The sequence below is a fragment of the Populus nigra genome, chromosome 13 (assembly GCF_951802175.1).
Source record: "Populus nigra chromosome 13, ddPopNigr1.1, whole genome shotgun sequence".
NCBI classification, from domain to species: domain Eukaryota; kingdom Viridiplantae; phylum Streptophyta; class Magnoliopsida; order Malpighiales; family Salicaceae; genus Populus; species Populus nigra.
Genome location: NC_084864.1, coordinates 13,774,357 through 13,830,323, shown reverse-complemented (window position 1 = coordinate 13,830,323; position 55,967 = coordinate 13,774,357). Strand labels below are relative to the sequence as shown.

Below are 55,967 nucleotides of genomic sequence, written 5' to 3'. Positions count from 1 at the left end.
AATTATAAATATTATACTTGTTAAGAGTGATATATAGTTCTCCAAATGCCATGAAATTACCCATCATTGCTCCAAAATAAATAAACTAATTATATGCTAGAAGTTAATTAAGAACACCCTCAAACTGCTTTGATCCGACCATGTAATGATCATCTTTTTTTGTTTTAGACAAACTAATTGTATGCTACAAGTTAATTAAGAAAAGAAACCAAACTTAATACCCATTATGACAAATAATTAATATGGCTATCCCAACAGAAAAATATTGGATTAATTTGAAAATATTTAACTCTTACATGAGTTCATATAAATCCCAAGCGAATGTAGGAATTTAACTCTTAACCGTATTGGTATATTTAATAATTCTTCGTTAATTACAACATCAATAAAAAAAATTATCCAAATAATTGTTTTTTAATCATGTTACTTCATAACGAATGATCGATCCCACTAATTTTTATTATTATTATTAATATATAAAGGCCTATTCTCCCACGTACATGGAATTAAAGAAGGAGCCACACAAAAAGACTGGTGGAGATGAGAGAAACAAGAGTCTTGTATTAAGCTCACGTTAATTTCATAACCAACGGCTTCGATTTGCCTCTATATCCTCTCTCTCTCTCTCTCTCACTCTCTCTCTTTCTCTCCCTGTCTGAAACTTGTCTAGACATGGGAAGAACAACGAGTTCAACACTACTCTTAACCTTCACGTTCCTCTTCTCTTTGTCATCTCTCCCTAGCCCTTCACTTTCAGATTCAACAGACGCATTTGTCGTTGGAGGCTGTACTCAAGAAAAATATGTACAAGACTCGCCTTATGAGTCCAACCTTAATTCTCTCCTTACTTCTCTTGTCAACTCAGCCACTTACTCTTCTTACAACAACTATACCATCATGGGCTCAAGCACACAAGATGTTGTTTATGGTCTTTACCAGTGCCGCGGTGACCTGTCAATGCCGGATTGTGCCACGTGTGTCTCTCGAGCAGTGAGTCAACTCGGTGTCCTATGTGCTCAGACCTGTGGTGGAGCACTGCAGCTACAAGGATGTTATGTGAAGTATGATAACACGACGTTTTTGGGTGTGGAAGATAAGACTGTGGTGTTGAAGAAATGTGGACCTTCGGTTGGGTACGATACGGATGCTATGAACCTTAGGGATGCAGTGTTAGGGAGCTTGGCTGGGACAAGTGGGCTTTACCGGGTTGGTGGGTCGGGTAATGTCCAGGGGGTGGCTCAATGTGTCGGTGACCTGAGCGTCGAAGAATGCCAGGATTGTTTGTCGGAGGCGATCGGACGGCTGAAATCAGACTGCGGCACTGCGGATTACGGTGATATGTTCTTGGCTAAGTGCTATGCTAGGTACACCACCGGTGGGCCTCATGCTTATTCCAAGGCTCATAGTGGTAATCCATGCTTTCAAATTGTGATGAATTTGTTAGTTTTTTTTTTTTCCCTAATTAGAGTGATGAATATGTTTATAGTACTTAATTTTTGTTGATAATTATTTTTATGTAAATTAGTACAAGATTTCTCCCAAAAAGTGTTAATCATTTTTTCTATGCCTCAAATGCTGGTGTGATAGAAATTTACATTAAATCTTCCCCTCTCAAGAAAATATCATGAAATCAAGAACTAAATAATGATCACGTATGGTTATTATTTTGGAATATAAGAGGAAAAGATAATCGGAGTAGAGATTATATCTTTTTTATTTTAAAATTATAAAAAATTATTTCAAATTTATTTTAGATTTAATATATTTTTAATCAAACATGTTCATTCTTATTTATTAATTCTTCTGCATAAAACACTCACCAAACATAATTTATCTTCACCAATTTATTATAAAATATTGAATTTTTATTATTATTTTTTTGCCAATGATGTACCTAGGATTTGGAGGAAAGGGTACAAAAACTTATCTTAAAATAGTAAAAAGTTTTAACATTAGAATGTTTTGAAATAAGAGAAATAATTGGGTTGCCATTTCATGATAAGCGGTTCTTGCTAACTCTCTCTCTCCAAAAGCAGATAAATATACCAATGATGGTGAGAAGACGTTTGCAATTATTATTGGAATATTGGCTGGAGTGGCATTGGTCATCATTTTTCTTGCTTTCCTGGGAAAGGTGTTTGGAGGAAATGGTAAAATCCCAAGTTTTCTTGCCTTGATTAATCTTCTTTCATATCTGGTTAGCATGATTTCTGACTGCCAATAATGTTTCTCATGCATGCAGGAAAATAAACTATTGCAACTCAAATCTCAGCCTGCTAAAGTGATTTGCTTTTGGTGGTTCTTTTGCTTCCCTTTTCCTTTCTTCATGATGCCAACTTTCCTCTGTTTCTCTTTCTGTTCCCGCTTTAAGATTTTCTCTAGTTTTACTCTCAAAAGGAAGGATTAATCAAGAAATGGAAATTAAGAAAGAAGGTGGTGGTGGTGGTGGTGGTGGTGGGTGGGTGGGGGCATGCATCTTATAAAACAAAGTTAGGAAACAGAGTAAAAGGGTAGCTAAGATTCCACTCTCCTCAGTCCTCTCCCACTTGATAAAGTTGTATTGTCCAAATGTGAAAAAATTGGCATATTCTTTTAGTAAGCTGCAAAGTATGTTTCTTTTCTGAGGTGACAGTCTTCTTTAGTACTTTGACCAAGTTTTTTTCTTGATTTCTCTGCGACTTTCTATCAATGAAGGGCAAGTCCCCTTCATTTGCTCGACCTGTGATTTCATGCATGAGAAATTAGAAAACTATTTTCATTTAGTGGGATAGAAAGTTTTAGCCCTGTTTTAAAGACTGAAGTGACGATTAGATTAAGTTCAAATCAATGTCGTGCTGCAGTTAAGATGCTTCTTAACTTAATCATCAAAAAACAAAAAAGTTGTATGATCCTTCTCGAGATTGGAGTTAACCGCAGCTTTGAATATTAACCAACTGAGGTGCTTGAGAACCCAAATCTGTTGATTCTGTTCGTTCCTAAACCAGAACTATTCCTTTACTTTTGTACTAAGAAAATAGGCAAAACCCCATTATCATCCTGAGTGTATTGCATGATTCTCAATTTCATCCTATAATGATCAATTGTCAATCTCATCCCAAACTCATTAGAGATTAAACAACGTCACCTTTCCATGGACGTAGAAGATATTTGAAAATGTGATAATAATTACTTTATAAAATATTTTTCATTCTGAAATACATTAAAAATACTTTTAAATTTTTTAAATATCATTTTTGATATCAGCTTTTAATCCAAACAAACCCAAAATGCATCAACCACACCGACGGTACTCTCACGAAGGAGCAATGCTGTCTAATTCTAATCATATATCCAGTAGGCGCTGCTTGAAGTTTGAAGGCAATCTAACAGAATAAAACCCAGATGTATTTCATATGAATCTATCAGAGCTACTGACATGTACCCAGAAATCATTCTTGTTTTCCCTCTGTCCCAGCTCCTAAGCAATTTGTTCCCTACGTTTTTTTTTTCACCGTGCTGTACATGTTGCAGAAGTGCTTGATGGATGCCATAGAGAAATGAATGATTCACACACCATGACTTGCCATAACTTATGGCAAGTCATGGTGTGTGCATCATTCTTTTGTACTTCTGTAGACCTGGCTCTTCTTTTCAAATCATTGTCTCTTTACCTTTCAAGTAATTTACACTAGTGATCATGCCATGGAAAGGAGAATTTTGCTGTGGGATCTTGGGGAAATTGGATCTGGAGCTTAAAGCTATCACCTCTTTCTTTAAACTCAAGCAACTTTAAAGAACTCACAAGAAAAGGGAAAAAGAATATCTTAAATCATTCTTTTGTACTCGTAAGAAAAGCTTTCAACATACCTTGTACCGTATTAATAACCATCTAAACTTCAAAAAATTGTATTATTTGATGAAGCTTTAAAAATAGTTTAATATTATTTTAATATAAACTATAGTACTGAGGGATTAATTGATACCAAATCGTAGGGAGAACTTCAATCACAAACTTTTCTTCTTTAGCTTTGTAATGTATGGTAGCGAGCTAGCTTGCATTGTCGTGGATTACATGTTGGCATAACTTGGAGACCGACAAAAGCAAGAACCATGCAGTATATACTGAGATCCATCATCCAGTGCTTTTAGCCAGGCTTTAAATGCAAAAACAAAAAGGTCTATAATAGTGATTGGTATTGCAATCGATCATATTTTTGAGAAATTTTAAGTAATGTTTTTAGTTTTAAATTATTATTTTTTGTATTTTTTTAATTATTTATCTGTGTTGATGTTAAGAATAGTTTATAAAAATAAAAAAAATATTATTTTAATATATTTTTAAATAAAAAATATTCAAAAAACAATCTTTATTACCCTAATAAACATGCAATAATACTAAGAGGTAGCTTTCATTTAGATGGGACTTAAATTAGTCTTACAGTAAAAGGTAGGTATGGATTGACATACTGTAAGGTAGGAAAACCTTCAGACAAACTTTATATTCTTTATGCGATAATGGGTTTCATAGTCATAGCTTTATGATCCAAATGGGCAATTATGCAATTGTTTTGAATCTACCATTGGACCCATAAGGTGATGGGAACTTACAGGTGAAGAAACAGAAGTGAAGTTAGCCCCAATATATATATATATATATATATATATATATATATATATATATATATATATATATATATATATATATATATATATATATATAAAGAAAGAAGGGAATGAATGGTTGGAAGTTTTATATTCATAAGTACGACTAGTTTTGTATTACCTTTCTCTACCGTAAAAACTTGCCTGCTTTGTGCGATGAACAGTGAAGCTTTTTTTTTCCTTTTCTTTTCACTTTAACACCCTCTTTTATCAATCTCTCTCTCTCTCTCTTCGATTTTTATATTTTTTTCCTCTCGATTCTATTTTCAAACTTTTTTTTAATGATTATTTAAATTTTTTTTAACCAACTAAATCAAATGGATCATATCAATAAAACTCTTATATAGTTTAATTTTAAACTTGAATTAAACAAAAAAATAGGATCAAAAAGTTTTTTTTCCTATCATTTTTTTCTTAATTTTATCCTTAAATGTTTTTTACTAATCAACCGAGTTACCTTAAGACTAATCAGGGTCATATTTATGGCAACTCTTACATGGTTTAATTTGAAACTTGAGCTAAGCAATAAGTTGTCAAGAGTTTTTTTTTCTTATCAATTTTGTTTGTTTTTTTTTGTCAATTTCTTTTTCATACTTTTTTTACCAGTCAATCAGGTTATCATATACAATACAAGTGCCAACAAGTGGAAGGAGCTTGCGTCTTTCTAGTGGTCAAACACCATCTTTTTACAGCAGCATTAAGAGAGGTGCACCGAGATCTTAATAGTGGTGAGGCGCATGTCAACGACGTATCGATGGTGTGGCTATGATGGACTTTTTTCTTCTCCCCCCTCTTCACTCTCTTCTCTTTTCTAAAATACAAAAGTTTCCTTTCATTTATTTTTTATATAATTGAGTCCTCATTCTTTTAATTTCTACTTATCTTTTGTATATTATTTTTCTTCAATTTCATTACTCATTATTTGATTTCATTTAATTTTTATATCAAATTTGTTTATCATTCTTTTAATTGCTATTTTTTTATCCTTTTCTTAATTAAATTTTATTTTCAATTTCATCCCTCAAGATTTGATTTATTTTTATGTCATATTTGGTCCCCTTTCTTTTTATTTCTATTTTTTTTATTTTTTATCCTTTTTTTATTGCCTTTTTTTTCAATTTCAATCCTTATTATTTTGTGATTGAGAATGTTACTTTGTTATTTTTTAGGGTTTGTCTTTAATGGAATTAGTTCCAGGCTTATGATCAAGGTCATAAATTTTGAATATTAACATGAGTTGACTTTGAGTTTTTTCCAGGTTATTTATTAAATTTATTTTTTTTTCCTATCTCATCTTTCAACTTTTGATTTATTAGAAATTGTTCTTCGTGCTTTTTTTCAACTTTTCTTTCTATAGGTTATCCTAATAATATGCTCATGGTCATAAGGTCAATGAGTTAACTTGAGTTGAATCGAATCTTTTATTTTTATTGTTTTTTTCTTTCATTTTCAGCTAAAAAAAGCTAAACATGATAAGCATTAGGAATGAAAAAAAACCATATAAAGAAGTGGTTAATGGATAATCACCAACATAATATGAATTAACTTTTATTTCTTGGTCATCATTTTATATTAAATGTTGTACATCAACATCATTTTGTTTCTCTAGAATCTCTTATCCATGATTGTTAGGAATTGGAGTCATGCTCAATCATTCTACTTCTTTTTTATCTTTTGGTGTCATTCCAAACTTGATAGTTCACAAGGTGAAAAGGGATACTAAAATTAGTTCTGTTTAATGGTTAATTTTAGCATTGTCAACCTACTTAATTTCATTTAGATGTTCATAATTATTTCGATTGGATATGTCTAATGAATCTCCAATCCATCTATCCACTTATTATTGTTATTTTTTTTTAATTCTTTAATTAACTAAGGATGTCTTTTAATTTTTGTGTTAATTGAAATTAAATTTCTTCTCCAAACAAATTTATAAGGATACCTCTCATTTTAGTCTCATATAGGAATATTTGTTTTTTTTAATATTCATCCATGATATTTGAACTCAAGAAATAAAATAAAATAAAAAAACAAATCTCTCTAACTACCAAAGCATTTTTTTTATTAGGTTTTTAAGATATTGATACGATGGAGTTTTGTTCATTAGGATCCTAAAAATTACTTACCATCTGATTGATATATCTGATGCACCAATCATATGGATAAAATGTTTGAATCCTTTTTAGGAAGTTTTGATTCTAGGTTTTTAACATTATCTTTATTGTGATGGTAATTTAATTTTGTATTTTAGAGGTATTTAGAACAATGATAAATATTGCTAATTAAATTATTTTTCGCTTGAAAATGTATCAAAATAATATTTTTTTTATTTTTTAAAAATTTATTCTTGGTACTAGCACATCAAACACAATCCAAAAATACCAAAAAAATTAATTTAAAATAAAAAAAAATTAATTTTAATTTAATTTTGTATTTTACAGGTACTTAGAACAATGATATATAGATATTGTTTATTAAAGTGTTTTTCACTTAAAAATATATTAAAATAATATTTTTTATTTTTTAAAATTTATTCTAGGCATATAAGATCAAAACAATCCAAAAAAATAAAAAATAATTTAAAATAAAAAAATTAAACATTTTAAAAATAAAATTGAATCACGCCTCCAAACACCGTCTTATTCCTAGAGAAAAAAGTTACATGGTTTTCCAGGCTTGGCATGAAACATATGGACACGTGTTCCACAAAAGTCTAGAATGAAGCCTATCTATCATCAAAATCCGACATCCAAAACCTTTGGAAGGAAGAGGGTTCGCATTGTCGGGCTAAGGCCAGGCCATGAAGAGCCAGTCGTGTTCTAAGAGAGGCCCTGCTGGCAACTATGGAAGCTTATGGGCTCTTGTTGGATAGACCAGAATCTTCCACACGATTATGGATTTTCTGTTTTTACTTTTTCTTTGAAACAGTATCTGATTAAGTTCAGAAGTAAAAACAAATTTGAATTTTGAATTCGTAGAGAAAATAATAAACATTCACCTTCAATCGGACATGGATGATATTTTTTATTTTTAGAATTTTTTGGTTAAAAAAACACGGTACTACTGTGAGTTTTATTAAAAATTAACCTAATAATTAAAAAAAATCTCTTTTTTAAAATTTTATAGAATTATAAAAAAAATATGTATTGACTTATTTTATATAAATTACCCTTAAAAATAAAATTTTAATTTAAAAACATTTTTTTAAGTCTTCCAACCAAAATCCCAATAAAAACTTGTTCAATAGTTCCCGTAGCCTTATCTAAAAAATCCAATAATTCTCAATATATATATATATAAACTTAAAAAACAAAAAATTTAGAAATTACAAAAAACAAATATATAAACTGAATTTTGGATGCTCTCGTTTTATTTTTCTAATGCTATGACTTATATGCCACTACTTTCTTCTTTTTTTCCTTCCAAGCTTTTTCACAAAAAAATTCTCTCTCGAATGGAGATCATAAGATAACATTTTGTGAGCAATAAATGCCATATCTCATCGTCTCCAAGGTCCTAGACTAGTAGTTAGGGCATAACTGCATATGGATACATAGCTAAAGAACACTACAGAACCTTCTGGACTTTCTTACACAACAAACTGACGTGTAAAGCCAAGCCAAACCCCTTCCTTTATCTTACACCACAACCCACCAAAAAAATCCATAACAAAGCTCACTTTCTTCTTTCATTAGTCGTCAACAATGGCTGATGGCTTCTTTGGGTACCCTTTTAGGCGCTTGTTCTTGAGCCCTCCAGCATACCATGAATGGTCTGGATCAACTGCTCTCATGGACTGGCTTGAATCCCCAGCTGCCCATATTTTGAAAGTCAATGTACCAGGTAAATAAACTTTCTTGAATTAGGCAATCATGATATTTGATGCTTGAAATTTTCTTGAATTAGTCTTTTCTTTTTGAAGTTTGAATCTTTAAGAGGTAAAATTTGATGGGTTGTTTTAGTTCAAGGGTAATTGTATTGAAAGATTGAATCTTTTTTGCTATCACATTTAAACCTCTCTGGAGTTTTCTTGAGTTGAAATTAATTGATTAATTCTAGTTAATTAAGTAATTTATGTTATTTGTGAGTAGGATTTAACAAAGAGGACATAAAGGTTCAAGTGAGAGAAGGGAATATTTTGCACATAAAAGGTGATGGTGGCAAAGAGGAAATCCATGAGAAAGACACAGTTTGGCATGTAGCTGAGAGAGGGATAAGAAAGAGGGGCTTTTCTAGAGAAATTGAGCTACCAGAAGATGTGAAGCTGGATCAAATCAAAGCTCAAGTTGAAAATGGTGTTCTCACCATTGTTGTTCCAAAGGATACCAATCCAAAGCAATCCAAAGTTAGGAACATCAATATCACTAGCAAGCTTTGAAATGAATAAATCTAGAGTTTAATCTGTTCTGGAATTGGCCCAAGGTTCTGTATGAATAAATAATCGGAAGCTTGCTGGACTTTCCCCTGTTGTGCTTTGTGATGTGCTAATCATTCTCTCTTTTTCTGTATTAAGGCATTGTCTTCATTTACTGCTACTAGTTTGAGTCCATTTCCTGCCTCCTATTGCAGCTGAACATGCATGGAACTCCATTATAAAATCAACACAAATTGAAGCAGCACAAACATATAAAATGACAGTGGCTGAATCCATATGATATTACAGCGGTGCTGTGTCTTTGCAATGCATCAGATGCACAAAAACTATCTGCTTAACAGCATTTATCTTAATGGGATACATAGTGAAACAAATAGATCCTGAAAAAGAGTCCACAAACTAAATCATGGAATACTACCCTGCATCAGCTCAGCACCATAAAAAAACTATAGAACCTTGATAAGAAATATCTCCTGTTTATGCATAAAGGATTGGGAATTCTGACGATGTAAGAGGTTGAGAACTACTCTGCTCCTTCCCAAACCCGAATAAATTTATCTTGAACCGCATCCTTCTAGCTTTCAACAATCAACATTAACATTATTTCGAAGTCCGAAGAGAGAAAACTCCAAATCAGACAGACATACATGCTTCATTCGGTTTGTCAGGCTGAGAAGCTGAGGGCTTTCTTCTTTGTTGAGTGGATCTCGAGGACATGGGGTGTTCAGTGGATTTAGCAAAGAGAACATGAGGTGTTTGCGTGGAAGATGGGAATATTTTGCGTATAATGGATTGAAAAGATGGGAACATGAGGTGATTTTTTTGAAGGAGTCCATGAGAGCAGTGATAGGTGATCTCACATCTAAACCTCTCTGTCATTTTCCCAATCTGCTTTTGTGATCTCACACGACTGGCCTCAATTTATAGGTGGCATGTTTTAGGTTTGCCCATTAGGCTGGGGTACAACCACAGAAGTGCCATCTCCAGCATCTATGCTAAATTGCTAATGGAATTCGGAAGGAGTCGCCTCCTTTGAATGCCTTTAATTCCTTGACCGAGGACTACTGTTGCACTGTTAGATTGCATTCGCTTAGTATTTCATCGGGAAGAAAACCAGAAACAATAAAAATATATTTATTTCTAGAATAATTTTAAAATAATTTTATGTTATTTTAAAATATATTTAGAACCCTTTTTTATCATCAAAATTATTTTTTAAAAGAGAATAAATTTATGAATTTAAAATTTATATTTAGAACCCTTTTTTATCATCAAAATTTCTTTAGCTTCTGCCTGCTTCATATATAGACCAGCGGTGAAAAGGCACAATATCTCTAGTTATATTAGATATGTAACTTGGGAATGCAAGTCATACAGAGCATGAGGGCATTGGGTGTTTCGTCAAGGATTTGTTGTCAGAATACGGAGAATGCAGGGTCAGAAATCGATGAAAGCCATTGTTTTGATACACGCTTGAATTTGAGCAATGGTTTTGCAGGCATTCGAAGAAGAATCTCAGTCAGAATATCTTGGTTGCTGCCGATTGTTTCGGCTGAAGATGACCGAGATTTCACTTCACTGGTGCTCATATCTCCCATAAATTTAAACAAGAATGAAATTTTATGACAAATTATTCAGTTAATGTTGGAGCAGACTATGCCTTCACCTGATATTTCAGGAAAAAAAAAAACCTCCATCAAAAGATTGTATAGTAATCAGACCCCAAATCGATTAGACAAACGAAAAACGGAAAAGAAAATTCAATTTTTTTTCCAGAGAGGAAACTAAATTTCATCATCTGAGATTTATACCAGGAAGCTTTGTAGGATATTAAAATTGGAAAACCGTTCTCTTCTCCTTCTGAAACCCCGCAAATCCCTCTTCAAGCTCTCAGATTTTTAGGGTTTCCACCTATTCCTCTAAACATACAAATCCTGAGGGAAGCAAGAAGGATGGCAAAAGAGGTAGCTAGTTGAGATGCCATGCATACGAATACATTGAAGAATGAGGGAATGCTTGTTTAGTATTGTTGCAGAAGAAAATTATGTTTGCCTTAGTTCATGTGTGTCTGTGTATATATCCCGTATTTTATCACGTACTAAATAAAAAAATAATATTCAATCAACATAAGCGAAGCCTGTTTTTTTTAAAAAAATTGTTAAATGATAAAAATAAAAAAAAAATAACCAAAAAAAATTATGTGAATCCATGTTAATCTATTAAGTCAATCACCCGAGTAATTTGATTAGAAATAATAAATTTAAAAAAACCTTGAAATTTAATTTTCAACAAACAAAATATGAAATGATAAAATTAAAAAAATAATATACAAATATTAACAAAAAAAAGCAATCATAAACCAAAAAACAACCTGAGCTTACTCGGATTAACTCGCCAAACTTATGAGTCAGGTTATGAGATCAGAATAACTTGAAAAAAAAATCATGGAAAATCTCAGAACCTAATTTTTTAAAAAACCAATGTTAAATTATGAGATGGGAAAAAATACGTCAACCTTTGTTAGGTTATAAAACATATATCCTGGCTATTTCATCGAGAGCATCAAATATAAAAATCAAATAAAATATCGAAGGATAAAATTCACAAAAAAAAAATTCAATAACATAAAAGGATAGAAAAAAGTAATTAAAAGAAAAAAATAGGCACAAGCCTACCTAGTTTAACTCACGTAACCCATGGATCATGTCATAAGATTGGGATAACTATATAAAAAGAAAAATCAAGAAAACCATGAAGCCTATTTTTTAAAAAAAACAAACATTGAGCAATGAGATCAGAAAAGAAAATAAATCCAAAAATTATAGGAACCCACATTAGCTTATAAAACCTGTTATTCGAGCCATTTGATTGGAAGCATTAAACCTAGAAAACCCATAAAGCCTAAATATAACAAAATTAAATGTTAAATAATGAAATTGAAAATAATAATCAATCACAAAAAAAGAATTTTAAATTAAAAAATAACAATTAAAAAAATGATAATAAAATTTGAAAGAAAAAAAAATGAGAGGGTAGATAATTTTAGATTAAAGTGCTAAATTAAAAATAAAAATTAATTTCACAAAAGAATTCAATGAATAAACACCCAAAAAAAAACATGATGAAAATATAATTATTAAGCACAAATTTCAAGGAATGAGAGAGAAATAAGAGAGAGAGAGAAAAAACATGTTGCCACAATCCATCCAAGAAAAACTAAACATGTGCTGCCAAGGAAGGAAGAAGATATCACTGGAAATCTAATGACACGACAAAAGATAATTTTTCCTCGTCAAACGATATTTGATCCCATTCTTTTATATTTTTTCTTTTGGTTTTTTGTTAAATTTAGTATTTTTTTTCAATTTTGTTTTCTAACATTAGATTGGTTGAGAATTGAGTGTCGTGATTTTTTCATGTTGGATTACATTGGGCTCATGATCGAGGTAACACATTTAAAAGGTTAACTCGGGTGATATTGATTTATTTTTATTGATTTTTTTAAATTTTAAACTCCAACACTTCACATTTTATATTTTTCTTGGTTTCTTGAAAAATTATCATAGTCTCGTGCATGGGTTGCATGGCGGCAAACATTCTCGGGTTTTTTGGGTCATTTTTTTATTTTTGAATTTATTTGTGACGCTCCCAATTTGATTGAAATGTATCTTCATTGATTTTTTTAATAATTTTTTTTTTAACATAATCACTCTTTTTTGTCTTATGTTCGATGCATCTATATATATATATATATATATATATATATATATATATATATATATATATATATATATGACAAGCTAATTCAACTTGGAGTTGGGGGTATATAACTTGAATTATGATTTTTATTGCTTTTATAAAACACACTTGTGGTTTCTTTTTCTTTTTTTTTCAATGCTCAAACTTTTTTTTTTTGACCGACGACGAAACGTGGGTTCGCAGAATAATTATTGAAATATAAGGGCTTCGTTAGCCAAAGATTCAAAAAATAAACCGTTGATTCGACAATGGGCAGCATCACTCAGAATTCAAAAATAAAATAAGAAAGGTGAAGGAGAGCACGAAGAATAGTGTGAGGGTGCACCCATGCTAAAGCTACACTCTCATCATTGCAGGACTATCCTGTGGACCAAGTGATGATCTCTGGAAGGCATAAATCCTTTGAAGTTTGAACCGCTATTGACGGCCCAATCAAAATCATAATCACCACAGTACCGTGACATTTGTCCAGCCAGCTGTTGCCACGTCAAATCGCCAACCTGTCATGTAAGAACCCAAAAAGTAAAAAATAAATAAATAAATAAAAGGCAATGTATAATAGGGTCCCTAAAGTAGTATTTTTGTATTGTGACCGACCAATGGTAGCTTTTTGACTCTGAATTCTTAACAACGAAGAAGTGCTAGCGAATCTGTTCTGGGTATACGATCATTAACAGTTGTCAGAGAATAATCTCTCTTCAATTTTTCATTCATTATTGCTTTTTCAAAGAAAATTGCTGGAGTTTAGAGAGAGAATCAATTGCTAGTACATGCCCGTTGTACCAAACCATGCCTGATCCTGTATTGTTCTAAGTGAAAGCATAATTATCATAGTACATATTCATAAGGCTGATAAAATCATAAGAGCATGTGATATATGTGATATAGTGTGTGGTATTTGATTCTTAATATTTTTTAGAAGTAATTTTTTGCTAGAAAATATATTAAAATATATTTTTTTAATTTTTTTATTATTAATATTAATATATCAAAATTATTGAAAAACATAAAAAAATACGGAGAAAACCTAGTAAAATAAGTCCATGTTCATCATTCCCTCATTCAGTAGTTTCAAACTTTTAATTTGGTATAATTTGTAGAAATAATGTTAAGACTTTAATGATCAACCACGAAATTATACACGTTTTAAATTTAAATAAGTTTTACCTGAAAGCGTGTGTGAGAGAGTGAAAATGAATCAAGATGTTCTTGAATAATCCTTAAGTTATTTAAAAATAAAAAATATATTATTTAATAAATTTTCAAGTGAAAAACATTTTGAAAAACAATTGATACCATACTTCTAAACAACACTCCTATATTATTCTAAGTGAAAGCATAATTATCATAGCCCATATTTATAAGCCCAATAGAATCATGAAAGCATGTGATATTAGTTTGTGTTTGTACTGTAATGTATAAATTTTTTTAAAATCATTTTTGTTTAAAAATATATTGAAATGTTATTTTTTGAGATTTTTTTTAATGTTACCATATCAAAATTGTAAAAAAAAACATTTAAAAATATTAATTTAATATTTTTTCAAATCAAATATATTTTTTAAATAAATTTAAATATAATTTCAAATACAAAAATATATAAACATTGCTCATGTAGAGTCACAAAGATTGCCTCCCATTTTTTCATGTTGACTCAAAATTAAGAGTATCGAAATCACCATCGAGGAGTAAAGGTTCATTAACATTCTGAAACATGGAGATTAGGGAGCGAAACAGCCACTCCCGAGCAGAATCAACACACCAGCAGCACGATGAACTGCCAAGAACATTAATCCATAATCTTACCAGTAATTTTACAATTCATTAAAATAAGTCATCAGATTGAAACTGTGAGCAATATATATGCCTGAACTGGAATAATTTTGAATCAGTTTAAGCACCGAACTTTAAAATCATCAATCCCTCTTTTTTTTTTTTCCCCTCGAGAATCAATACCATCTGTTCTTAAATTAATGGTGTGAAAGTAAGAGAATCATCTCCAATTTGTTTAATATCTCCAAGAATGAGCTAGCTTGATTAATTAATAATGTTCAACGCAAACATAATTAATTGCATGCTAACGTGTATTCGATCATTAACTTATTATAAAACTCCTAAGTAATTTATTGGAGTTTGTTAAGGGATCTTGATATGAAAAGGTCAGAAGCCCACTTGGAATCGATCGGTGCTCAAAGAAAAAAAGAAAAAAAAATATTGCTGCGACAATTTGATGATAGACAGCCATACAAGGAGTACTTTTTGCTGCTTTAATTTCATGAACTGCCCAATAAATTATTAAATACGAGCTGGTTTCTGAACTTATTAAACTAAAAGAAGACAGCTTGGTTGAGATTTTTTATTCATTTTTTTAATAATAATTGAATCAAACGATGCTTGATTGAGAATAATCAATCTTTGCAATTATAGAATTGAAATCTTTAGAGAGATTTATTATTATTATTATTATTATTATTATTTGTTTGGCTTTCTTCATTGTATTTTTATATGTATAATTTTATCAATTATATCCTTGATTTTATGTAAGATATCAAAGGGAGGGTAGTTCATATGAAAACTAAACTTAATAGTCATATGAAATTCTCTTGAAAAAATTTAGTTAATCTGAATAATATATCATAATCTCAGCTATTTTTTTTTTTAGAAAAACACATGTGATATCTTAAAAACAAGAGACAAACATATATTAATTAAGATTTTAATATTAGTTTTAAATATATTTTTTGTCATGTATTAATTAAACATACAAAAAACAAATAAATTATGCATTTGTCTTGCATTTTTTGAGTTGTTAAGAGGAGAATATTTTGATTTTAATATTTAAATTTAAGATATAGTTAATATGCGTAAATTTATTAATTTGAGTAGTATGTTAAAATAAAATGATATAATATATAAGGAATCATTAAAGACATCTCATACTCATTTGATTTGATGAAATAAATATTTCGGATATAAAAAGAAATAAAATCATGTATAAATCATGCTATTAACTTGGCTGAAAAAAAATAGATAAAATTATATATTGAGAGGAATATTTTATTAAAAGATTAAATTAAAACAATTAAAAATAGATTAAAAACTTATTCATTGTATAAATAAGGACTAGGCCATTTCCTTCTATTTGATTTGTCGGTGTAGTAACTGTAGAGATACAAATGTGAAGTACAACTTCTTTCTTAACTACAAATTATTAATCCTTGCTTCACAATATATAATTTTATTAGGATTTACTTAAAATGAGGGAAGAATTTCCCTAAACTATTTTTAAACCTTCCCTTAATTAAATATATCTACATATTAGTCACATCCAAATCCCACGTACCAACTAAGCAAGCTCCAAAATTAGCTTAACTACTTTCATTAGTTACTAGCTAGTGGGACCCATCTCAAAATTTTCTTACCAACTTATCATCTACAATTATTTAACTTGGTTTTTCTTTTTTTAAAAAAAAAAACCTAGTTAACACTTTAATATAAATTCGCTAATGTAACTCTTTAATAAAATAATTTAATGTTTTGTGTATAAGGGTGTTTTTATATTTTTAAATTTTATAAAATAATTGAACTACATTACCTTTACAATTCAAATTTTTTAACCTTGATTTCTAGGATTTGGTTGTCATTTTATAGTGATTTGTTTGTGAATATTGTTTAGTCCTAATGATATTTTTATTTTTGCACAAAAAAGAACAAAAAAGTTGTCGACGCGTGTCTTGCACACGTCACTTGCTATTCCACCTCCTGGTGGCCCATGCAGCTAGCTCACGCAGTTGTAACCGTGATTCTGCTGCATTATTTGATTCATCTCGACGTCTTCTTTCTCCATGAGTGGCATGTGTATGGTGGGTTAGCGTGGTTTGACCTAAAATTGCTTTTCTTTCATTTTTTTCTTCTTTTTTTCCCTTGAATTTCGTGCCAACCATGCAAAAATTTATACCATCCCTTCAATTTATTTTTTATTTTGATTAAGTCCCTCTTATCCTATTTGCAATTGTTTATATTTTTAAATTGATTTAAATAAACTTATTGATATGACCCAGATCCAGGGTTTCATAGGTTGCGAGCTTTTTAAGATTTAACCATATTTAAGATGTTTGTTTAGATTTAATTAGTTTTTATAGATATTTTCAATTTCACCACTATATTTATTTTAATCTTTAAAACTTGGTCATATTTCTTTTATTTGAGATTGTTTTTTATTTTTTCATTAAATTACATCTTCATTGAGATTTTCATATCAAATTTTATTTTTATTTTTTGTTGCTTTTGTAGGTATTTTTATCAATACTTTTCTACCAATCTCATCCTTCAAAATTAAATTGAATGAGAATTATGTTTTTTGATTGAATTTAGGTAAAAAAATTTACGAGATGCGACTTTTAGAAATTAAACTAAATTTAAGAGGTTTGCCATGTTTTTTTCTAATTGAAGTTGTCTTATTTTTTATCCTTTTTTTTTTACTTTTGTTTTTTTATTTTTTTGGTTTAATTATTTTTTTTAACTTTTTTGTTCTGGTTTGATTCTATTGGGTTAACCCTCCACAATTTTTTTTTTACTTCACCTCCATCTTTTTTTAATTTATAAATAATCTATCATATTAGAAATAATTTTCAAATTCACTCCTTATCAATTTTTTATCTTTCAAGTTTGGTCATAATTCTTTTAATTGCAATTTTTTTTTGTGATATTTTTTTTTAATTTCATTTTTATTGGGGTTTTTTTTAATTTCAAATTTTAGCCCCATTGTTTCTTTGCTATTCGTTTTCTTTTGCAAAAATTTTTATTAATAGTTTTTTCAATAATTTCATCATTCAAAATTAAATTAGATGACATTTAAGTTCTCGATTGAACTCGGATTCATAATTTAACAAGTTGTAAATTTTTAGATTGGATTATATTTAGGAGATTTGTTTAAGTTTGCTTGTTTTTTTCTGTTTATTTTAAGTTGATGTTTTTTTTTAAGTTTGACTTTTTTTTTTCGTGGTTTTTTTCAGTTAAGTTAATATCGGGTTGTTTTTTATATGTAAATAGACTCAGATGGATTTTTTTTAACGATTTATTTACTATTATTAGTTTTTTTTATAAATATTTAAATTGCCATACCTTGAGGTTGAATTTTGTTAACCTATTATTTTTTATACACTAATTTGTTTTTTGTGTGTCCCGCGGCATCGTGGGCAGCATACTAGTCTTTTTCTAAATTGAATTAAGCTCCAGGTCGTAAATTTTCCAACCTGACGAGTTAAACTTGGTTTAACAACTATGGCTCCGAGGTGAAACATGTATGGCAAATTTCCTCTCCCAAATCGTCATCACTATTCCAGAATCACTGTATCATTGTTGGAAACTCTTTATTAAACTAGAACAACAGCCAACTCAGCAATGAGCAAAGGAAGTGAGTTCTACCCTCCACTGGCTTGGCTTTTAAACAGTAAACAGCAACAACAAGTTCTGTCTGTCTCTGTCTCTGTCTCTGCGTTTCTCTCTCTCGCCCCCACTGGGGTCACAACCATCTAATAGTTAAAAGAAGTCATAAACACATTCACATCTGCTACAACAACAAAATTCAAGAATCCATACCACCCCATTTCCATTTTTGAGGACCCTCAAGTCCCAAGATAAACTTTCTTATTCTGTCCTAAACTTGAAGAAACCTAAGACAACCTTAATAACAGCTAGTTAACTCTACTGGGTTGGTTTTCATTTTTGGTGCATTTTTGGTTTTGGCACGAAAAATGAAGCCGAAACCAAGCCTTTTGCTTTTGATAACCTTCTTTGTGTTTCTTTCACTGAATTCTTTTTCTACTGTGGAGTCAGATCTAGCTTCAGAGAGGGCAGCTCTGGTTACTCTGCGTGATGCAGTTGGAGGCAGATCACTCTTGTGGAATCTTTCAGATAATCCATGTCAATGGGTGGGAGTGTTTTGTGATCAAAAGAGAAGCACAGTTGTTGAGTTAAGGTTACCTGGCATGGGACTTTCAGGGCGGTTGCCGGTTGCACTTGGAAATTTAACAAGTTTGCAATCGCTGTCTGTAAGGTTCAATGCACTTTCAGGGCCAATTCCTGCTGATATAGGCAATATTGTTTCTCTACGTAATCTTTATTTGCAAGGGAACTTCTTTTCTGGGGAGATTCCTGAATTCTTGTTCAGGTTGCAGAACTTGGTAAGGTTAAACTTGCTAATAATAACTTCTCAGGTGTGATCTCTCCAAGTTTTAATAATTTGACTAGGCTGGATACTTTGTATTTGGAGGAGAATCAGTTAACTGGTTCTATTCCTGACTTGAATTTGCCACTTGATCAGTTCAATGTTTCTTTTAACAATTTGACTGGTCCTGTTCCTCAGAAGTTGTCTAACAAGCCCTTGAGTTCTTTTCAAGGAACCTTGCTTTGTGGGAAGCCTTTGGTTTCTTGCAATGGTGCTTCAAATGGGAATGGTAATGATGATAAGTTGTCTGGTGGAGCAATTGCTGGTATTGCTGTTGGATGTGTGATTGGATTTTTGTTACTTTTAATGATCTTGATCTTCTTGTGTCGACGAAAGAGAGACAAAACAGTAGGGTCTAAAGATGTTGAGCTGCCAAAGGAGATAGCAGTTGAGATCCCCAGTGGGAAGGCGGCTGGGGAAGGTGGTAATGTAAGCGCAGGGCATGCTGTGGCGGTGGTGAAAAGTGAAGCTAAGAGTAGTGGGACTAAGAATTTGGTGTTCTTTGGGAACACGGCGAGGGCATTTGGTTTGGAGGACTTGTTGAAAGCTTCTGCAGAGGTTCTGGGAAAGGGGACTTTTGGCACTGCCTATAAGGCCACTCTGGATGTGGGGTTGGTGGTGGCTGTGAAGAGGCTGAAGGAAGTAACGGTATCGGAGAAGGAATTTAGAGAGAAGATTGAAGGGGCTGGAAAGATGAATCATGAGAATTTGGTTCCATTGAGGGCTTATTATTACAGCCAGGATGAAAAGCTTCTTGTTCATGATTACATGCCCATGGGAAGTTTATCTGCGCTATTGCATGGTGAGCATTTCCTTCTTTTGCATCATGATTTATTCCTTTTGGTTCTTTTGTTATAATTGTTGTTCTTTCTTTCCTAATCACCATTATTATTGGATTTTTCCTATGTCTAGTAGATGATTCTGTTATCTTTCTAAATTAATTACTTGATTTGGGTTTTCTGACATGCTTGTTTCATGTAATGTAATAATTTTGTTGACAATTCGGCATACTACTGGAAACCTCAAAAATTTTGCAGAGATTTACCATATGTAATTTAAAATCCTGAACACATGGTTTTGAACTTCCGTTTTTGCCTCACCTGAAATAGATCATATTTTTCACTATTAAGCTGCCTTTATTTGGTAGAAATCATGTCTCATTGGATAGCTAACAATTAAAGTCCTCTCAAACTGCCTTGAGGGAATAGTTATATCTAGACAACTGCAGTTTGCAGTTGCATACTGGTCTTTTGAAAGTATTCAATCATGGTTTTGTGTCTAAATATTAGCGTTGGCATGATTTGGATGAATCATTGGATTATGTTGAGATTCATTGAGCACAGAAGATTAAGATAACTTTTAGAACGTTGGTTTTGTTTCTTATTACACTTGGTTTCAACTGCAGGAAATAAGGGGTCCGGCAGGACTCCATTGAATTGGGAGACAAGGTCTGGCATTGCCCTTGGAGCTGCCAGAGGAATTGCATACATCCACTCTCAAGGCCCTGCAAGCTCTCATGGAAACATCAAGTCATCAAATATCCTCCTTACTACTTCACTTGAAGCCCGAGTCTCCGACTTCGGCCTTGCACACCTTGCAGGTCTTACACCCACTCCCAACCGTATCGATGGCTATCGTGCACCAGAAGTGACAGATGCTCGTAAAGTATCCCAAAAAGCTGATGTCTACAGCTTCGGTATATTGCTGTTGGAATTGCTCACTGGAAAGGCTCCAACACATTCACAATTGAATGATGAGGGTGTAGACCTTCCAAGATGGGTCCAATCTGTTGTCAAAGAAGAATGGACTGCTGAGGTGTTTGATCTAGAGCTTCTTCGATATCAGACTGTAGAGGAAGATATGGTTCAGCTCTTACAGCTCGCAATCGATTGCACTGCCCAATATCCTGATAACCGCCCTTCAATGTCCAAGGTGAGGAGCCAGATTGAGGACCTTTGCCGCTCTAGCTCTCAAGAACATGACATTGTAGATGACAAGCCCTCTTAACATACTTGTTGAGTTGATTCAGGTGCACCACCATCTTCTCAAAGGACAAAGAAACATCAGCAATCTGTCAATGTTTCCTGGTGTTCCATACGTTGTTTAATGTAGCACTTCATTTGTTTGTTTATTCTCGGGTTCATTTCATTTATGAACTCTTCCTTTTCCATCCCTTCTGTCCATTTTCCCTTACCTGTTTTCGTAGCTGCAGTTTACTTCTGCATTTTGTTTTACCTTTCATGTCGTATTTCATAGGAGAACTTCAACATTATTAATATTTGTACTTGGCTGTGTGTAAGTGTGAATAACTAGCAAGTTATTTCAGTTGAGTACATGATCCTGTAATTCTTTTAGCATCTTTTACTTTGGTGCTTTTCTTTTGTAAGCTTTTGGTCATGAATGTTAAGCTTTTGGTACGTGAGATTCTGTTAGATTTACAAGCATGAATGTTGGCCTTATTTGTTTTTTATAGGCACTTTTCAGAGGAGATGAATAATCAAGGTATTATTATGCAATAAACAATCATGATTTGAGAGGCAGGTGCTATGTCAATCTGATCATCAATTAAGGGTCATGTCCATTCATGGTTTGATTTGGACAAAGACTTGGTCTTGCCTTTCTCATTGTGACATATCGATCAAGACAGAAACATCCTACTTGAGGTTACAGAGATTTCTTGCCACTGATGTAAATGCGAAACAGCCCTTGACTACACTCGGAAGATGTGGCTTTTGGCCCTCTCTCTCTCGACGGTGACTAGTTCCAACAAAATCTCTTCATAATTCAGTATGACACTTACTCGGTTCATGCTTAGGATAACGGTCACTTTCTATAATTATTTCTTGGCAATCAACAATATGGCATGCTTCCTCATGGGATATGATTCATCTTCTTCTGTTCTCCATGCTTTTGCGTCTCCCAATCCATTATTAGTTGGAAAAGGTTTTATAACATTGAACCAATGATTTGACTAAAAGAGTCCACTTACTCCTGGAGTTCTTCAACCTTCTTTCAAAATTCAAAGATGCATGCTCCTTTTCTTTACTCTTTCTCGAGTACTTTCACAGAGAATTGGCTGCTTCTTTTTTTCCTTTTTGAGAAACATACATCGGGAGACTCGATCATTTCCTATTCTTTTCCAGCAAATGGACAGCGCTACAGCTATATATTGTCTTCGAACAAATTTAAATAATCCAGTTTCTTTGCTTCTAGTGGATCGGGTATAATTTGTTGAAACTGAGTTGTATGATGTTGCTTAACCTAATAAAGTCCCCTTTGAAACTGCACTGTTGCTTCGGGCACAAATCTAATTTGTTCAAACTGAGTTGTATGAGCTCAGATCTAATTTTGTTCAAGAGTGGGACCATGTGGGGTTTGTGATTTAGCTCAGATCCATATCACCCTTCTCTTTCTGGTACCATTAAATGCTAAGTTAAGACAATATGATATCCATGGTTGAGTTAATATGTTAGGTCAGATGTCGTTGCTTTGATACTAAGAAACTAATAGCTTTTACAATGTTTGAAAATGATTTTTGTTAAATTTTAGATTCTAGTATAAGAAAAGATAAGCACCATGAGTTAAACCTTTGCAACTAAAAATCATAAAATAAAAAAAATAACAAAACGAATTCAAACATGATTTTCATAACCTAATTTAAGGAGTTCCATCTAGCAAATGCACCGAAAAAACAATTTTTTATAGAATTAAATCTTGAAAATCTCTTAAACTTGATTCAACCATCATAAAAAAATTATAGTTTATTGTAATTATTATATTGATTTGATATGACGATCTTTTTTTTTACCATTTTCTCTAGTTCACAAAATATATACATATATATATATATATATATATATATATATATATATATATATATATATATATATATATATAGTCTGTTTATGACATATTCTCATCTAGTTGTAGTAAATCCCTTAATTATTCAAAACTCTCATTTTCTATCCATCCGATAATCTCACTCGGTCAACCTAATGAAAACTTAATTGATAAAATAAAATTAAAATAAAATTATTTTGATTTTTTTTTTAAAATATTAACTTATTGGGTTAAACCCATCACTTCAGACTTGTGCCAAGTTGACTCATGTGGGTTTAATAGCTATAAATATGAGTTTTTCACATTTCAGTCATATATGTTCACATGCATTGCAGAGATTCATAAATTTGCAGAGCGGTTGCCGTAAACACAATTATCCTTGGCATCATTCTTTGAATCTAAGTGTTGTCCATGAAAATTAATCATTGCCTTGTTGTCTATCTAAATTAACAATAGTTAAGGTTGTTGATTTGAAAATGAAATCCAGTATTTCTGCCAAGAAAGTTCTTTAGAAAATGAAATCCAGTACTATAAAGCAGAAAATGACCCAACAAAAGAAAGGATGAACCAAATCCATATAGGCATGTAAGGGAAAAGACTTGACCTAGGACTAACATATTTTTGTTGATGCTAACTCGAGATCTTTGTTGACTCTCTCTAAAACTGTCTTGTCTGAGATACAAACCACCGAAACCAATCATTCAACCTTAGAGATCACTCAAGAAAGTGATCCTACCTTACATGTCCTATATGAACCAGAATTAACGTGGAAACAATCTATACGACACAGCAATATTAACTTTCAATGTTAGTTTAGTATCTTCTCCCTTTGTTTTAATGGGAATCGAGTGGAACTTGGAATAGCCACAAGGTGCTAGTATTGCATGGTGAAATGGCATGGGATCTTTCAATATTGTTGTAATTATTGGTTGACAAATCTCGAAGAAGAGAAAATCTTCGATGCTTACCATTAACGTAATTCCCACTGCTCTTGTCTACCATCTGCAGGCACCAAGGCCTTCAATGCAGAGTGGCAACCATGATTTGTACACGTCCTAATGTGGTGGCAATTCGATTATTAAGAGTGCTAATCTAGTCGGCAATTTGATAGAGGGTAGTAGGATTTCGTTGGCACATCCAACTGTCCTCTGGGTTGCATTATTTGCAATTATTAATAAACTATTAACCAATATAAGAAAAAAAGAAACCCTATTTGGCCAATGACAGCCCCAGTACTGACTCTGGAACAAGGCCCTCTAGCTACTAGACTTCTTCAATCCAGCTAAGTTTTCTGCTGTCTGCACATTAGCTGACACCATTGCCTGTTTATCCCTGGAAAGATCTTTCTGCCTTCTGCAATCCAGGTCACCATTCAGCATCTAGGTTTACAGACATAAATAAAGACATTGAGTTGCAATTATTGAGGGTGTTCTTAGCTGTCCGGGGAGTTGGAGATCACGACTGTTATCAGCTAGGCATTTCCTTGAGGCTAGAAGAAAAGCAGAAAGGAAAAGGAATTCCATGCCCCTACCTCCAAAAAGAGTGTTGGAAAATTATTTTAATTGCACCTTTCTGCAAACCTCCAATAAAACATGAAACACAGAAGCTTAAATGACACAATCCCTTTGTCCTCCCAGTAAAAATGCTGCTTTGGTTTCATTTGGAAATTGATCATCGTAACTTTTATCAATATCAGCACAGTAGTAAACATTATAAATACAATAAAACTTGCAAAATAAGCAGACAGGCTCAAATTCCTAAGATAAAAATACACGAGGAAATAGGTTAATAGAAAATGCACAAACAACTCGCTGCAAGCATTATGGTACTGTACAGTGTAAAAAACAAAACATTTGGAATGAAACCGGGATCTAAAAACCAACAAACAAATTCCACCAGGAAGAATTTGTATTGCCTACTCTGTGCTTCTAGGCTTAGTTCTTCACGTTTTTTATTGTAAAAGAAACCATCAACTAGGAGAAAGTCAAGCTACAGATCCTGTTGCTGTTTTTGAGTGCTTGATAAGCCAATCAATGACAATGTCTATGTTTGTGGAGTCCTTGCATGAGATCATATGGCAGCAAACCTCTCTATCTGTGATTGATTCAAGACCTCTGAAACCGTCCAACAAAATACAAATAAGAAAAAAATGTCTACCTTTAATTCTTGAGGGAAAAATTTGAAACAAAATCTACATCATATAGTAGGACTAAACTCACAGCTGATCCACCAAAGCTTGCTTGGAAAAAGCTTCTGGCTTGTCAATTTTGTTGCCAACGACAAGCAAAGGGATTCCGCTTAAGGAAGGTTTGGTTAGGAGGTCATGTAACTCACTTCTAGATAGGGGAACGCTGTCCCTGTCTGCTGCATCAACTACATATCTGTCTTTGCATCAATCCAGATGGAAAACAAAAGAGTTAGTCCATTAAACAGACACCAAGGAGAAAACAACAGAGGATATCATCCAATAATGCTCTAGCTAACTAGAGTGAAGGCAATATAAAAAGAAAACATGGAATCTGCAAGAATAAGGATTGGGACAACTATTCCAAGTTAAAAAAATTTATTGTCATCTTCCCTTATTTTCCATTACCAAAAGTAACATGACTTCTTAATGCATTATTTAATTTGAGAAAATGAAATTTCTTGCATAACAATAAACTGTATGACTAGGTATTCATTCAGTATGTTAGCATTTCTTCTCTCTTTTGGCGATTGATGCTTTCCTATGCAGCAAGAGAGAGCATTTCGGATGTGACAAGGTATGTGTTCTATTATCAGTACTTTTCTTTTCCTGTCGGAAAAGAGAAGTGTAAAAGACCTCCTTCACATGCAGTTAAATATGTGGATGTGTGTGGGCGCTGCACAGTCAACAAAGAAAAATAAAAGTTTTGGCTTTATGGGTACTTTACTATAGACATTGAGAAAAGCCAAATATAGCCTATACCCATACCTATTTCAAACAACGTCATCGATTGAGCTAACAAAAGCCAAAGCTCTATTGGGGCAAAAGATTCAGTAGCCTTAAAAAAAACCAGTTCAAAGATCAAGAGAAGAGTTAATCAGGGTTTTCATGGAAAATTTCGATGATAGATGCGGATTACAAGGTCTGGTATGACTCCGACTTATCATCCTGGAACTAAAAGATAGTGTTTCTTGCTAGTTCCTAATAGGTAGTGCATTCTAATAAAATAAAAATAAAGAGAAGTGATAATGGCATAACAAAGATGAATATGAGAATGGGTGGTATTACAGAATCGCGGAGACTCCACGACAATAACGCTCCCACATTGTACGAAACCTCCGCTGCCCTCCAAGATCCCAAAGCTTTATTGTCACATTGCCTTTTGTAACTTTTCGCATGTTGAATCCAACCTGGTTTTCATAGTATGAAAAGTCTATCTTTTAAACATCACCAAATGCTTTATTTGGAATTTGTTCAAGGAAAAGATACCTACAGTTGGAATCATGTCCTCACTGTATCCACCTGTCTGGTAAACATAAAAGGAAAAAAATTAAAAGGGAGCCACTCACTAAAACCCGTAAATATGTGCCTGGTATGTGTCAACTTACAGCAATGGAATTAACAAGAGATGTCTTTCCAGCATTCTGAAGGCCTACTAGGGATAGCTCCATTTCTTGTTTAAAGAATAAGCTGATAAAATGTCAGAAGCAGAAGGCAAAATCAATGGAAAGAAGTAATGTGCATTGGTTTTTACAGTTATTAGACAAACAGATTAAAAATAACATTAAGAATAAAAAAAAGTTGTGCACAATTGGATAAGTCAACAACATTCCAAGAGAATGAGAACCAACTTTCCAGAAGTTCATCAAATAACCATTTGACCACCGTTGCTTTCCCATACTAGGGAAGCTGTTCGGCTCTTTCTAAGCCAAAAATGTTCTATGACATCAATCAAAAAGATCATTTCTACTACTATTGCCTACAGAGTAAGTATCAGAGAACCAGAAACGAACAGAAATGAACCCTCCACCATCCTCTTCATACAATGGCTTCCAGTTTTGGTCAGGTTCATGAGACGGTAATCTAATCATATGCAAGACAAGGGATGACATTCTCACAGAAAATTATAAAGATTTTAACTCCACCACAGTCGTGCAGTATTTTTATAAATATGTTTAATCTTCAGAGAAGCTATTCTTTATTGCCTTGATAAGTCCAAGATCATTAACCACAGAGCAACAACACCTACCCATTTGAACAACAGCCGAAACTCTATGATGCGATGACTTTCTACTCCTAATTCATGAAGTAATACAACGTGAAAGGGTACATCTCTTTCCTTCATATTCAGCAAATTATGCAAAATTATTCCCATTATATGGCATCTGGTTTATATATATATATAATTCCCTTGTATATGCTTAAGCACAAAGCTCAAATCCTTTATTCGTTTATATTAATCCAATTTTCCACAACAACATTACTTTTCTCTTTTTGTTCATGTGTATTCTCTATCAACATCTAGGCACTGCTTAAAGATAACCCATTTCCAAAAGCTCCTCTTTTATCATGAAAATCTTGCATACATGAACTAAACGAAACGCATAAAAGAAACTATGCAACGAAATACTCCTCATGACTAATTCATGTCTCTCGAATATTAATCTTGGGAGAGCTAAAAAGAATATAGTCAAGTTTACAATCCACATATCATCCCATCACAAACATACAAATTATGTCCACAACTTTCTTTTCCCTTTGAATAATTTTATGTTGCTTACATTATTTCTTAACCTAGTATACTTTTCGACTATCAATATTTAAACTTTATCACCTCAAAATCATTAGAAAAACAAAATGATATCGAACATACTAATTTAGCAACACCCGAGCAGCAACTTAACAAATTAAATCTAGTTCAATTAATCAGCATATATGATAAATAACATCACATCTTTTCCAAAACATTCTCATCATCCAAACAAAACTAAAAGAGCAAACACAACCAACAAAATAAAAAAGAAATACCAAAAAAGTAAAAAAAAGTGAGGGAAATTTACCTCCTGAGCCAGTTTAGAAGGGAATCAAAGAGACCCATTTGGAGAAAAGTAGAGATTTTATTTTGAAAGGAGAGACTTTTAGACTATAAATCCTTTGTCTCTTGAGGGTGAGGGGAAGGGAAGGAAATGGGATAACGAAGGGAAGTATAGTGAGAGAGAGGATAAAGGAACCTTCGCCGACTGTATCTCGTATCTGTCAGCTTACTGGAGTAAAGAACTACTTCGTTGATTTTGTTGTTGCAGGGGAAGATAATTTATGTGTTTTTTTTATTGGATTATTTTTATTTTATTTTATTTTGCAAAAACCCAAAAAATAGTCTAAAAAGATAGAATTTTCATTAAGAAATCAATAAAATTAGATGGAATCTCTCAGGTTGAGTGAGGTTTGTGTTTTAAAATAGAATTACTAGATACAAAAAAAAAAAGGAATGTATTTGTTTAAAAAGATAAAGATGATGATATTAAATAAATATATTTTTGGGATAATTTTTATATATATATATAGACATATTACTTCTGTCTCATTTCTCTTTCTTTTATATTATTTATATTATGAGAAATTAATCAAATCATACCCTAAAATATCTTGAAATCAACTTTGAAGTAAAGTTAAATTGTCGCATGTAGCAATTAATTGGGGTTAAACAAGCAGGCATAGTTTAGCGATTGTATATCTAATACCTCAAGTGAGATATGTTTGAGAATGTGATATTGATAATAGTTTAAGATATTTTTTATTTAAAAATATATTAAAATATTTTTTTTTTATTTTTAAAAAATTATTTTTAATATAATCAAATTAAAACGATCTAAAAACATAAAAAATACTTTTAAAAAAAATTAAAATTTTAAAAAATATAATTTATATCATATTTCTTAACACATCCCAGAGCAGGTATAAATAGTCGAAGCCAATTATTTACCCCATGTTAAGAAAAATAAAAAAATAAAAAAAAGTCAAATTGTGATAAACCACTATGATTAAAAAAATATATAATTTATATTTTGAATTTTATATATACCCTATCACTTAACATTATCTCTAAAAAAGTCAACAAAAAATTTAATTATTTACAAAAATATCATTATTTCCAAATTCAAAGGATGATTTGGGCATACCAGAATATATATATATATAACACGGAGATGAAAAGTTTATATTAACAACAATCATGAAATACAAGGGTCATATTAACAAATTAAATTGTTAAGAGATGGAATTAACAAAATCAAAATGTCAGAGGGATAAAAAATAATTTAACCTTTTTACCTCTTATCCTCTCCTTTTAAACCTAGAAAAGAAAAGAAAAGAAAAGAAAAAGAATTGTTTAGAAGCGTGTCAAATCGTGGAATTCAATTCAATTCCAGTCCCACATTTTTTCCATTTTTCCCCCTAGTCTTTTATCTTCCCTCGCGCCATTTAGCTCCCCCAAACACCCCCGATCTCCCCTCCATTTCAATATTTCAAAAACCCTAGAATACAAAACCCCTAATTTCCCAAATCGAAACCGAAACACAAAACTTAATTAGGAAATGAAATCATTTCTCTTGTTATCCATTTTATTTAAATTTCGTAGATAAAGAGACAGTATTGGCTTCATGGAAGTGGATTATGTGAGTGAATGAGAAGCTCGAAAAAGAAGAAAAAATGGCGCAATTGAATGGTTCAAAAGTAATTCCCATAAAATCCGAGCAAGAATTCAATGACATTGGTGATTGGTCCAACGAGCTTGACCATCTTCCTTTACTACAACGTCGTAAATTATTACTGTCAGGGAAACCAAATACAACGTGAGTGAGTCAATTTTTTTCATAAAGTTTTCATTTTTTTATGTGATTATGTTTATGTTTTTTCTTTTTTTAATTTCAAGTTTCGTGTTTTTTCTTTAAGGGGCAATTCCTTGTGTGATTTTATTCGTGGGTTTTTTTTTTGATGATTGATTTCTTGTATAGGTCCAATGTTGATGTTGTTGTTAGAAAGGAGTACGAGGATTCCCAGGTAACTAGGCGCCCGGTGTAATTTAATTTCTTTATTTTTTTTGGCAATTGTGTGAAATATGGTGTTGTGGGTCTTTTTATTTAGTGTTATTTTTGGTAAATTGTTGCTTGAATTATTACTTTTCTTGAATTAAATTCATGCGAATGCCTATACATATGATATGATACAATATTCTTTCTTCTCGCATTTATTTGGGGTCTACAGGAAGTTTCTGTGAGTGGCTCTTCTGCTAATGTGAGAGAAGGTTGCAAAGTTGCAGTAAATCAGTGTTTGCAGAATGGCAATGGTGGGCAAGACTTGGTTAAGTCGGGAGATTGCAGTAGTCAGGGGACTAAAGTAAATGCATATGCTTGTTTGGATCAGGTAATGTGTTCAGAAGTTGCTGGTAATGGTTTTGGAATTGAGAAAGTTGAGATAGTTGTTTGCACTTTAACCCAGAATTCAATGGTGCAGAGTCAACCTGCTGAAGCAAAGGTCGAGTGTTCGTGTAATAATGTTCAGAGCACATTAGGAGATAGCATGACTGGTTCTGCGGGTGCTGATTTGCAAACAATTAAGGTCAAAAGTAATAGTCCTGATGACTGTGGAGATGACCTTGATCATGTTGTATTGAGAGTGCGGCAAGGGATGCTGCTATCAAGGTGTTGTTTTTATGCCTTTTGGTGGAGTTAACTGTTTAAAGTTTTGGTGTCCTTGCACTCATTTCTCCGCAGTGATAGAGCTAGAGTAAAGTAAATGGGAGCCAATATGGGGAAAAAAAATATAAGGATGGACATAAAATTAATCTAAAATAACTTGTTCATAAATAAAATATGCAAACTTTTGGCGGGGCCTAATTGAATGAACCCTCAAAAGTCAGGGTTAAACTTAACCTTATAAACGTTTTTGAGGGGCCGTAGCCCCCCTCACCACAAGTTGTAGCACTGCCCTTGTGCTCTTTTTTTCCTACAACAATCAACTCTTCTTTTTTCGTGTTACTTTCCAGGAAAATGTTGAGGTTGGAAAAGACAAATTTGGAGGTAATTTGTTGTCCTTTTAATCTGATTGCTGATGTGTAATATTGTGTAAATTGTTGAAGACTGCTAGAATATTTGAGGTGTAGGCATTTACATCATGCAGCCATTCACATTGAAAAATCATTAACCTTGTTATACTTCCCTTGTGCAAATTTTGTTTTGCAATGACCTTTTACTCTTCTCTTCTTGTAGTTGAATTTCTTGGAGCATTTATCTACTGTTCATTTACTGCTCTTACTTAGATTTTTAGACTTGACTATAGTTTATTATATTATTATATTATTATTTTTGGATTGAGCATTTTGGTGTAAGACATATGTACATTGGCCTGAGTGGCTCCCTGAGAAACCGTTTTCTCTATATGCTTTCATGGCTTTCTGTAGTGTTTAAAACTCAAGTCATAAAATGGTGTGACTTTTGATAGATAATTGATAAAGCTATGCTATGGATTTTTTTCCCCTCCCAGCAATTTATGTGTTGACATTTTTGTAACTCTGTCAACACTTGTTTATGCCTTTTATTTTGTGTGTGTATGTGAAGCCTATTTTAGATTGATTACTCTGTATTTAATTCTCCTTGTTTCTCTTTTTGTGCTCAATGATACATGTGGCACGAACAATATATTTCCTGTGCATGGTTAACCTGAGTTCAGATTGGATTATGAAATGTAAGTTAACGTTCCTCATAATTATTTTTGGCTGGTGGATAAATTGTTCTCTTGACTCTTTCTGCGTGTATGTGGAGAATATAGAGCATATGCTCTATGGCAACATTGAAACGAAAAATAAGGGATTTTATATATTTTATACTATGAGTTCAATATGAAATTTATTCTTTGTCAGAGACATGACATCTTGTTGCCTTTCTTCTGAAAGAAAATGATTGAATATGCTAACTTCAGGGATTGAACATGGAGTCAAATTCATGCCAGAAACTGCATTTCATGCCTGCAACAGCTGATGGTATGGCTAGCTCAAGTTTATCAACCATGATCAATGTCAAGGCTGAACCATTGGATAACAATGAATTGCACAACTCGGACAGAATCAGTGTCTCTAATTTCTCCATTAACAAGGTGCCAGTGAAGACTGAACTTGAAATCCACAATAAACTGTACAAAGACAAGTTGGATCATATGCAATTGCAAGATCGCATCAAAATGCCGACCAAATGGAAGAGTTCTAAATCAAAGATTTCAGGGAATTCTGAATGCTTGCGTAAAGCCATCCCTTCTGATGTTGAGTATGGCTCGACTGTTCCAGACCCAATAAGGTTCATCCAACCACGGAAAAGGAAGAAAACCGCCACGTATGTCTTGCCCTCCCTAAAGCTGGACTTGTGTCTGTGATTCACCCCCTATTCTGTAAACCCTCAATTTTTGGATCTATTGATTGTTGAATTGCAGGGATTCTGTTGAAACAGCACTGGAGGAAGATGCTCCTGGACTTCTGCAGGTAATGCATGCAACTTTCTCATCCCTTTTCCATGAAATTCAGATTTAGTTTTCGCGGAAAATGTCAATTGGCAGGTGTTAGTTGAACAAGGGGTATCTCTTGAAGAAATCAAGCTTTATGGAGAGGCAGATGATGATGAGGCCATAGACGAATCATTTATTGAAGATGGATTTGGAGAGCTTGAAGCTGTTATGTCAAAGGTTGACTGTGATTTTCTGAGATTGTGACTAATACAAAATTTAGGGATTCAATTTTTCTTCCTATGCCTTTGGTTCCATTTTTTAACATGTCATCATCGTCTTCTGGCCTTCTAATTAACTAGGAAAAAGTAGAATTAGAAATGTACTTTTTATGTTTCCTAATTAAGTCATGTTGTGCTTTGCAAATTCATATCTGTTCTGATGCTAGCCTCTTTCTTTGTCTGTGGTGCAGCTACTTTTCCAGCGTAGCTCCTTACTAAAGCTTGCTCCCATACAATGTGCGAAGGCCTCAAGACCTAGTTATTGTTTGGAATGTCTCTTCTCCCTTGTAGAGCAGGTAACAAGTTTAATGTAAAAATTATGGGGAACAGGGGACTTGTGGTTGTTCATAGAGTTGTACCTTCTTTTATCAAACACTTTAAAAATAATATTTATGACTTGTCTTCTTTAGACACGGCATCTTCGGTTTCGCAATTGGCCTGCTGAATGGGGTTGGTGCCGAGATCTTCAGTCATTTGTATTTGTCTTTAAAAAGCATAACAGGTATTTCTGCAAGAGAAATTATTCTTCAAGTTAGTATTCTCTACATATTGTACTGGAAAGTGATGGTGTTCAGTTTCACTTGAATACAGAATAGTGCTGGAACGCCCTGAATATGGCTATGCAACATATTTCTTTGAGCTGGTAGATTCCATATCCATTGATTGGCAGATTAAGCGTCTGGTGACTGCCATGAAACTTACCAACTGTGGCAGGGTTAGTGTGGTTGAGAACAGACCATTATCGGTAAGAACTTAAATCTGTTTTCCTTGGCTGACTACTGGTACTTGTATTGACATCATTTGATCAGTCGCTAAATGGGCTTGATATCACCACATATTAGTCTGCTGATTGGCTCACAGAGTTGGCAGGAGAGTTTTTGTACTAGTCCATGTAAACTGGGCAGTGCATGACCTGGAACAGCAATGCTCTAGGTCGAGCTAGGTTTGTTTGTGGGGGTAAAAATACCATCTGACCTGACGCAAGTCATTTTTGCACTTATTTCTAAGGGTAGTGGTTAGGCAGATTACCCCACCCCCTTCAGGAGACTAGTGTGCTGAATTTGATAATTTATTTGTTTTGAAGGCTTCCATCAAATTGATTCGTCTATGTCTAATGCATTCAAATCTTTGATTAAGGTTGGTGAAGACATAACTGAAGGCGAGGCTCAGGTGTTGATGCAGTATGGTTGGACACCTAATAGTGGTTTAGGAACCATGCTAAACTACTGTGACAGAGTTTTTCATGACAGGAAGAATGAGAAGGATAGCTCAGAGTGGAGATCAAAAATAGGGAAATTGTTGATGAATGGTTATAATGGTGGAAGTATTGTTTCAAACAATATCGAGACAGAGCTTATACAGCATACCAGTGCTGAGAGCCCACAAATGAAGATGGAGCTTTAGTCGTGTCATCCTATGTTGTGCCCTGTGCGGGTCTGCACTGCAATTTACACAGAAATGCAACAAGACTGGTGTTCCCTTGCTTCCAAAGTCCCAATTAATCCCTTCAGTCTCTTGCCGTAACCTAAACGTAGAAATATTTAGATAGATGAAACCTGTCGACAGGCTTTTGTGCAGCTAACTACATACAAATCAAAGAACCCTAGAATACTGATCGTTGTGATGTAGTGTTGTTACTCTTAACCGAAGTTTGCTTTTCTTTCTTGCATATCTCGGTGTTACCTTGCGAAAATGCAGCAAATTGTGATTTATCTCCTCATAACTTGAATGAGAACTGCCTTGTCCATCCTCAAACATAAATACTAAACAACATATTATGACTTTCATTCATATCTAGCAAGGGTCACAACACATGTCCATCTTCAAGGCGTTTCAATGGTGTGTAAATAATAGCTTTTAGTCCAAAGAAAAAGAAAAAGCAGACTGTTACCAGCCCAAAATTCTATTTTAGTCTCCTGGGCCAAACTTTACAGTGTTTCCAACTAGAAAGCGAAAGAAACTTGAGATGATCGATTGTGTGGGATTCATATCAGAAATTGATAGGATACATAAGGATGTAGAAAATAATCAATATATTCCTAGATTCAATATGTTGATATATTCCTAAATTCAAATAATTAGTCCAAAACGGGCCAATATATTAGTTATTTTCTATTTTTTTGAGTTGTTTGGGGATGGGGTTTCCAATGTTCAAATTAGTCCCCATCCCTTTCTTAATTACACTATACTCACTAATAATTTGTTTCCTTCTTCTTTGATTGATTTCTTTCCTGGTTTTTTTGGATTTTTTTTAAATTATAAATATAAAAACAATAAGAGAAAAGGGTAAAAAACCATAAAAGGACTAGAAATTAGCTCAATTGCATTAAAAATGCATTTTGAGAATTTTTGTATTTTTTGATTTGTTTTTGAAAATATATTGAAAAACGGGAGTAAAAAAAATGAGTGATGACTTCTTTTATCTTAAAGTTATTATATGGTTATATTCTTCCTAAAAAAAGGTCGTCTTCTCAAATATGGGTATTAATTCTTAAATGCTTCAAAAACTATAATTGATGTATTCCTAAATTCAAAACCTTTACTTCAATATTTTTAATTAATGTGTAATATTTTCTTTTATCTTGAGAGGTATTCTTGTTTATTAATGGTCAGATTCTTCCTAAAAAAGGCCACATTCTCATATATGGATCTTCTTAAAACAAATAATTGTAAGCACAAGGTACTCGATATCATGATTTTTAGGTTTGAAATTCTTTTTTATGCAAAGTATTGAGTTGAAACTGAGATGATAAGAATAAATAAAATTGAAAGAATGAAATAAAGACTAATTAATCATTTTTCAATTACAATTATTATGTTTAGCTAGATGATTTAATTTTCAAATCTCAAAATTAATTTATAGTCGTAAATTAAATATAGAAAACGTGCATGAAGTTTATTTCGTTATTTTATAGCCACATCCATCATAGTTATTAAATTCAATTTAATTGATAGATTAATTTTAAAAAAGTAAAATATAAATTTTATCTAGATTGAGTGTTTAATTAAACTAAATAAGATATTATTCTGACTAAATTTATTTAACTTTACCTGAGTTTTTATAATTTTATTGATGTGAAAAATATTGTTATTTTAATAAAAATAATTCACCTAGCGATTTATAAATTTGTTAGAGAATAATATAAATCATATCCTGCGTCCTCACCTAACAGCTTAAGTTATTGGGTTGAGATGATTTTTTGACATGGTATCAGAGTCTTGATGATTTAGTGGTCACGAGTTCGAATTTCACCATCCCTATTTATTTGATAAAAATTAAGCACAAGGTAATGTGAGCTTATGCAAATTTCAAACCCAAAGGCTTTCACTTGAGGAGGTGTGTTAGAGAATAATATAAATTATATCTTGAGACCTCACCTAACAACTTAAACTATTGAGTTGAGATAGTTCTTTGATAAAATTAACCTAACAATCTAACGAATTAAATCTAACAACTATTACATCAAATATTTATGAAATTGGCAAATATCAAACACAAAATGAGAAAAAAAGAAGAACATTCAAAGTGATCCTATGAAAGATTAGATAGTGACAATTTGGAATATGATTTTAGAAAGAGCATCGCACCCTCGTATCTCTCCCTTTCCACTATTTTGCACATCTGTTACCATTTTTTTTATTTGTTTGTTTTCGTTCAAGGAATCTTTACGTGTTATTGCATTCCAGTAGTTTACAGACATCAATGGTGTTCCTTCTTCTTCTTTTTTCCCACTTTTTATTTGATTGATTTGAACCTCGAAGTTTCTCGAATCTGATGTTTCATTCACTACAAGGATGTTTTCTTTGACATGTAACTAAATCGAAGCCTCCACTTTCTTCCTAAAAAGAGCACCCCAATTATTATTATTATTAATCCTAGTGCAAGGAAAGTAACCAGATAAATTTGTCGACAACATGGTCCCAAAAAAGATTGAAAACCCAATAATAACAAATTATACGTGTCTTGAACGTTATATATGGATGACGTCGACTAAGGTATATATGACGCCAATAATGTTTTAAAAGCTCATGGTTTGTGAATTTATTATCAGAATATTATTTGATTATATATGTAGTTAAAGATATTCTTGATATAACTTTTGTATACTAATTAGTTCCATTTATCTTTTTCGATCGAATGTGTAATATCTATATATATTAGATGGTGGATTCATGAGAATTGCATGTATTTTTTACAATTTAATCTTAAATTTGTGAAATTAATTTGCTAATGTTGTTTATAAGGATATCATATGGATTCGTAAATTGCATGCTAAATGTTAATACTCGGAGATTGGCATTTTTCTAATTTAAACACAAGAAATACATAAGATTTTCTTCTTATTTTCTTTTTATTATTATTAGGGAATGGTAATTTGAATTTACGCATTAAGTTTAACCCTCATGGCCATAGATTTGAGGGGTTATTTTTCCTAATAATGCTTTAATCATTCTTTAAAACTTAGTAACTAAATGAGAAATTAAGGAATGATAAGAAAATAAATAAATGAAAAATGATGTATTTAAATAATTAATCACAAAATCACTTACAAAAATTAAGTGAACAAGAGATTAATTACTTGTGATGACAACATATGTACTCATAATTACGTGTGTGAAGGGTAGCATCACAATAATTAAATAATCTATCAAAGGCTTCCCAACCACATCCACCAATTATTAAGTGACCATCTTTTATTTTCAAATTATTGACTTTTGAATTTTTTGTAAGAGTGTGGTACACATGCACCTAAGTGCTTCACTGCTAACCACCTCCAAAAATAAATAAATAATAATAGTAGTAGTAGTAATAATGTTTTGGAAAAAAAAAAGATTGAAAATAATTGAAACAAAAAGAAAATATCTTTATGTTTTTTTTTTTTTTGAGAAAACAGAAAATTATTTAACTTCTTATTTCTAACTTTCCAATCAAATACATTTGTATTTTTTTTACTAGTTTATTGTATTATGAATGTATTTTCGCTATTCATTCAATTAGTAAATATTTTGTTAAATGGAGCAAATGATCGATCTATGTACCCTCCATAACATATTGTCTCCCTTCCATGGTCCCGAAGTCACTGGCGCACACTACCTTTTTTCACACTCCAAGAACAATGTCGAAAGCATATTTGTTGCAGAAGATAAGGTCTCCAAAAAAACAACAGACACGCCATTTCTATGAGGAAAGAAAATAGAATATGAAACCTTTTTTCAAAATTAATCATCAGATACCTTTCATCATCATGAGAGAAAGTGATGCATATAAAAAACAGGAAAGATGGTATTATTTCAAAATGGCTACTGTATCTGGTGCCCTAGTTGGGTTTTGTTGAAATTAAGACGGAAAACCTATTTCCTATCCTTCCCTTTTCTTTTGCTATCTATGGTGGCAAGCAGAGCTTGGAAGTTGGCACAGAACATGGCCAATAATGTGAACTCCAGTTATTACCCCCCACCTTTTGGACCCATGAGCATTGGACAACTCCTAGCTCCACTCAAGGAGATACTCGTGTATGCCTTTGCGAGTATAGAGACTTCGAGCTCGGCCTGAATATTTTAAAGCACTTTTATCTCAAAAGAGGCATAGAAGCAAACCATTTGAACCTTTTCTTTGTCAAAAGTTGCAACCCGTAGGTACGTACAGCTGAGCTTTTCAGTTCTTGAATTTGTTTTTGAATGAAAATTGGTAGGAGTATGTAAGAACTATTATGATTCAAAATCTTAAGTTATTAGGTAAAATTTTAATTTGATATTATATCAAAGAATCATTTCAATCTAAAAACTTAAACTGTTAGGTGAAGTTTCAGAATATAATTTATATTATTATTTAACAGTCTTATCGGGAGTTTATAAAAACTTATTTTATTTTTAATTATAAAATTTATATGGTTAGTTGACATAAGTATAAGCAGAACTAAATATTAAAAAAGAAAGAAAGAAAGAAAGATGCAATCAACATGAGAGCAACTTCATCGCCAAATCTCCTAAAAAAGAGCTAGTGGTAGAAAAATTCAATCGCGTCATCACTATGAGTTGCTTAGGTCATTCTATTGAGAGAGTATAGCGAAATTACAAGGAATTATCTTTCATAACTCCATACTTATTTTTGTTGTCGCAATCTAATGTAATAGCAAACATGCCCTCCACAAGTACATAGTAATAGAAGTAGGAGTAATTGTTACATCAACTTGATCATTTATTGCTCATATGTTTTACACTGGTTAAGTTATTTGAATTTTATTAAAATTTCGATTAATTGTTTCAATTTTTATTTAAGATCGGTGTTAGTAAGAATTTTTATTTTTAATTTTTTACCAAAGATATGTTTGAAGTCAATACTTATTGAGAGAAGGAAATGTACTTGAATTTAATGTAGGATTATTAAGTAATTGATCCTAGATTTAAAATATTATATAAACTCGCACTTGAGGGTCTGGCTCAGTGGTTAACCGTGTGACTTGTTCCGTTCCTGTCCCGAGTTCGATCCTTTATGTGCACGCCTGTCACCCCCGTGGTGCCTTACCTGCTCACTGGGCTTGCAGGATGCTCAGTGAGCCGTGGGGAATAGTCGTAGTGCGAGCAAGCTGACCCGGACACCTCACGATAATAAAAAAAATATATATATTATATAAACTCGCTCTACCTTTCGAACTTTTCAGCACCATATATGTAAGATGAACTGATGACAAAAGCATTGCGAATACAATGAGGTGTGGAGTTAACATTCGTTAAATAGGAACAGAGCAATACAGACATAACAAAATCTATGAAAGGATATCATGTTAAATCTTTCAGACTTTGAACAAGGATGAAGAAAAGGCACTCATTGGAGCATTGATTCGCATGGTTCATCATGAAAAACAAAAACATTGCTAGATACCTCAACATACTCAATACTCAGGAGGGTCCCGAAGTCCACTAAAATGCCCCAGAAGAGGAGGTGAGCGTGGGGAGACACCGGCCTATGATCCGGCAACCGCCCCAGTATCACCTTACCTTTGTCATATATTATAAATAGAATGCTTCATTTCATGTATGGGACGTGGTGTCCTTATTCACTGCCACATTTCCTCATCTCAGGAAGGAAAAAAAGGTGGCTGACAAACCATGCATGCCTTTACATACCCAAACAGCTTATTTTCCGACTCCTTTATCTACCAGCATGCAATGTCTCATAGTTATGATGAGGTGTTTGACCCAGCTGCGCTGCGGGTCAAGTTAATATTTTTTTAATGTGAAGAATATATTTAAATATTATTAATATTTTTTTTATGATAGAAAAAAATTAAATGCAACTTGTATAATAATATTTGACTAAATAAAATTTTAAGATGATTTTTTTAATATTAAAATAACAACATATTAGATTTATCTGAGATAACTCGGGTTAACGTATTAAATTCATGACTTGGGTTATAAGACTATAATAACTCTATAGAAAGCAAATTAAAATAAATTATGAAACCTAATTCTCAATTAATCTAATATTGAAAAATGAAACTGAAAAAAAATCAAATAAAAAAAAAGATCTAAAAAAATAATCCGAGTTAACATATCAAACTTGCAACTCGGGTCATAAGACCGAGATAACCCTATGAAAAATAAATCAAAATAAATTATGAATTTCAATCTCCAATCAATCCAATATTGAATGATGAAATTAAAAAAGAAATCAATTAAAAAAACATAAAAAACAACTTTTTTGTTTTTTACTTTTAAAATAAATATTTGATATTGAAAAATTATTATGTAATTTATTGTCATATAATTAAATAAAAAATTATATTTGGAATATTTTTGTTTTGAAGTAATGAAGATAGAGTATACATATTCCTTTATACTTTTTTGTTTTGAAAAGGATATAAAAAAACATATTTATTTCTATCATTCCAACCAAATATATTTTTATCATTTTTATTTTGAAATAAAAACTAAATGTAACTTTACAGATACATTAAAGAGTAAATTCTTCAATAATCCATGTAGTAGAAAATTTTTGTGTCCTAAGCTCTCTTTTTTGAAATCTAAAGCTTGGTGGGATCTAATTGAGCACCATATATTAGGGTTTTTTTTTTTTAATTTTTTATGTAAAAAGAAGCTTACAAACTAAAGGTACGTGTCTCACGCAGGATGCTTTACCTGGGCTCGTTAATTGAGTGCATGTCTTTTTCAGTGTATATTTGATAATGTGATACCGTGATTGAAATTATTTTTTTATTTAAATATATATAAAAATAATTTTTAAAATTTTATTTTTATATTAAAACAATCTAAAAATATATATAAATTTTTAAAAATATTTTAAAAAAAATTAAAAGAAACGCGTTCCCTAACAGCTATTAGTCTAAATCAAATTAAATTATGTACATCTCCCACTCAATCATTGCTGGTAATAATGCCGACACACGCATTGATAATTTACGTGTAAACTCTATTTGTGGTGCGATGGAGCTCTACAGAAGCCCAGATGAACCCCCACATCATGTGATATTGTTTAAGCAGAAGCTAGTGGGAGATGTAATTTAAGAAGATAATTCAAAGTTAATTTAGCTTATTAAGATACTTACTTGAAAACCAGGATTTTAAGAACAGTTCATATTAAATCATCATTATCAAAAAAGTAAAAAGAAAAGTAAAGATCAGATTATATATATATATATATATATATATATATAAACTAAGTCCAAACAAAAATAATAAGAGAAATCTTAATTGAGTAAATGAAAATAGAATGAAGTCACGTTTTTTTTTTTAATAAGGTTTTTGTGTAATAATATTTTCCACTACAATTCTGTTTTTTAGGGGTGAGTATTTTTTGTTCGAGTTGATTTTTATCAAAAAAACAGTAATCAAACCGAATTTTTTAAAAAAAATTAAAATCGATTCAAACCGACTGGTTTCGGTTCAGTTTGGTTTTTTTAGAACAAAAACCGGTTCAAACCAGTTTGACTCGTTTTTTTCGAGCTTGGCTAGCTTTTTTTCCGGTTTGGCTCAGTTTTTTCCTGGTTTTTTCGATTCAGTTTGGTTTTTTCAAAATTTTAATCGATTTTTTTTCATGGTTCGGTTTTTTCAATTTTTTTCTGGTTTTCTCGGTTTAATCGGTTTTTTTTGCCCACCCCTACTATTTTTTAAAGTTTTTTTTATACACATTAATAATTTAAACAAATTAATAATTAAACTTTCAGTGTGTTTTGATAATTACTTGAAAATTAAGATTTTCAGAAGAGTTCAAATTAAATTATCAAAAACTAACTCCAATCGGGAAATCCCAATGCTTGTCTAGAAGAACCAAAAGGGAAAAGATATTTATTGAGTCAATGCATGAAAATATAATAAAAAAAACACATTTTTCTTATTTAGTAGTATAAATTTGACCTAAAATGCGAGAAAAGTATTAACATCAATTGGAATAAGTGAACCAAATCTTACACGTGAAAATTCACAATGTTTATGTAAGAAGAGGCTGTGATTTTCTTTTGGCTGCCAATACTCAATTCTCAAACTAAATTAAAAAAAAAATTAAGAATTTTCTAAGGGTGAAATGGACCGATATGCTTTGATTAAACAAAAGAAATGAATTTAATTACAATTTTTAAGAACTAGCTTGTTTATAGAAAAGGTATATATATATATATATTCCAAAGATTTAGAGGATAGGGATTATGTGACGGTGACAAGATGGGTAGCAAGAAATCAATCATTGCGGCCTCGTTGAGTAAATATAAAAGGACTGAAATGGAGAGTGGTAATGGATAATGGGACTTAATTGACTTCGTCAAAATGGATTTTGTACGCTGCATTGCACTCCTATCATTCTCTCCGCGTTATCCTACGCGTGTGCTGACTATTGGTATATCTAGAAAAAGGGACTCATCTCGTTGGGACCCACTTCTACACTTCAATTGTTACAGTCAACCAATCAATTCTTTTTTCTTTTTCTTTTTCTTTTTCTTGTCATTGATTCCGGCATAGTTTTTAAACTTTTTCCAGTTTAAGATCTGGATACTGGATTTTGACTGAATCATCAAATCATCTGAGTCAATTTTATTTTTTTAAATTAAAATAATATTATTTTAATAAAAAAATAAAAATCAACTAGTATTTGACCCGGTCTTGTCGAGTCAACCCGTCAGACTGAACCGGGTTTCAAAACTATAAGTACAAGGATGGCAAAATCACCCCACTCGTTGGATATCCGACAAAATTTAATCCAAACGGGTCTTGACTAATGGTGTTCATGTGTATAATGAGGTTGGGTTTAATTTTATAATTATATTTAATTTAATTTTTGATATTTTATAAATTTTAAACTCAATCTATTTAGTTTTTTTTTATTCAAGAGGTTTGAATGTGTTGGATTAGATTGAATTTTTTTATAAATATTATGAATATTTATAAGTTGGACTGCGATATATGATGAAATATAAGAGACAAATACTTAACTTGCTAGTTAATATAATCTATTTTTTTTTATTTATTCATAATGAAAATTAATTATTTAATAACTTCATTTATGCCAATAAATTTGGATTGATGTTAAGTAGAAATATAATGAAGTTCTATTTTGATATAAATATTTAAAATATAATAAGAAAATATATGACTAACATGATTGCAATGCCAAGAAGTTTAGATTGATGTTTAGTAATTGTTTATAAGAAGAACAAATATGATTGGATGAATATATATTTAGTAAGAACTGCAAACCTCTTGCAATCAAATTTAGTGATTTCCAGAAGAAAAAAAATTAATATAATATCTTTCTAGACTAAATGATGTAGCTTAAAGGAAGATGCCAAATTTTCAATAAAAAAAATTCTAAAAAATTTATCAATCCTCCTGGAAGAAGACTTCTTGTTCATGTATGATTAATTTTCTTTGTAATTATTTTTCATTAGACAAATCATTTAGTAAAAAAAAGATGAAGCAAGACACTACATCATTTACTAGAAAACAATCACCTGAAATCCCCTCCAACACTTTACCTCCCATCACCAAAGACGGGAGAGAGCATGTTCTTAATTTTATGTAATAACAAAAATGCTACCACTATAAGATATCAAAAGATAAAAATAAATCTGGAAAATGAAAGAGAAATTGAATTGTGAGTTGAAAAAATGCAAGACACTACAATTAGATTGGAAATTCTTGCTCAGAACATTACCAACTCCTATTTTATCAACCAATTGAAGGTGTTCGGTTCTATTGAACCACCGAAATCCGATATACAAATAAGCTTAGAATAACCAGAAGTAAGGTTTTGGAAATCAAGTTTGTCTTTGATGGCCTCTTCGATCGATCATTTTGTTTGCAGCCTCCATTCCTCCTTTCTGAATTGACATGAACCACCATTGATTCAATGAATGAAGAACAAATGTCCACAAAAAGAAAGTAAATGCCATCTTCTATCAGATTTTTATCAAATAATCATCTTAGTTTAATAACTTAAACTGTTATTTGAGAATTAAAAATATAATTTTATATTATTCTTTAACATATATTCTTAAATAAAAGTTTTTTGATCTTGAAACTTGCACAAACTAACACTATCTTGTGTTTAATTTTTATCATATAAATAAGGATGGTAAGATTTGAACTCGTGACCGCTTGATCATCATGACTCTCATATTATGCCAAAGAACTATCTCAACCCAATATTTTAAACTGTTAGATGAGATTCTAAAATATAATTTATATTATTATTCAACAGTTTACAGGCACATGCGCTATGCAATCAATTAATTTACTTTTCATTATGTTAAAAAAAAATACTTTTAAAATTATGTAGAAATAAATGGATGTGGTCACTGTCAATTAAACTATGTGGTATATGTATAAAATACTAAATATTAATATGAGTATTAATATTTAGTATTTCAATTCGAGTGATGTTAATTTTCCCCTTTGTATCCTTATTTTCTTAGATTAATTTAACAAATGTTCTAATAAAAGTGGAAGGAATGCAATACCTTGTGCCGCGGGTCGTGGGAGAGAGAAAAGAAAACAATTAAAGACTGGAAAAAAGAAAGCTATAATATCTATTTATCATGTTTTTTATTCATTAACATTTATAATATTTATATTATCTATTTTTTTTTGTTAAATTAGGTTGGATAATGCAAATATTATATATATCTTGGTTTTTTTCAACACCCCTATAACTAACATAGGTATTTTTCCTTGATAAACAAATAGCGAGGAAGACAGGATACAACTCTCATCGCGTGAAATATCCGAATTTGAATACCCATATATATTTGTTATTGTTTTTTCATTTTTTATATGATATTATTATTATTATTATTATTATTATTATAAAAGCTAAATGATGTCGGAAAGTATTGTAATTTTAGTGTTTTTTCATATTGTTTTTTTTTCACACATAGTTTTTTTCATTTTCTTTTTGTTTTTTTTATGATTTGTTTTTAAAATTATTTTTATCAAATTTAGTTTTATTTTCTTGAAAATGTATGAAAATAATATAATTTTTTTAAAAAATTATTTTTAATATCAGCACATCAAAATAATTTAAAATATTAAAAATTTAATTAATTATTTTTTTAAGCATCACCCGACCTGTAGACAATGGGGTTATAAATTAAAAGAAAGAGAAGTCAATTAAATCAATGGACAGTACAAGGAGCACTGTACATATCGGTCAAATATATAATTTTTTAAGAAAACTAAGTTAATAGAAAAAATTACAACTTTGAAAAAAGATTTGAAAAAATAATATAGTTGGTAAAGAATCATATACTCTCGAGGAAATCAAACACACACTCATACGCACACGAAAATTGCCCATTAAAAATGAAATGGCGCACGAAGTGACTGATTTGACTTGTCATTGTCTCTTTCATTAGTGGAAATGTGGCGACTTCTGAGATTTCTGCGTCTTTAAGGTTGTAGATTTCAGACATGGAGAACGATGATGAGCATGCATAGGGCTACATTTGTCTCTATTGAAACGTACTAATCCACTCCAAATGAAATGCAACCCTTTTGATTTGCCAATTAACAGTGCCACGTAGGCCACCATCCTTCAAATGATTGGCTTTTGAAACCTATAGTCAACAATTAAATGTAACCATTTTAATCTAGATTTACACTTTTATTGTACGAGAATTTTCTTTCTTTTTTAATTAAACTTCTTTAAGAAAATTTAATCATTAAATTAAATAAAAACTCAATTTCCCTTGATTTCACCTTTTTTTTTCTCTTTTTTTCTCCCATCTTCTTGATTTACACACCTTACACTATCCAAAATAGCAAAGTGAACTGTGTTATTTGTTTTTAAAATTTAATCTTTATTTTTTAATTACTACTTTTAATAATAATTATTATATTTAGGTTTCACATAATTTACTTTCAATGACTGATGGAATGGAATGATATTTTAGATTATGAGCACGAGTGATAATACAAGGCGGAAAAAAATATTAAAAAATAATAAAAACACAACATAGCAGGTTGACACAATCAATTGTAGAGTGGAATGGTTACCTGCAGGGTTTTTTTTTCCTGTTTTTTTTTATCACTTAACTTTTTTTTCATTTGATTCCTTCAAACTTTATATTGAGTTGATTTGATTTGAAATCGAAAGAAGTACTCATGCCTCGTTTTTTTTTATCTGTGAAGCATGCAGTGCAAGTTATAATTATCTCTTGGGTTGAAAAAGCTTGATAAAAAGGGTCGAAAATGCTTTTGAGTTCTTCTTTTTCTTCGTTTCCCTTTTCTTCTTTATAATTATTAACTTGACTACAAAAGATCACCAGGTTTCTGATCTTTACTTCCATGTTTTTCCGATCTAGGCAGCTCTGCCTTTGAATCATGCAACCATATATATGTGAGAATGCAAGTGTGAAGAAGACTTTGCATGCAATATTTGATCACGAACATTAATGATCAATTTGCTGCATTTCCCTAGTTTTGGACTAGTTCAAAATAGATATTTGATGGTTTTGGGAAAAAAGAGATGCAATTAATTCTTGAAGAGATTTAAAACTGTATTCAGGTTTGACAAGCGAGGATGTGAAGCAACATTCAATATGCATGTACAAAAGTCGAAGATGAAAACAGTGAATTAGGATAGATAATTATCATCAACTCTAACCAATAAATTTTTTTAATTAAAATTCAATATTTGTATTTATAATTTTTTTTATTAACGTGGATGTCCAGGTCAGCTTGCGTGTACCTTGACTAATTCCCCGGACCCTGAAGTTAATGACTATGTAAGCCTCCAGTGGTCCCGAGAGGACTCGAACTCATGATCATTGGAGAACAAACTCAAGACCTGACCAGTTAAATTACCTCTCACAATTACAATTATTGAAAATTAATAGTTAAACTAAATGTTGAAATAAAGTGTATTATATGTATCTTCCTTTTATAAATAATTGAAATAAATACAAAAACAATTAATTAAACACAATAAAACAACTCAATTTTCCGCTTTAAAATATAAATAGTTTTTAATTTGTCAGTAATTTTAATATAACCATTAATAATCATGAATCTCATCAATATAATTTTAATTGTTTCCACTCATCAAGCCTCGAAAGACATTCCTTTTTCAATCTGAATTAATTGTCATTAATTTATTTTTTTCATTAATTGAATTTTTTTTAATTAACATTGCACATAATTAAGCTTTCATTTCATTATATAATTTATCAAGTGTTTAATATAATTAATTTTAGCTACTCAAGAATTAAAGGATGTTTTTTTTGTTCCCACACTAGGTTTATAAAACCTTCGAGTTATCTTTACTTTATGAACTTAACATTCCCTTTTGTTACCTTTCAAGTAGATTACGCGTTCTGAGCTTTATTTTAATCAGGAATAATAAAAAAATGACTAAAGCAAGTAAAAAAATAAAACATATCTCAAATAAATAGAATAATTCTATGCGTAACTGGAATTAACATAGTTTTAAGAAGCTCCCTTATGCATGATATTGATACAATTGTATTCTTATTGGATATATTTTTATTTTTGTCACTTCTCAAGCTTGGAGAAGGAAATTGAGCAATTGTATAGTTCTTACCATAAAGATAATTATTTATTAAACATAATTCTACAAACTACTTTTTATATTTTATTCAAAATCATCAACACTCATGAGAATTTGAGACACAGTACATCACAATTTTTTTTTTTAGATTAATATGGATATTCAGACTAGTTTGTGTGCATCTCGATTAATTTTACAAATCCTGAAATTAATAACCATGTAAGTCTCTAATAACCCTGAAGTTTATGGAACTCGAACTAATGATCTTTAAAACATAAATTTAAAACCTGACCAATTAAACTATAGATATCAAAGTTAATGCATCACAGTTTTACAACTTCTCCTTGCAGTGGGCATGGAAGTTGTGTCCAGGCAGGAACATGAAACATCAAACAGAGATATTATACTGTGTGTGTGTGTGAATATATACTTTCATCAAGCAGAAAGATTCACCAGGAAAACTGTTGGTCTAATAAAAGATACGTCCTTCTAACACGGTTTCACATCATGTAAGGGATTTGAAGTCAAAGTTGTGATCCCATTTCCACTGACTTTTATTTGAATGGTTTGAGCTATATCTGAGCAACTTTATTTAAAATATATTTTGAGGATTTAATTGGATAATATTTGCAGATGAAGATTGGTCTAACCGCGTTTTCATTGTCAATTTCACGTGGAAAGTTGCTTTTTTTTTTTTCTTTTTTCTTTTTTTTGTCTGTGATGATCAAGTCATCCAATGACTGTGATGTGTGGCTATTTGACTAACAAGTAATTTATCTTGATTAATTCATGTCTATGAAAATCAAAAGAAAATCAATGTCACGTGTGTGCAAGAAAATCAAAAGAAGAAAAATACTTCATTAATTCAACTATTTCGTTTTTTCAAAATAAATACACAGAAAACTTTTTTAATTTGAGTTTAATGAAATAAAAATGGATATAATCTCCTAATTTAAACACAATCAATCGAGGATCTTAATTATCTCAAGGAAATCTAATTGAAATACGTTAATTTATTGCACTAATTAATGAGTCAGAAAGATAGGTTAATTTTTAAAGGTAACTTTTAGGTGAATGGACCAGATACAGGAATATTTCAATATATTATCGAAATGAATATCATTTTGGAGAATGTTGCAAATTATATATTGTCTTCCAGAAGAAGAAATGGAAAAAAAAAACATTTTTTATTGTTTTTTTAGCCAATAAATCATCGACTGCAACGTTTTTTTCTTCTCACCTCTTTTCCTCCTTGCACAATAATTCAAGATCTAGAACTCTTTCTATTAGATTTAATGTTTTTATATATATATGTTTGTTCAATTTATTTAATATTTTTTTAATTGAAGGGTGTTTTTATACTTTTATAAAGGTGTATTGTAGTGAAATTCTTATTTGGATTTATACAGAGAAAAACCGAGTGTGTTGACCGTCCATCAACTTTGTTTCTCCATGAATTTTTCAACGTGTTTTTTTTAGTATTTTTCATGTAAGCCTTTTTCATTCTCTATAAAGAGAATGCTGTTATATCTTAATTGATTTCAAATATAGATGTAAAAGGCTTGTTTATTTCAGTTTAATGAAAAAAAAATAAGAAAAAAAATTCATTCCTGTTTAATAAAGAAATCAATATGCAACATGTACTTTAATTTTGATCAATTACATCCAGAAATTCTTAATATTGTGAACGTTTATTCACTCTTATTAAGTAAGAGAACAATATAAAAAAAATTGATAGGAAGAAATTATGTAAGTAAAATAAGTAAAGGATCAATATTATTAATTGATGAGGGTTTAATTTTATCTCATGGACTTATGGCCAAGCTAGTACTATATGAGATATTTAATTAATCAACTGATTATAGTAACCTAATACAAAGTGATTAGTAGATCATGTTCAATACTAGTAAAAAATCCATTCATTTAAGTATGAAGACTCTTTAATGATTAAATCAGTATTATTTGAGAGAAAGAGTAATCATAATTTAGAAAAAAATTAAGCTTTATATATATATATATATATATATATATATATATATATATATATAGTGGAGAAAAATTGAACCCCTTCAATGGAAATTACATTAGTTCTTTTTATAGCTATTGAGGCCCCTTTTTTTTATAGGAGAAATGATTTAAGTATCAGCAAAATATCTCTGTCTTATTAGGATGAATATCTTTAATGTATCAGGATAAAATATCATTGTTTTATTATAATAAAATATCTCTGACTTATTAGAATAAAATATCTGTTTTATTTGAATAAAATATCTTTAACTCATAGTCTCATAAGAGAGTTCAAGATTCTTTTGAAGTTTGAAAAAAACACGGGCTCAACACTTGTGAGTCAGGTAAATTACTAGATCCATATTTATTTGAACTTGACGCTTAACTGAATCTATAAATAATACATCTGACATCTCACTAGATCTAAAAACATATGAGCTTGATGCTTTGTTAAATCAAAAGATAATGGATTATAATCTCGGTCATTCTTCCATCACTAATTAAAATTGATTGGAAATAGGATTTTGATTCAATTTAAATTCCCTAATGTAATCTTCTTTCATTAGATTCATTAAAATGATAATAAAAAAACTTACTCCAAATGAAGAATGGGGAGCAAAATCTTATCCCTTTCCAGCCAAGAAAATTACCAAAATGCGGTAACTTTGCACATCAATTAATTAAGATGGTGTTTGTTTACGCGGTAGCTTCTGCTTTTAAAGCTAACCGCGTAAACATCATGTTTGGTAACGGCTGAAAACTTAATTCAGCCTTGTGGGTCCCAGCAATTCTTGCGTTAAAAACACAGGTTACTGAAAGCAGCTTTATGCTGCTTTCAGTGTAGAGCGGAGAGCTCCACTATGGACTTTTAAGTGTACAGTGGAGATATGCACAGTGGCGGAGGCCACAGTAGGTTAAAAGGGAGCAATTGCCCCCTTAATTATTTTTTTATATATTAAAATATTAATATATTAGTTTAATGAGTTATTGCTACACGAAGGAAGGTTTTTATTATATGTTAATATAATACAAAATATATATATATATATATATATAATTACAGCTGCCCCAATTTTTCCCCTTTTCCTCTTTTTTTTATCTTTATCTTTCATTGTGCAAATTTCTTATCAATTGATCTTTTTTGTGTTTTTCTTTATACTTTAAATAAATTTTCTTCATCTTTTCTATTTATTTCATTATCTAATTTTAGTTTTATTTTTTTATAATTAGTTATTAAAAATATTAAGATTTATGATAATTTAGAGGTTTTGATATGAATATGTTCAAAATAAATGTTTAAATCTGCTAATTTAATCAATTAAGTGTTTCTTTTCTTATTATAAAAAAATAAATTAATATTCATGTAAAACCACTATTCTTGACATCTCTTGCATTGACAGAGTAGTTTATTGAAATTTAATATTTTCACATGATTTGTTTGTAAGTAAAATATCAAGTAGAAAGCATGTTTTAATTTCAAGCAATGTTCCTCTTACACATACACTAGGCATTGTTCCTTAATTAAATGTCTAGAAATGATTAAGTATAATTTAATCAACATACTTATTATATGCATATAAATATGAATTGAAATAGGTTTTGATTTTGATGAATTAACGTGTATTTTGCTATTAATTTCATATGAAAAATTTAGAATTATTATGTAACTCAACTAATTTTTGTTTAACAGTGAATTATTGTGTAGTTATGTTAATTATTATATACTACACTAATGATGATAAAAAAAAATCCAGGAGGTTCATGTTAAATTAACATGTCACTAGACAAGTATTTCAAGCGTAAATCCTTTAAGGATGAAGAGTCAATCAAAGCTATATAATATAATATTTGTTAATAATTTGCCCTCTTATTTAAAAAATTATAGCTCCGCCACTGGATATGCACCACTGTTCACGTGAATAGTGGTGCATGATTTTGGTCGGACCGGGTCCAGTTCAAAGCTAAATATATTGTACCGGGTCCGACCCAGTAAAGAAAATTAAATTTTATTTTTAATTGTGTTTTATTGATGACGTAACATTTGTAAAATTTGATCGCAGTTTCAATTTTGTTCCTGATTATAATTTACCTGATGTTGTTGCGCGCTTAAAAAACCAAGAAAACTATAGCATTGTTGGATGTATTTCATACGTGATGAAATTGTAGATAGTTTAATTGAACAATAAAAAATATTTTATATAAAGTATTATTTATTTCATGATGTAATAGTAATAGTTAAATTTACAATATTTAAATTAAAAACCATTAATATATATACATATATTAATTATTTTATAACCTAAAATTTGAAAAACAATTTTTTAACCAAACACATTAAACTATTTTTTGTTCAACCTCAATTTCAACTACAGTTTTAACCAAACACCTAATTTTTTAAACCAACCTCAACTAAAAGTACTTTTTATAAAACAACTTTTTTCAAATCACAACCACAACAGCTACCACAATACCAAACACACTCTTAAAAACAAGATTATTTACTGCACATCTCCCAAGACGTGAACCAAATTTTCAATCAAATTAATGTTATTTTAAAATCAAGTTGCATATTTTGTCCGGTCAAATGCAAAAAAAAAAAAAGAAAAAAAAGAAAAAAAGCATTGAATCTTCTATCTGTCTGACACAGCTGCTGTACTCTAGATATGACCCACTGCAATAAAACAACTCTACGGTCATAACTACCTGATATACGGACATAACTAGTTTGTTTTGCCATACCAGAGTGGATAATTCTGCTGAACTTGCATATTACCGGTTTAATTCCTTTCTTTCTATATACCAACCTTATTAAAGTTATTTATCAAACCGGCTGGTCAGCAGATTAAGACTTGGCTCTACCTAGCTTGATTTTGAATTACATGAGTTGATTTATTCAAAGATGGATATCATTCATATCCAAATTACCGTGATGTAGATAATTTAATTAAAATTCAAGTGAAATTTAATTAATATTCTTTTTAAATTTTTATTCAGAACTATGTTGTTATAGTTTTTTTTTTTGAAATCTAATAAATCCATATTAAAGAATAATATAAATCATATCTTGAAACATTACATAATAGTTTAAACAATTAGGTTAAATTAGTTTTTTAACATGGTATCAGAGTTTTGATAATCAAGCGGTCACGAGTTCGAATCTCACCACCCTATTTATTTGATAAAAATTAAACACAAGATAATGTGGGTCTGTACAAGTTTCAAGACCAAAAAGATTTCACTTGAGGGAGTGTGTTAGAGAATAATATAACTCATATCTTAGAACCTTACCTAATAGTTTAATGAAGTTATTGGGTTGAATTGATTCTTTGACAATCCAAATCAAATATTAGTCTATATTAATTTATCCAACCATTGATCCAGATGATATGTTATATCTAAATTTGAATGGCTTTTATCTGCCCATAATTTTCCTTTTTAAATTTGAGAGACATTGTCAAGTTTCATTCCTTGAAATTGAATTTTTCTCATATCAAGTACATTCTAAACAAGCTTTCGTATGCTGGCTGATGTATTGGGAACAAATTTTCGTTCTACCATATATTTCTAGATTCGAATGTATGATGATAATGGTGATCATAAATAAACATGCTCATTGATTGATTCAATATACCTTCAAAATATTATTTGACATTTTATTTCATTTACTATATATTTTTCATGGAGTTTCGAAGATACGTACATGCGTATAATTTGATTTATATATAATACTTATTGTGGAATACTTCAACACAAGTCCTATGATCTCATCTTTTCTTTCTTTCTTTCTTTCTATCTACGCAGGGAAGATATGGTTTAATTCATATATATGGTTTTGTGCCTATCCAGCAGTTAAATTATTAATTTTATCAAATTAATTAATCACATACGGTTGGACCCTTGTCATTGTTACTAGTACCATACGATTTTAGCTTACACGACAAAGCAATCTTTAGAATCCTTGCCAAGTAAAGGCATTTTATTTTTTTTAAGTGAAGGCAAGTAATACTGAGAGTAACATATATAATCACTTATTAAGACAATTAAATTACAGTTTAAACAGTCAATGGCATGTCACAGCGTGTACGAACCTTTCCTCAGAATTGTTACGAGAGTTGACATTCATAAAAAAAAATATAGAAAATATATAATTGATTGATTGGGAAGGCAAACTGATGAACGTAATGGTGGCAGATTTGCTTGGCCTTAATTAAGCAACATTAGCCAAGGAAACTGAAGATAAAACCCTAATAGTTTGACAGATTCTTGTGTTAGAGATTGATTTTAAAATTTGCGAGGAAAGTGAGACGTGATTTCTTCTTCTATCAAGTACATATCCTTCCGGACATGACATAATTACGATATTTATAAACTCAATAATTAATGATAAAAACACTGTCATGGATGATTTTCTTAGAATTTCAATGGGTGTCATGAGATTAAATTAAAGGGAGAATCTCCAAGTGGACAAGGCCTACACAGGCTCATTCAAATGTAAAATCTTGCCACCACCGCCTGCTTAATTCCTTGACGAAATCCACCACACCCTCCTCCCCATGAAAGCATGATATTTTAATGCAGGCATGTGATATGCAGTCCGTACTTAAATGGTGTGTGTCACTTTGTCCGACGAAAAGGAAATAGTAAAACAAAACCTAGTCTAACACACCATTTGAGAGAGTCATTTGGTGACACATTTGCATAAAATTGGCGAGAATAAGTTGTGGTCAAGTAATGGATGGTGAGAAGTAAGAGGGAAGAACGGATGATTACAAAGAACTTAATGACAAATTAATAGGATTAAGTATAAAAATGGACCAGCTGGTATGTTCGAGTGATCATCTAATTGCATTTCATTTAGTTGCATTTAGTTAATGTTTCATAATATAAAAATATATGCACGTATTTAATTTGTTAAAGAATTTTGAATAAAAACATAAAATAAACCGGGATAATTTTGAAATAATTTTTTGTATTTTTAAAATAAAATATATTATCGTTACTATATCGATCCACCAAATGCTCACTGAAATTCTTCCACTCAATTAATTAATTAGCATTGCAAACAGCATATCTCAGCAATAGATAATTTCTTGAAGTTTTTTAATATTAATAAAGGCACGATGAAGCCCACATATATAGTACACAAGGGGAAAAGGAATGACAACCCAAAATATATCATTCACATACAAAAGTTCAATATTGATTTTGTAATTATTAATATTTTTGTACTAAAAGATTAAATAAAATAAATAAGCCTAAATCAAAGATGGGGTTTCCCTGGATTCTTGACTTATTTATTTTCTCTGTCGCAACTAATGACCAAACTACGAACAAGCCCCACATGAATTATTATTTTTTTCTTTTCCAAATGATCACAAGAGCCCATTTGTCCAAGAATCTTGATCCAAAATCATTCTTGAGCACTGATTGAGAGGAGGATCAAACATTGTTGTTTGCTTCCAGTCACCAACAGCATCACTGATTAGCACATCCCAACTGTTCAGGTAATCACCCCACAAGCCAATGTCGACATTATTAATAGGCCATTCAAAATCAGGCAGTAGCAAGTCTTCAAGGATATTGTTTGAACCATATGAAGAAGAAGAAGATGATGTCGATGACGATGATGAAGATGATGAAGAGGTTGGGGCTGGGGTTGATGAAGGAGAAAGTCCACAAGGGACTAAGATTTCATGGGGTTCAATTAGCGGAACTTCATCTATGCAAAAACCATCCGTTTGCTCCATTGCGTCATATGTGCTTGCGGCCATGTTATTGATCTCTTCCTCTTGAGTTACTGTTGATTGTAATGATGTCTCAGGCTCCTTATTTTGGTCCAGTTCAGATACCATATTAGTGGAACAAGACTGCTGTACTGCTTGCTGCTCTATTTCTTGTATATTCTCCTGCACTTGAACTTCTTGCTGTGGTGGTGGTGACGGCGGTGTTTCAATGGTAGAGAGTGGCTTGTGAGTGAGAGGATCAATTCCCATTTTCCTTAACTTTTTCTTGATGTGAGTATTCCAATGGTTCTTGATTTCATTATCAGTTCTGCCCGGTAGATGTGATGCAATCTTAGACCATCTGTTAAGCAGCAATAAGATAAGTTTCAGAATATATCAAATGATCAAAAGATTAATTTAAAAAGAAAAGGTAAAGAAAGGGGAAGTGTGGTGGCATTAAGTTTTATGATGAGGTTGTATTAGGGACCACTTCAAAGCATGGTGACTCCTTATGACCACCAAACACCAACTACAAATGAATGGTCCGAGCAGCCAGCACATAGCTAGCACAATAATTACATAAGAACATCATGCTTCTTGAAATGTTTTCCAGTTCTTATATATAAAAAGATTCGAGCA

General features: G+C 31.2%; 5 protein-coding genes and 1 pseudogene across 7 annotated transcripts in view; 4 read left to right on the top strand and 2 right to left on the bottom strand.

The window, feature by feature from the left end:
• The first annotated feature begins 522 nt into the window (after nt 1–522).
• Nucleotides 523–2,624, top strand: LOC133670678 (plasmodesmata-located protein 7-like). The gene is made up of 3 exons (XM_062091247.1): nt 523–1,408; nt 2,037–2,150; nt 2,243–2,624. The coding sequence occupies exons 1-3, from the start codon at nt 673–675 to the stop codon at nt 2,248–2,250; spliced, it is 858 nt and encodes a 285-aa protein (XP_061947231.1). The 5' UTR covers nt 523–672; the 3' UTR covers nt 2,251–2,624.
• A 5,435-nt stretch (nt 2,625–8,059) lies between these two features.
• LOC133670647 (15.7 kDa heat shock protein, peroxisomal) lies at nt 8,060–9,190 on the top strand. The gene is made up of 2 exons (XM_062091202.1): nt 8,060–8,484; nt 8,733–9,190. Exons 1-2 carry the CDS (start codon nt 8,346–8,348, stop codon nt 9,017–9,019), a joined length of 426 nt encoding a protein of 141 aa, XP_061947186.1. The 5' UTR covers nt 8,060–8,345; the 3' UTR covers nt 9,020–9,190.
• A 9,019-nt stretch (nt 9,191–18,209) lies between these two features.
• On the top strand, nt 18,210–21,436 carry LOC133671220 (probable inactive receptor kinase RLK902; annotated as a pseudogene).
• Nucleotides 21,437–24,468: 3,032 nt separating this feature from the next.
• LOC133670632 (ADP-ribosylation factor-like protein 8c) lies at nt 24,469–28,142 on the bottom strand. Of its 2 annotated transcripts, none has more exons than XM_062091174.1 (6): nt 27,870–28,142; nt 26,418–26,482; nt 26,303–26,335; nt 26,098–26,219; nt 25,064–25,225; nt 24,469–24,958 (listed from the first exon to the last, which is right to left on the bottom strand). In XM_062091174.1, exons 2-6 carry the CDS (start codon nt 26,478–26,480, stop codon nt 24,829–24,831), a joined length of 510 nt encoding a protein of 169 aa, XP_061947158.1. In that variant the 5' UTR covers nt 26,481–26,482; nt 27,870–28,142; the 3' UTR covers nt 24,469–24,828. The 2 variants fall into 2 exon arrangements, with proteins under 2 accessions (XP_061947158.1, XP_061947157.1); XM_062091173.1 differs by having other exon boundaries at nt 26,418–26,499; nt 27,870–28,141.
• Nucleotides 28,143–29,192: 1,050 nt separating this feature from the next.
• LOC133670468 (uncharacterized) lies at nt 29,193–34,302 on the top strand. 2 transcript variants are annotated; one of them, XM_062090970.1, is made up of 12 exons: nt 29,194–29,660; nt 29,823–29,868; nt 30,073–30,231; nt 30,322–30,509; nt 30,854–30,887; nt 31,786–32,192; nt 32,290–32,338; nt 32,413–32,538; nt 32,771–32,875; nt 32,990–33,081; nt 33,171–33,324; nt 33,717–34,302. In XM_062090970.1, the coding sequence occupies exons 1-12, from the start codon at nt 29,518–29,520 to the stop codon at nt 33,981–33,983; spliced, it is 1,770 nt and encodes a 589-aa protein (XP_061946954.1). In that variant the 5' UTR covers nt 29,194–29,517; the 3' UTR covers nt 33,984–34,302. The 2 variants fall into 2 exon arrangements, with proteins under 2 accessions (XP_061946955.1, XP_061946954.1); XM_062090971.1 differs by lacking the exon at nt 33,717–34,302 and having other exon boundaries at nt 29,193–29,660; nt 33,155–33,285.
• Nucleotides 34,303–54,763: 20,461 nt separating this feature from the next.
• The window catches only part of LOC133670882 (transcription factor MYB20-like), a 2,138-nt gene continuing 934 nt past the window's right edge, over nt 54,764–55,967 (bottom strand). The window contains exon 3 of the mRNA XM_062091475.1: nt 54,764–55,689. Within this exon, the coding sequence (XP_061947459.1) occupies nt 54,978–55,689 (712 nt within the window). The 3' untranslated portion in view covers nt 54,764–54,977. The remainder of the gene's footprint in view (nt 55,690–55,967) is intronic.

Bases quoted from the DNA above. Each gene is read 5' to 3' on its own strand.
- LOC133670647 (XM_062091202.1), top strand. From the start codon at position 8,346: ATGGCTGATGGCTTCTTTGGGTACCCTTTTAGGCGCTTGTTCTTGAGC. The intron at 8,485-8,732 runs GTAAATAAACTT...ATTTGTGAGTAG, and splicing joins TTTGAAAGTCAATGTACCAG to GATTTAACAAAGAGGACATA.
- LOC133670632 (XM_062091173.1), bottom strand. From the start codon at position 27,907: ATGGGTCTCTTTGATTCCCTTCTAAACTGGCTCAGGAG. The intron at 26,500-27,869 runs GTAAATTTCCCT...ACATTTTATCAG, and splicing joins CTTCTAAACTGGCTCAGGAG to CTTATTCTTTAAACAAGAAA. The intron at 26,336-26,417 runs GTAAGTTGACAC...TATGTTTACCAG, and splicing joins CTCTTGTTAATTCCATTGCT to ACAGGTGGATACAGTGAGGA.
- LOC133670678 (XM_062091247.1), top strand. From the start codon at position 673: ATGGGAAGAACAACGAGTTCAACACTACTCTTAACCTTCACGTTCCTC. The intron at 1,409-2,036 runs GTAATCCATGCT...CTCCAAAAGCAG, and splicing joins TTATTCCAAGGCTCATAGTG to ATAAATATACCAATGATGGT.
- LOC133670468 (XM_062090970.1), top strand. From the start codon at position 29,518: ATGGCGCAATTGAATGGTTCAAAAGTAATTCCCATAAAATCCGAGCAA. The intron at 30,232-30,321 runs GTAATGTGTTCA...TCAATGGTGCAG, and splicing joins CATATGCTTGTTTGGATCAG to AGTCAACCTGCTGAAGCAAA. The intron at 32,193-32,289 runs GTATGTCTTGCC...GTTGAATTGCAG, and splicing joins AAAAGGAAGAAAACCGCCAC to GGATTCTGTTGAAACAGCAC.